The 71,337-nt window shown below is 35.5% G+C and overlaps 9 protein-coding genes, 1 long non-coding RNA gene, 3 other non-coding genes and 1 pseudogene across 14 annotated transcripts; 9 read left to right on the top strand and 5 right to left on the bottom strand.

Moving 5' to 3' along the window:
- Positions 1–9,001: 9,001 nt before the first annotated feature.
- LOC128920043 (U6 spliceosomal RNA) lies at positions 9,002–9,108 on the top strand. The gene has a single exon (XR_008470162.1). It is a non-coding gene; the product is annotated as a U6 spliceosomal RNA (small nuclear RNA).
- Positions 9,109–11,244: 2,136 nt separating this feature from the next.
- On the bottom strand, positions 11,245–15,643 carry Fop (serine/arginine repetitive matrix protein 2). Its single transcript, XM_011195163.3, has 6 exons — positions 15,319–15,643; positions 14,281–14,601; positions 13,024–13,139; positions 12,265–12,780; positions 11,855–12,168; positions 11,245–11,694 (listed from the first exon to the last, which is right to left on the bottom strand). Exons 2-6 carry the CDS (start codon positions 14,482–14,484, stop codon positions 11,588–11,590), a joined length of 1,257 nt encoding a protein of 418 aa, XP_011193465.2. The 5' UTR covers positions 14,485–14,601; positions 15,319–15,643; the 3' UTR covers positions 11,245–11,587.
- Positions 15,644–16,204: 561 nt separating this feature from the next.
- LOC105219185 (adenosine 3'-phospho 5'-phosphosulfate transporter 1) lies at positions 16,205–19,989 on the top strand. The gene is made up of 6 exons (XM_011195162.3): positions 16,205–16,492; positions 16,557–16,992; positions 17,074–17,309; positions 17,385–18,208; positions 18,272–18,397; positions 19,102–19,989. The coding sequence occupies exons 2-6, from the start codon at positions 16,961–16,963 to the stop codon at positions 19,270–19,272; spliced, it is 1,389 nt and encodes a 462-aa protein (XP_011193464.1). The 5' UTR covers positions 16,205–16,492; positions 16,557–16,960; the 3' UTR covers positions 19,273–19,989.
- A 3,040-nt stretch (positions 19,990–23,029) lies between these two features.
- On the top strand, positions 23,030–25,253 carry LOC105219184 (histone-lysine N-methyltransferase SETD1A). Its single transcript, XM_011195160.3, has 2 exons — positions 23,030–24,899; positions 24,999–25,253. Exons 1-2 carry the CDS (start codon positions 23,784–23,786, stop codon positions 25,122–25,124), a joined length of 1,242 nt encoding a protein of 413 aa, XP_011193462.2. The 5' UTR covers positions 23,030–23,783; the 3' UTR covers positions 25,125–25,253.
- Positions 25,254–25,357: 104 nt separating this feature from the next.
- Positions 25,358–28,330, bottom strand: LOC105219183 (pupal cuticle protein Edg-91). The gene is made up of 2 exons (XM_011195159.3): positions 27,996–28,330; positions 25,358–27,917 (listed from the first exon to the last, which is right to left on the bottom strand). The coding sequence occupies exons 1-2, from the start codon at positions 28,005–28,007 to the stop codon at positions 27,528–27,530; spliced, it is 402 nt and encodes a 133-aa protein (XP_011193461.2). The 5' UTR covers positions 28,008–28,330; the 3' UTR covers positions 25,358–27,527.
- A 5,107-nt stretch (positions 28,331–33,437) lies between these two features.
- On the top strand, positions 33,438–34,258 carry LOC105219191 (staphylococcal secretory antigen ssaA2-like). The gene is made up of 2 exons (XM_011195166.2): positions 33,438–33,553; positions 33,622–34,258. The coding sequence occupies exons 1-2, from the start codon at positions 33,536–33,538 to the stop codon at positions 34,159–34,161; spliced, it is 558 nt and encodes a 185-aa protein (XP_011193468.2). The 5' UTR covers positions 33,438–33,535; the 3' UTR covers positions 34,162–34,258.
- An 822-nt stretch (positions 34,259–35,080) lies between these two features.
- Positions 35,081–36,678, bottom strand: LOC105219182 (uncharacterized). The gene is made up of 2 exons (XM_011195158.3): positions 35,841–36,678; positions 35,081–35,743 (listed from the first exon to the last, which is right to left on the bottom strand). Exons 1-2 carry the CDS (start codon positions 35,850–35,852, stop codon positions 35,225–35,227), a joined length of 531 nt encoding a protein of 176 aa, XP_011193460.2. The 5' UTR covers positions 35,853–36,678; the 3' UTR covers positions 35,081–35,224.
- Positions 36,679–36,736: 58 nt separating this feature from the next.
- LOC105219181 (uncharacterized) lies at positions 36,737–38,842 on the top strand. Its single transcript, XM_011195157.3, has 2 exons — positions 36,737–36,833; positions 38,246–38,842. Exons 1-2 carry the CDS (start codon positions 36,819–36,821, stop codon positions 38,762–38,764), a joined length of 534 nt encoding a protein of 177 aa, XP_011193459.2. The 5' UTR covers positions 36,737–36,818; the 3' UTR covers positions 38,765–38,842.
- Positions 38,843–44,126: 5,284 nt separating this feature from the next.
- On the top strand, positions 44,127–44,199 carry Trnaa-agc (transfer RNA alanine (anticodon AGC)). Its single transcript has one exon. It is a non-coding gene; the product is annotated as a tRNA-Ala (tRNA).
- Positions 44,200–53,740: 9,541 nt separating this feature from the next.
- On the bottom strand, positions 53,741–53,814 carry Trnat-agu (transfer RNA threonine (anticodon AGU)). The gene has a single exon. It is a non-coding gene; the product is annotated as a tRNA-Thr (tRNA).
- A 114-nt stretch (positions 53,815–53,928) lies between these two features.
- Positions 53,929–55,173, top strand: LOC105219180 (attacin-A). Its single transcript, XM_011195155.3, has 2 exons — positions 53,929–54,483; positions 54,541–55,173. The coding sequence occupies exons 1-2, from the start codon at positions 54,314–54,316 to the stop codon at positions 54,938–54,940; spliced, it is 570 nt and encodes a 189-aa protein (XP_011193457.1). The 5' UTR covers positions 53,929–54,313; the 3' UTR covers positions 54,941–55,173.
- A 1,897-nt stretch (positions 55,174–57,070) lies between these two features.
- On the bottom strand, positions 57,071–58,661 carry LOC128921333 (uncharacterized). 2 transcript variants are annotated; one of them, XR_008470782.1, is made up of 3 exons: positions 58,525–58,661; positions 58,303–58,456; positions 57,071–58,248 (listed from the first exon to the last, which is right to left on the bottom strand). It is a non-coding gene; the product is annotated as an uncharacterized LOC128921333 (long non-coding RNA). The 2 variants fall into 2 exon arrangements; XR_008470781.1 differs by having other exon boundaries at positions 58,303–58,467; positions 58,525–58,641.
- Positions 58,662–59,336: 675 nt separating this feature from the next.
- On the top strand, positions 59,337–61,503 carry LOC105219190 (dynein regulatory complex subunit 5). Its single transcript, XM_011195165.2, has 6 exons — positions 59,337–59,565; positions 59,673–60,020; positions 60,149–60,326; positions 60,602–60,798; positions 60,881–61,131; positions 61,195–61,503. The coding sequence occupies exons 1-6, from the start codon at positions 59,337–59,339 to the stop codon at positions 61,363–61,365; spliced, it is 1,374 nt and encodes a 457-aa protein (XP_011193467.2). The 3' UTR covers positions 61,366–61,503.
- Positions 61,504–62,958: 1,455 nt separating this feature from the next.
- LOC105219189 (fat body protein 2-like) lies at positions 62,959–64,780 on the top strand (annotated as a pseudogene).
- Positions 64,781–71,337: the final 6,557 nt, after the last annotated feature.

Here is a 71,337-nt window from a genome sequence, read left to right as displayed (position 1 = left end):
TTCGCTTATAGTTCTGCGACAACAATTACAAACTTTTACCGTTATTATCACCACATTGTATAACTGTTTAACTATTGCTACATTTTTACACGCCACTATCTACGTTGTCCTTATACACATTAAACTTTTAGCGCCAGTAGACATAGTAAACGAGTGAACTCGCGTAAAAACAAAAGAACGAAAATTTCAACTATTTAACAATAAGCGCAAATACCAAGAAAATTGTGTGCAATGTTCTTCGTCGCATTTTCTACAGTTTACCGCGTCAAGCTGGCAAGTTGGGTGGGTATATTAAGTTTTGTTTGGCAGTTTAATGAATAATGATTACAAAAGAGCGCTTTCATTTAGCTCATAATGAGTTCATGAATTTATGCTGGAAAATGTAAAATTGCGGACCAAGCTGATGCTGAAGGTCCATAGATGAATTATAGAGCACAGAGCACAGGGTTTAATGTAAGCCTTCGACTAATGTGTCAAAGCATGTAGTTGTAATTAAACTGGCATTGTCTTAGTGTGAGTCTTTATGGTTTTCAATTAATTTTATTATTTCAAGATAAATAACTATTTTGAAAAAATAATTTGAATGATGATAATTGGAATGATATTTCCGAAGAATATTTGAAAGTTAAACTTTGCATTTGTAGATGGGAAGTATATTTTTGACAGAGGCAGCAGTGACTGTGAATCGACCTATAAATTAGTTCCTTATATAAAATGTCTTACAAATTCATCTTTAAGGTCGCATTAGAGATTAAGTTCAAATTACAAAAATATATATCGTATATTTAGACGTTGGTACCTGATTATCCAACTTTCAATAGAGATATTAAATAATAAAAATATCCCAGAATTCACAATAGATGCAGTCACCCACGTATGATAGCTTTAAAGTGCCTTCAATTTGTTGGTTTAGTTGTTGAATATTACATCAACGTTGTCGACGTGCTACTTGGCCTTTATACCCTCCCTGTCAAAGTGATTGACTTCTCATCGATACAATAGTGCTCAATATGAAGGCTTAATTTCCTAACTTTAAAGTATAACAAAAAGGTTTACACAAACTTGTGGGTATTATTTACAAAAACTGAGTGCTGAGCTTTAGAGTGCTAAGGACATGAATGCACTTTAAAAAAGTTAGGCGACGAAGTTTAAATGAGCAAATATTTCTGGGGCACAGGGTACCCACAATATGCGCCAACTACCGTGAGATAAGCCTCCTTAACATCACTTATAAGGTTCTATCGAGCGTACTGTGTGAAAGACTAAGGCCCACCGTCAACAAACTGATTGGACCTTCTCAGTGTGGGTTTGGAGCTGGAAAATTAACAACTGACCAAATATTCACCATGCGCCAAATCTTGGAGAAGACCCGTGAAAAGAGGATCGAGACACACCACCTTTTTGTCGATTTCAAAGCTGCTTTCGACAGCACGAAAAGGAGCTGCTTTTATGCCGCGATGTCTGAATTTGGTATCCCCGCAAAACTAATACGTCTGTGTAAGCTGACGTTGAGCAACACCAAAAGCTCCGTCAGGATCGGGAAGGACCTCTCCGACCCATTCGATACCAAACGTGGTTTCAGACAAGGTGAGTCGCTATCGTGTGACTTATTTAACCTGATGCTGGAAAAAATAGTACGAACCGCAGAGCTAAACAGAGAAGGTACAATTTTCTGTAAGAATGTATAGCTACTGGCGTACGCCGATGATATTGATATCATTGGAAACAGCAAACGCGCCGTTAGTTCTGCTTTTTCCCGCCTGTATAAGGAAGCGAAGCGAATGGGTCTGGTGGTGAACGAGGACAAGACGAAATATCTCTTGTCTTCAAGCAAACAGTCAGCGCATTCATGACTTGGCTCCCACGTCACTGTTGACAGTCATTACTTTGAAGTTGTAGATAATTTCATTTATCTGGAAACCAGCATTAACAGCAATAACAATGTCAGCCTGGAAATTCAACGCAGAATCATTCTTGCTACTTTGGACTAAGTAGGCAATTGAAAAGTAAAGTCCTCTCTCGACGAACAAAAACTAAGCTCTACAAGTCTCTCATCATTCCCGTCCTTGTTTATGGTGCAGAAGCGTGTACGATGCCAACATCCGATGAGACGGCACTAGGAGTTTTCGAGAGAAAGGTTTTGTGAAATATTTATGGTCCCTTAAACATTGGCAACGGCGAATACCGCAGACGATGGAACGATGAGCTGTACGATTTATACGACGACATTGACATAGTTCAGCGAATAAAAAGATAGCGGCTACGCTGACTAGGTCAAGTTGTTCGAATGAACGAAAATGCTCCAGCTCTGAAAGAGTTCGATGCAGTACCCGCTGGTGGAAGCCTAGGAAGAGGGAGACCTTCCCTCCGATGGAAGGACCAGGTGGAGAAGGACCTGTCTTCATTTTGTGTTATCAATTGGAGCCAAACTACCAAAAGGAGAGATGCCTGGTGCGCTGTTGTGGACTCGTCTATAACCGCGTAAGCGGGGTCTACCCCAGTTAAGAAGAAGAAGTAGGGTACTTTGTTTACAAATTAAAAAGTAAAAAACAGTGAGGAGCCGTGTTCCATTTGCCATTATTTATTATTTACGAACGATATAAAGGAGACAATGGACCTCGGTATGTTTTATGTTATGATGTTATAGGATTATAATATGGTCTACTGTGTTTCACATAGTTAAACTATCGATTTGTTATGGAGAAGTCAATAAATATACTCTTAGAGATCATATGCTTCTAATATTATATTTTAGTAGTGCTGGAACTATTCTTTAAAACTTTATAAATTTCATCTTGGAATTTCTCATTATGCGCGTATATGAATAATAGTGCCCTAAGCCAATGAGCCACTGTAAGAAGCTAGAATATAAATTTAACTTTCACTTTTATATTTTAAATAAATTGCGGAATTTTACAAGATTGTACTTTCAATTTGATGCCTGACTATAACGAATTTAATAATCTGTAAACACATTTTCGATGATTTCAAATATTTTTATTTCAAATCAAATTGAATTTCGATTGACTCACAGTGTTATTTAATACTAAAGAAACTACTTCACCTAATTAACTACTTGGAAATCAAGTCAACTTGCTGTCTGACTTGCTCGTTTTGACTTTAAGTCTCAATGAAACTTGATTGGAACTTTTATGCTTTAATACTTCAATATTTTTTACTCAATTTAATTCACATTTCTTTGCGCCATATACTACACCACCGTTCATAACTACCATTATTCATTCTGACAACCACAAAAACAATACGGCTAAGACATGCAAAGCAAAAAAAAAACAATATTTCCCAGTCGCTGTAAAGAATGCGTAGAGATATGTGTTTGTGTGCGAAGAATGGAAGTCAACGCGTTGACTTGGCCAATATTAACAGTGATTTCAATCAATTTTACCTCGCACAGCACCTGACACAGCTGTCATAGGCAACTGACTAAGAAAAAAACGAATGAAGCAACGGCAAAATGGCCAGCTCAGCAAATAATCGCATTCGTTGAAGCGTCGCAGCTAAAACAATGTCCTGACACAGCAGCAAGCGCGATGAGCGCACTATGTAGCAAGGAACAACAGTCAAACGCTTGATTACCAATGCTCAGTCATCCAGCTGGCTGCATAATAATTTCATTTTCATATTTTTTAATGCTTTCTTTCTTCTTCATTGTTTGTATGGAGTGAAGAGAACTGTAAAACATATCTGTAAATTTCTACAGAAGTGTATGGTAAGTGTAGGTTATGTATTTTTTTAATAAACTAAGACTTTATACTCGGTTCTTTATCAATGCTTTTTACATCATTTGCTTTTAAGCTTCTTATCAAAGAATAGTTTTTCTTTATATTTATATTTCAATATTCGTTTCTTCTCCATCTTACCAACTAACATACGAAGAAATCAATCTAACCTATCTGAAAACCGACTATTTTTTCTGAGAGCTCGTACACATTTCTCAAACATATAACTGTAAACATTCGAAAGATCATGAGTAGTAAGTACCACCAACATTCTACAGATGACAAAATTCGAAAATGAACTAGATCCTTATATTATTATGAGTCCAAGACTCTAACTTCGAATGTTATTACAATAAGCCTTAGAAAAAACGACTCAACTTGAAAACATCGGAGTTTAAACTTTCTGAAACTACTGAATTATTGAACCTTCCGATATTTGAGATAATTTCGGATCCCTATACTTAGTATAGGATAATTTCGGATCTTAGTATACATATTTTATGTCTACGGATACACATAACCACTACTTAAGCATTTAAGAATATTAAAGAAAAGAAATCGAATATGAAAGCAGTTTCACATACAGTACAAAGTGAATCTTAAATCTAAAGTATTTTCTTCCCCACACAAGCACATAGTTACCAGATGACCGTTTTGCTACCACTCACTGCCAGCAGGTGAAAGGCATTCAAAAACGTTGTCCATTTGTAAGGGGTCTTGCAGTCGTAACCTTATTTTCATTGCAGTTAATTACAATCCCGGTACGGTATATGTATGCACATACATTTTCATACTCGTACATCACAGCAAGTGTCCATAAAAGTTCCGTAAAACTTTTAAAATCCATTTTACATGCAATGTCAGGCAAGGCACTGCAAGGAATTTCACGGTAAACAACAACAACGATTAAGACAAGGAAGCTACTGCGCTCGTAGCACGCATATTTCATGCAACAACAACAACAACAGCAGCAGCAACTCGAATGAAAGACACCGCTTAAAAATGCATACAGAACGCATGAACGAGTATTTTTGCAACTATTTAAGCGCTGGTAGCTTCATTTGCACGCATGCCATGTAAGCACCGTTCAAAAGTGGAATTGCATTCATAAAAGATATATGAATAGCGATAATTAAAGTTTAAGCTTCACTACACCAATTGAATTGCTGAATGGCCCCAACACCGCTGTAAAACGCTTACGTTCACGGTTATGGTTGTTGGTTCCCTACGTCGGCGTTTCAGTGTACCTCACAAAATTGTATTTAACAAAAAGCTCCATTTGGCGCCGTGTCCATTCTAGGGTGCTGTGCTGCGCCGTGCACAGCCAAGAAAATGTCACAAAGGCCATATCAATTTTACTTTACCTACACTCTTTGTTGTCTGTATTTGTGGGTATAAGGGTACAGTGTGTGCCAAAAGATTGAGTTCTTAGGGTTTAAATAATCAGATTGTAGATTGGGTAGAGAGTTGTCTTCTATAATTTCACCACCTGTTAAGTATAAAAGATATATTGCCAATAAAAATGAACCCAAGACCGCATTTTTGATGGCTTTGATGGGATGATTTAAGTCGATAGAAGAATTTAAAAATATCGCATACTAAGTTAGAAGTTAGAATAAAAAAACGAAACTGCTTATTATCCTAAACAAATAATGTATATTATTTTGCACTCTACATTTGGAAAGATTATGGGCAGGGACCGTAACTCTTATGACTTTTATCAAAAAAATCAAAAAATAAGAGTTGTTTTTGATTTTTATATATTTAGATCAAAAATAAAAATTATTTTTTTTTAGATCAAAAAATAAGAATTATTTTTGATTTTTATATTTTTAAATCAATAATAAAAATTAATTCAAAATTTTTATTTATCTATTTATGCCGTATGTATTACAATATGCTGCATCATTCCAATTTTTATATGTCACAAATTTTGAATTGATTTTTATTATGGATTTAAAAATATATAAATCAAAAATAATTCTTATTTTTTGATCTAAAAAAATAAAAATCAAAAATAACTTTTATTTGTGATCTAAATATATAAAAATCAAAATTTAAAAATCATACAATATTTCGCATATAGTTCACCTAAAAATCATGATGGTGTAATCAACACTTTTCTACGATGTTCCTCTATGTATGATTTTTTTTATTAAAAATTGTAAAATAACTCTTATTTCCGGTCCCTGATTATGGGCTATTTTCAAAACAAAGCAATACTCCAATACGCTAATCGCCTAAATGTATACTACGGAAACAAGTTCTAAAGCAAACAAGCAGAATACTAATTTTTTGAGATTTTCGAATAGCGAAAGAAGTATTTCTACTTAGAATAGACGATGACTATCTAAAAAGAAAAATATCTTTATAACAAAATGACTCAGGGCATTCACTGTTTTTTGAAATCGAAACTAATATAATTATTTTTTAAAGCTCAAAGTACGTAGTATAAATTCATTTGTATACAAATTGTGATTCTATACTGTTCAAGCTGAATTAAAATGTATAGAAGAATATATGTATGTATATGGAATAAAAATATTTACTGTCCATTTTAATATTGAATTTCTCTCTAAACAAGTACAAAATATAAAGAGATACTTTGTCAGCAGCTACTTGAAAAAGTCCAGTGAGGCCGTTTCTTTGCTGTATCCATTCCTTTCAATAAGCTTCGCAGCAGACAGTTCGGAGACGTTGAAAGGAATGTTGTTGTGAGTGCCGTACGTTTTTTGTATAATTTTTCAATGATATTGACTCAATATTGTTTGATTGAATTAAAAGCAACATTTTGTTGTTGCACGCACGTGTGTTGTTGTTGTTTTTTTTTTTAGTTTATGGCTTTTTGACCACGACAACCTATTGACTTATTATGGCTTTGTGGACCTCACTTGACTTATGAAATTAAAGATAAAATGCTTTATTATAAAAAGGAAAAAAATAAGAGATTGATTAAATACTCATTTAATTTTACAAAATTTGTTTAACATTTTTCACATTTTTTCACTCACTTTCTGTAAAGAAGGTCCAATAATCTCATCATCCTCATCATTTCAGCTCTTTTAGCGATTTATTTGATTAAATTCTATTCAACTTAAAGCTAATAAGTTGTTGGTATTTACTTTGTCTTTATGAGCAGAGGTTGTGAGATCATTTTTCGGTAAAACTCAGAATTATATCTTGTGCTTAAAGCATTTCAAATATATACCCTTAAAATACTCCTCATTAAAAAAAATTAATCATTGTAGTATTAAAATTGCACACCTTGACTTTCAAAAGTATTTACTATTTTCCCGCACAAAATTTATTTACTACTTGTGTTGTGTGTACTTGACTTAATTGAGTTTCTAAAACAAATCAATTAACACCATTTTCAAGGTGTCAAATTCAGATTAGTAAAAAGGCAAAAACTTCAACCAAATATTCTATTTATTTATGTAAATATGTAAATATTTTATATTTTATATTTTGTGTTGCTTTCACCGCAAAATTTATTTCAATGTGACCACCGACCCTGTGAAAGATGCTGAATAAATTACAAATTCATACGTACAAAGGAGCCCTTGTGTTGATAATAAATCAAAAGAAATTTAAATGAAATAGTGTAGCAGCTGCTAACCTGTCTCGATAGTACCTTATCACGCACACATCTATATATATATATGTATATGGATATACATTGGTCTATACTATGATGTAAATGTTGTTACTACGCCTAAAAGTATATTTGGTTTAAAATCTGATTGTTCGTTTATAAAGGGAAATTTGCAGCCAAATAACATAATAAAGGGTGTCTTAAGATATGTAGAGATTTAGAATTTTTTTTTATTTTTTATTCGCCTTGACAATCGATCGATCAATCCAGTAATTGTCGGGATGAAAATTGCCACAAAATGCATTCTTGAAATTTCAACATCATCTTATTATCAAGTCAGTGACGGCACTATATCTGGTATCGCAAAAAACCAAAATCGGTCTATGTGTGGCTCTTTGGCCTACCAGATAAACCTAACCTAACCTATTATCATGTCAAATACCAACCATCACTAATAACATATCCACCTAAATGTCTACTGGGTGATTTCAACTAATCAAAGAACACTTTAAAACATCCTGAAGGCTATCAGTTGGTTTCCGTCTTCAAATCAAAAACAGAACTCAAAGATTCAAGCCATGAACTTTTTCATGACCACCTATTATGGTTATTGTTGTGTAGTTATGTATATATACACGTAAGGCAAAGAGTTAGTTTAGGACGCTCAGTAAAAGCCACAGCAATCAACAACACCACCAAAGATTCGTATATGCAGCTTCTTACCAAATTCAAATCCATAATAGAAGTGTAAATCGAAAATGCCAATATTTTACGATTGTAAGCAAACAATTTACATACATACATATGCAAGTATGTTTCATTGTTCAAGCAAATACGAGATTTTAGCTTTTGTATGTCGAGAGTCAAGGGTGGCGTTGAGTGAGGCAAGGATTAACCACTTGTATTTACAAGTGTTTCACTTGTCTTAACATACGTCCATACATACATGATATGTATGTGATTTGTATGGTAGGCTTATAACCACATTTATGTAGATATGTATTTATTTGTTTATATTTGATTGCGTTCGAAGGTCTTAAGCCTTGTTTCCTGCCAACATGCCGCAATTGAAGATTGATGACAGAGATTAAGGCATTGTGCATTGCCTATTTGTTTAAAATATTCAAAATTGTTTATTTAGTATTTGTGTGCATTTGAAGGGTTTTTGTTTTCTGGTTTTACTTCAGTTAAATATTTATTTATGTTTGTGTTTGTTTTCGTTTTTAATTTTTATTTTATATAATAACTTGATAAATGGTAAAGAGATTGCACTGCAGATGTCATTTTGCTTGATTGGATTGCTTACTGTGAAGAAAACAAATTGCTTTATGCTTGTATTCCGGTTGTAATAAGAATATTTTATGAAAAACTTCCTTTTATATTTTTTTTTTTATTTTTTAGTTCATTTTATTTTTTTTTTTTTAAGCAAAAAAAGTGAAGATATAAAAAAAAAGTGCGTACAGGGAGCTCGCAATGTCACGATCAATAAATGCTTTTCCACTCTCTATTTCGTTCTCTCTCTCTCTCTCTCTCATTCTCACTCTATCAACACTCCCTCAAACCTTTGAATACGCATAATTCGTTCGTTGCTGTCTGAGTCGCGTAATTCACAGTTGCATTTTTTTACAACTATTGTTATAAGTACTAACGATTCTTTTACACATTTGTTCTTGCTTCGGCAGAACATATACTAAAATTGGAACGATACAGAGAAGATTAGCATGGCCCCTGCGCAAGGATGACACGCAAAATCGTGAAGCGTTCCACATTTTTTTGTAAAAATTTTCCTTAAAATTATTTTTAAAAAATATTGTATTTCACAGTGACACATATTTTTTTGAATTCATATTATATATAAATATGGTTTTTATACCTAAAGCATGTTCTTTTCATATTCTCCACCCTTTCTTATGTCAAATGGTGAAATTTAGACAATTTTAAGCATAATAAAAGAGTCCATACATGAGTTGATTCAATTTTCGCAGTAAAACTTTTGCTCTATGTAATACAAATATATTTTTGATTGCTACAATTTGAACAAAACTAACAAGCGCCTTTTATAACTCACCTGTATATATAAATCTAATTTTACTTCGTGTGAAATAAACCTGTGTAAATAAAAAAATGGCAGGAAAGATTTTGATTTTTTTATCGCATGATATTTTTATTGGCAAAAATTGTTGTACAAATAATAGCACTTTGACGCACATACTTATACTTACGAGTATGTTTGTGTGTATGTAGGAATATTTTATTTTTGCGCAAATATTTGTTCGTTCAACATCCTGTTGGAGCTAATTTTTCTTGATTACATGTATCATGCTACAAATGCAAAAAATTATTATACAAAATGGTTTATATGCTCATTTAGACAGTAGAAATTGTAAAATTACATGAGAAAGAAGTTAAATGGTACATTAGGGTAGCACTTAGCATTTGATATTATTTTTTTGTTTGGTGCATAGTCAATGATTTTTCTGATGAACCTGAAGGTTTTGTACTTTATTATTACGTACCTGATATTTTTGATACGTATTTTTTAGAGAAATTATTAAGACTATTTTGATTTACCCGAATTTTTTTTTATTATAATTAGTAGAAAATTAGCAGAATTTGTGGTTTTAGATATAATAAAAAAAATTACAATTACTAGTGAATGTTAGTCTACTGTTAGTCCCTCCACAACTACAATAAGTTCTATGTTTGCTCCAATTTTTTCGTAACGCATGCGATTAATAAAAATAAATGTTTTAACATTGAACTAATGAAGGCATAACATAGGCATTAATAGAGTTCAAAGCGTATGTAAATCCTGGATAACCGATAGGCGGATATTGTTTTTATTGCTGTATTGGATATTGTTTATTGTGACACTAACTCATAATAGGTATAATATTCTACAGAGAAACGCCAGTTCTGGCCGTAATGGTTTTTCTTTTTTACTTCGGTATACTGTAACTCCGAAAAGACACCCTGTAAAGACTAGCTATTTTACTTACAGCTACTTTTAACCTCATACTTCTACTTTTTATTGAGTATATGAAAAGACATTTGATTCGACTTTGATAGCACCTTTTTCAACTTTTTACAAATGTTTATTTATTTATTTACAAGAATATTGAAGCTATAACTAAATTATAGAACAATATATTAAGTTAAAGCTATGGCATCTGGGGCCTTAAGCTAATATGTATGTGAGGATATATAGTAGTGCAGTTAATTTAGGTGGGATGGAACATATTAGCGTGAGTGAAAGATGTGTTTCTATTTATTTAACCCTTTCAGTGCCAAAACAAATAATAATGAATGGAAAGAAAAAAGAAGGCCAAATTTAATATACTCTACGCTCATTTAACTGAAATGTGAAACTTTTTCGCCCATAAACTCGGTCATATATTGCCATATACATACATATGTATATGTTCGTACCTTCATTTTTTATGCTCCAAACTGGTGAAATGATTTGGGCATGTGTGCACCGTATTTTCCTGCAAGAACTACATTGTCACACATTTATAACGGCATAGTGGCAAACTGCAAAAGGTCAAGTATAATCAAAGTTACACATACATGCATACAAATGTACACACTTTAACGGCCATTTACCGAAGTTTATATACCATTTAAGGCATTTGAGCTGTTGCTGTGATATAAAAAAAAAAAATTATATTTCAACAGAACTGGTTATGAAGGATACAGTTTATGCACAAATTTAAGTTGTTGATGTTCTGTAGACCAAAGATCCTTTTATGAAAAGCTTTAAACGAGACCACCAATATTTTCTAACAGATTTAAGTTCTTTGTTTTATGGAACATTTAGGTTATGTTTTTGGAGAAATCAGACAAAGGTGTTATGGCACAGTTGATAACGTCTTCTTTTTTGGAGCAATCATTGCAATAAAAACCACATTTTTACATTTTAGCTGCATTTTATTTACTGATTAATGGCAACAATAAAGTATATTAAATTCAAGATTCCTTTGAAATAATAAAGGATTTTACAAATTGTTACGCAGCACTATTTGTTCAGATCTTAATGCATTACTTTGCTATATATACATATATTGATTTGATTAGGCAGTTTTCACTGCTTCAACTTATCTAAGGGTTGAAAGACTTATTTTACATATTATAAAGAAACGTATACTCTTAATAAAGTACGTACAAGTTGTTTTTCATATAAAATAATAAATATTAATAAATTTCAACTAAACTAAGTATTTGACGGTGGTTAAGCTAATATTCGAAGTGACTAATTTCGTAACAGAAAGTCACTATTCTCAGTTCTTGTTGTCGCCATATATTGGTCCAACTCTTTGTCAAGCTTATCCTTGTCAACCTCTGGTTTAGCAGTTTTACCTAAAGAAATATAAAAAGTTAGCAACGTAAAATAACATTATGTTACGATGCAGTTATTTTTTTTTTTAATATATGCTTGCTGTCTAGTAGTATCCCCAACTTGTATACCGCTTTCCAGAGGTAGCGTGTGCATTAACAACACGCCTTGGTTAGTTTTTACCTTGGTTACGGCCACCGCGTCCACCACGGCTGCGACTGCGTCCACGTCGCTGTTGTTGTTGTTGCTGTCCTTTCTTATTACCATTAGTTTTACCATTTCTTTGTGCTATTGCACCACGTCCTCCTCCACGTTGTTGACTACGGCCACGTGCGCGACCACGTTGTACCGATCCTACATTGCGCTGACCAACAACAGATCCCCCACGTGTGCGTGAGCGTGCACGCGATTGTGCCCGCGCTGGGGCGACGTTACGTGTACGAGAGCGTGAACGTCCAGCTGCGTTTGCAATAGCAGTTGCGTTTCTAGTCAATGATCTTGAATTAAAAAACAATTATTATTAATATATAATTAAAAAATAATTAAATATAAATATATTAAATTTCCAACATTTAATTTCTTTTGTATCTTACCTTCCGCGTTGGCGCCCAGCATTTGCTGTACGTCCAGCAACACCAGCAGCAATATTTGAATTTCGTCGACGCTGTATGCGTCCTTGAGCCACGCCACGCACGGCACTTTGGCTACGGCGTCGGCCTGTGATAGCACCGGGACGAATGCCCAAACGTGCTTTTACTGGTATATTAGTTCTGGCGACAGCATTCACACGACTACGTGAACGTACACGTGACCGAGAACGACCACGCACTTGTACGGCTGCTGGAAGAGCGCGTCCTGCACTGCGTGAACGACTGCGAGTCAAATTTATAACTTCCACGGGCGCCCTAGAACGACTGCGTGAACGACCACGCCTCTGCATTTCATTTGGTATGATTGCACCGGGCAATCCACGTTGCAAACGCCGTTGGGCAATACGCTGTGCAGCACCGCCTACTAGTGGGCGGCCCAAGCGATTCGAAACGGAATTCGCTCGTCGTAGGGATCTGTTTAAGTTGCGTTGACTGTTCGTGATCAAATCGGCTTCCATTCTGTATTTTGGATGAGGGTTTGAAGAAAGTAGAAGAGTATTGTCAATGACATGCATACAGTGGCTTATGTTCAAAGTTCTTGCATTAATTCGCTGTTGCAATATTTGTTAAAATTTTCCTTACAACAATGTGTTTAAAGCCTTGCGTTGTACGGCAAGTACACATGCAAATAAATCTTGCAGCGGCAAAACTTGTTTGTTGAAGATTATATATGTAGATGTTTTATATAAATTTAGTTCTTACGTTGCAACGGTGGTCAGGCTGTTGGTACGGATCGGTTTTCCATTAGCTGCTACACGCAAAGCCTTGATTGTGCCGCGTCTCATGGCTACATTTCCTCCAATTGGGCGCATGCTTCTCTGTAAGATCCACACAGTGTGTGAATTAGAAGAAAGTTTCAAAATTAAACGTTGATTCGTTTAGTGTTTTTCCATTTACGTCTACATGGCTTTAATCGAGCAATATTGGTTGGCTGTTTGTTATTGAATTACGCTCGATTATAGGGAGCATCAAATATTATTGTGGAGTAGCTTGTAGGTTCAAACATTTCACCCAATTCTATAACTGGCAAGAGTAATTTGATGTGTGACGATTATGTGTAAGAGTAACTTAAATAATGTTTGTGTTCAAAGAGTAAAAAATCCAAACGATTGATTAGTGTAGTATAAGTATAGCAGTAGAAGAATTGTTTTCACTCAATCTTTGTCCAACTTCATATTTTTAAATGACATTTTGCAGGAATAGAAATTCGTAACAGTTGTTGTAAGTATAGTATGACACATTCCACAAAGGTTTTAGGAACGCTGCAGAGATGATAAATCCAAGTCCGCTTCGGTGACATAGACCGGTAACATGAAGATTACTTTGCCTTATGTGGTTATACAATAACCAGTGACTGAATTGACTGTTATTTTCTGAAGGTCACTTTGAAGAGAAGAGGTTGTTGAATTTAATATGTATTTCCAAATTTTCAATTCCTTCGAATATTGAAATGAACCTGAGCGTAGTAATATTTCCATTGTCAATATACTCGTCGCCCTCAAATATGCTCGAGTAATGGTTCCCACTTACAGACATATACAAATATGTATTTTCTAATGAAATGTTGGATATCATTTTGCGATAAATTTGCAGGAATCAGTTATGACAATAATATGTTAATTATCATGAGTGGATAGTATAAAGTCTCCAAACCCATTAACCAGTTTTATATGTTAACAGATTGTAATTCATTACTTGATAATTCACTTTTTCCTTCGTGAAATATTTATTCCATTCGTAGGAACGGCCGATGTACTACTCGTAATAATATAGAATTGGGTGTTCATTATTGCAGATAATTTGTAACATTTCATTTTCGTACACACGTTTTTCGTTACATATCTGGTTCTTAACCATTCAGTTTTTATTCTCACATGTTAATGTAAAATCGTATTTTTTAGCCAACCACTTTGCTGAATGCTTCCATCAAATTACTATAAATTTTGACCATTTACGTACGCGTTTCAATTTTAATGCTGCTTGCATTTTATGCCTTCTAGCCAGCTGCTGCAATAGTCGGCGATTAGCAACGGATGTGTCACGAGTTGGGCGCAAAATGCGTTCTGGTACTTCTCGACGACGATCTTGAACTGCCGTAAAACGTTCATTTAATGACAATCCTGTCGAATTGGTGACATGAATTTTGCTTATTGATGCCGACATTGTTGTATGAAAACTTTTAAGTTGTTTACTTTATAACTTTTACGTAAATTGAACTAAATTTTACTGGAACTTATGTGTATTGCGTTTAATCCAAACACTGTCAAACTTTGTTTGAAACTGAAATAAATCGAATATTTCGTCAGTATTTATAGGCAGAGAACTCAATGCTAATGCTACTTATGTTTGTAAAATATTTCATACCTGCTTACTAACTACCTTGCAAAAGAATGATTTTTATGAAATTCAGGTAAACAGAAAAAACATGGACTCATTAAAATTTGAATAATGAATTACCTGGAAGGAGCTTAACACCTTCACTAAATCTTTTACACTGGCTTTTATCGTTACTTGCATTATATTGCATAATTATTTTTAAAATAGTCCTATTTTCCGAAAAAAATAAAAGAAAAAAAGAATTTAAATTTATGTATGCATGTAGTTAAAAATAGATATTTCCGTAATTGCTGATGACTACTCTCTGTACATACATTAGGTCGGGTTAGGTTAATAATCAATATTGTTACGTTGAATATAAAAACCAAAAATTCAATTCTTATCGAAACTTCTTTCTTTTTTTTAATATTAAGTATGTAATATAATATCAATATAACTGAAAATGTATCTTTGATTAATAAGTATGTATATAGGAAATTCATCAAAATTGACAGAACTATTACATGATGAAAACCGCCCTGCCTTAATGTACCAACATCTAATTTATTATTGTTTCTAGTCTCCTCAAGGCCGTCATTTACAAAATGGCGTACATACATTATAGATGACTATATACGATTGTTAAAATAAAATTTCATATTTTTTTTTACTAAAGCTTACCTTGAAATGTACGTTATTATATTAATATAATAATATCAGTTATTATTAATTTATAGCTGCACGGCAACTTCTATTGGTTGATGAACTGCGGTGAGCACCGCAAAAAATTTAGCTGGCTCAGCAAGCCAAACTCTTTAGAAGATATTTTTTATGTAGTTTCAATTCATAAATATCTTTTATTTGATTTGTAATATTTAGTTTTAAATTTGTTTCTATGTTCTCAAATGTTATAATTTCTATAAAATTACTGATTTTTAGAAGAAATTTCACAAGTTCTAGCGATTGACGGTATCCACAAGAAAAAATGGCGACCTTAAACAGATATTCAGCAAGTAAGTACAAGTTATTCAGCAAACAGAGTTGCCTGAGTTTGCTGAAAAAAAACTTTTATATAAGAAATATTCAGCAAATATTCTGAACCTTTGGATTAATTTTAAGAACAATTAATTTTTATGTTACTTTTAATTAATTTAATAATTATATTTGTTGTAACATTGTAAGAGTTATTGTAAAGGATAACAGATATTGGGTTAATGGGATAAGAATATTAAAATTATGATTATCAATTATAATATTTTCAAAGACGATATTCTTGTAAAGAAAAATTACTAGTGTGTTTTAGCTAAAATATATAATTTATATATATTATGTTTGCATAGTATTTATCAATATTTTATCAGATATATATATATAGTATATATCAAAAAACGCAAGGTAAAGTAAATGTTTTTGATAATAACAATTATTATTATTTATTTCTTCTAAATATTGTGATATATTTAATAAAGTATTAATCGTAAAGTTGCTCCTACTTTGTGTTCCATTTCCATTTAAACAGAAATGTGAAATGCAACCTTGTATGTTGGCACACAGTACATGTTGTTATGTTTACAAACAGCTGTTTTCACCTAATATGCAAACATAAAAAAATAAATTTTACATCTCCCCTTTCTTGTGGAGCTCTAAGCCCCCTTAAAAACGTTCTACATAGCAATTCAACGTATACTACAAATTTGGCGTTTGCAGCAACAACAGCAGTAGCATCAGGTAGACATATGGATTAATTTAGCAAAACCAATACCACTACATTGACGACGTGAGATATCTTAAATATAGCTGTTGGAGATTTTCAGTCATAAATATTTATAATTCTAATGTGGCCAGCTAAATGTAGGTATAGTATTGGCATATTTCAATGATTATTAGTCGTAGCGTATTTAACATTTTCGCAAAACCAGTTGTGATAAGGGTAATGAACTCTTGCCCATTGAGATATCAAAGAAAGCTGTTGATCTTTTCGACCGGTCGAGTATAGGCGATCTTAGTGGTATTGGGTTAGCCCTTGCGGCATTTTTCATTATAATTTACCAATACGACGAAACGTATATAATTGGCATGTTAATCATAACCGCGACACAAGAACCACTGATCATTTTGAAACGCAAACCGCAAAGTCAGCGATTATGTTACGAAATAGCAACGGTATAGTTAGGACATGCAAATCGGTTGTAAGTGTGAATACTAACGAAAACTATAGGTACCGCATTAACTTTTGAGCAAAGACTGCGCGCACGACATTGACGTGTCAAAAATTTACAAGCGTTTTTAACAAATAAAACTAGACTTAGCATAAAATACTATCATGGCGAAAATGGTTCCAGATGTTGTCATTTGGTGAGTGTTGATTAATAAAATAAACTTCTATATATATTATGAATAACTGTGGCTTTATTTCCTGTTAATGGTTCCATGCAGTGGTTTCGTGATTACGGCGCTGCTGGTGATACACTTCTTTTCAGACATTTTGCGCCTCTCCCTAGACGGTTACTACACACATGCGACTCTCTCGCAGCTAGTGGAGTCGCACGCCAACAAAGAATATTCTTGGTTGTTGAAACTTATGGCCAATTGTTTTGGCTATAGTTGTGTTTTTGTACCTGGGTATCTTATTTACAAATATGTTGGACGCACAAAATACTTGGAGAGGAGTGGTGAGTTAATTTGACTATGAGTGAATGTATTAACAGAAGGATATATTACTATTTTATCGCTTAATATTCGTGCAGAAAAAACATGCATTTATACTGCGGTCAGCATGTGCATCACCGGTAATCCTGGCACTGAACTCGACTACTCCGAACCTATGGTACGTAAACCAATGGACCCATTGCCACCGTCAACTGGTGCACAAAAACGTACAAAATCGCAAGAGACCTTACTGCTGTGCTGGTGCTTCAGTGGACTCATGATCTCTTACCTAACTTGGGGTGTGTTACAGGAGAAAATCATGACGCAACAATATTTCAATTCCGCTGGCCAACCATCACATTTTAAAGACTCACAATTTCTTGTCTTTTGCAATCGTTTATCGGCTTTCACATGTGCTATGGTCACATTACGCATTAAACGTCCAGCTGGTCGTCATTGTACGCCACTCTACAAGTACTCCTTTGCATCCTTCTCGAATATAATGAGTGCATGGTTTCAATATGAAGCACTCAAATTTGTCAGCTTTCCTACACAAGTGCTGGCGAAAGCATGTAAAATCATACCTGTGATGTTGATGGGTAAAATCATATCGAAGAACAAATACGACTGGTATGAATATGTATCAGCTATATTGATATCATTGGGAATGATATTTTTTATGACCGGTTCGGCAAATAGCACAAAAGCTAGCAGTGTGACCACATTCACAGGAATTTTCCTGCTCACAATGTACTTAACATGCGACAGTTTTACAGCGAATTGGCAAGATGATCTATTTAAACACTATGAAATGTCATCGCTGCAAATGATGGCTGGTGTCAATCTCTTCTCTACCATATTTACAGCGACCTCATTGTGGGTGCAAGGCGGCTTTATGGATTCACTGGCTTTTGCCAGTGAGGTTAGCATGAACATTTTTATTAATAATTTATTTTTTACTACATAATTTTACAATCCATTACAGCATCCCAAATTCATACTTGACGCACTCACAATATCCATGTGCTCGGCTGTGGGTCAACTATTTATTTTTTATACAATATCGGTATTTGGTGCTGTTGTATTTACCATCATCATGACATTACGACAGGTGAGTTAGTGACGAAAAGTTTAACAGCGTACGTGTAACATTAACAAGTGCCAGTGAATAGACAAATATATAAACTTTCTTCGTTTTAAATGTTTTCTTGCCGTTTAATTGTGCCTAAGCAAATTTAAACAGCTTTGAAACGCAAAGTCGAAAATTACGTTGTTATTATGTTGTTTTTTGTTTTTGTTGTTATGTTAGAAATATGTTGTTTTTTGTTTTTGTTGTTATATTAGAAATATTGTTTTTTGTGTCATGTTTATCAGTAAATATTAAACACAAATGTATATATGCGGAACGGAACTAATTTTGTGGACAGATTAAAAAATTTATCAGAAGGAAATGTTAGTTTACAACAACATTAAAAGTAATTTTATATTTGGGAAAAGTGTGCTGCGACAACACTTTCCGGTTTTATTTTTTTATTGTTGTTAACAATAACATTTATTTTTTATATTGACAAATATTTTTATAAATAACAATAACGACAAATTATATTCAAATTTAGAAATAAAATTATATTTCACCATCCCGAAAATCTACACAAATATTAAGCATAAAATATATAAGACATATATTTATTATCTAATGCATGACCTATTTACTTTTTACTCCCGCTATTTATTATTTGCGTTGCCTATATATACACGTATAAACAACTGTATCAACACATAAATAAATTCATTTCTTTTATTTGTTTATTTCAGGCCTTTGCCATATTGCTTTCCTGCTTAATCTACAAACACAAAATATCGGTGCTGGGTATTTTCGGTATATTGGTTGTGTTCTTTGCCGTCTTCATGCGTTCTTATGGCAAACAACGCATGAAAGCCATACGAAAACGTGCCGAGGCGCATAAGCCCAAAATGGCAGCGTAGTTAGTACAATTGCATGATGAACGTAATTAAACATTACAATAGTTGTACTGACGCTAGTAGGTATGCCGATGGCATTACTTAACAACAATGAGAGGTGCAAGTCGGCAGAAAAATCAAATAGTTAACACCCCTCACAGCGAAAAGTGTTGAAAAAAACGTTCACACTGACTGCTGCGTGCGATTTGCAAAAGCGAATAAAATAATTAAATATTTATATAAAATTGTCACTTTCTCAAATGTATAAATGTCTATCAGCTAGCAGCTTATATTTATGAAAAATGATTTATGCAGCATACACACATACATATAATGTACAAAATATTAGTGGTAAATGTGAAACATTTTTAGAAATTTTTTATTAATGTACATTAAACATACTTACATACATACATTGCTTAAATTTAAAGTTTCACGATACTTATGTAGAGGCAGTTAGCAAAATACAATTAATTTAGTTATTTTTTTTTAACCAAAAAATATTTTATTTGCTATTTTGACTGCAATAATTGTTTATAAGCTTTTATATTCGCTCGAAAAGTTTGAAAATCTGCGCAAACATATATTAAGAAATTTACGGTTGTTTGACACTGTAGCTAAATTTTATTTTATTTTAGAAAGTAAAACTGTTAACAAATTTCACATATGTCATGTATTTCTAAATATCTAAATGTAATAAAAAACAACGATTTTATTGTTCCTTGTTGCGATTTCAAAACATTTAATGATATTTCACCTTTGTCCGAGTGAAATAGTTCGAAAATAAAAATGCACGAAATAAATACAACAAAAAAAGTTAGTGATTTGGAAATAAATGAAGCATGCATAATTTTCTTGATTAGTGTAAAATTTAACATTTACCAGTTGAAGCGTCTAATACTATCGTACAAATAGTTGTGATGATATTCACAATGTCTCAAATAATATCGAAAATCTTTACGACTATTAAATAGTAACTGGAGTATGTGTGTATATGTGAATATATGTGGGTATATCTTTAAACCACCTATTTATGTATATACCTATGTTATTTATTTTTTAACAACATATTTACATATATATTATACGAAAATTCCAAACGATGACATACATACATCATATTTACAACTTCCACTCAAACAACTATAACTCGAAGTTCTCCATAACTCCAGCTCTTGGATTGGCAATAGAAGTAGAATTTCATACAAATTTCATTCCGTAACTCGGAAGTCTCTCTAACTCGAAGTCTTTTTGTGGATTATGGTGATTCGAGTTAGGGAAATTCAACTGTAGTTTGCAAAATTGCCGTACTCGTTTACCAAATATATACAGCTCTCAAATTTATGCTGATAACTGCTTAATATTTATGTATATTAAAAACCCATATTTTAGGCATATCTAATTTGTCAAATTCATTGTTATCAGAATGCGACTGAAATTTATACTGAATACGAGTCTATTCATAAAAATAGCAGTGGGTGGATAAATACAATTAAATTACGCTCGAACTGGTTCCTCAATTCTATTTTTCATCATAACAGTAAGCACCATAGTGTAGCGTTTAAGATTGAGCATTAAAGTGTTGTGGCGCCAATTTCCGAACACCAAAAAGGAAATTTTCTTTTATAATTGCATTTGGAAAAATCCATCAGCTATTTAGCTTAAAATATAGAAACTTCTTTATTCATTGAATTCAAGTGGAAACCTAAAATAGAAACTCGTAACATCTTAATATATATACATGTAATAGGAATAATAAATAATTATTAAGCTGTGGACTTTTTCCTCGAACAATTTTTATTGTAGAATTACAGTATGTGCAGCTATCTAAATCGTGACTAGGGTTGTTCACATATCTTGACAAAAGCCGTTTACATAAGCTTCTCTTTCCCACCCAGTCAAAATATACACTTAAAGTATCTATTATCAACTATTATTCGAAATAGGACCAGACTTCTAAGCAATATAAGCTCGATCCATCCAGATGTTTCAGATAACGAGAAGTTTGACTACTTCTTTTTTCTATAATTCTGACCAGGTTTCGTTCATATTATACTTGAATTTATAAACCATCTCTTTTGAAAAGTTAACTTTTTACCTCATAAATGAAAATTCAAACAAACCAAGTAGGTCTCGCTTTTTTGTTGACATTTTTGGGCAAATATTCATTTGAGTCTACTCTTGAATCATTTGGGAGGCATGAAGAAACTTCTTATTTTATCTAGATACATACATTTTACTATGGATTCAATCAATGAATATACGGATTCAATAGAATCAAGAATAGAAAACTATATATGCCTCAAAATACAGTAGATAATCATCCATAATATCCCTTTAAAAAACCAAATACCAATTATAGACCTTTTATTATAAAGGGGTTTTCAGCGACTTGACGTAGCCACACAGAAAATAGTCTAACGGCCAATTGACTGGGTTATTTCATGAGATAACACGTTCACCAAACTTAGTTTTCTATAAATCGATTGTGACATTCACTGTGTGGCTTGTGGCGCCATCTTGTTGGAACCACATATGGTCCAAATCTATATCATCCAATTCGGACCAAAAATATTCGATTATCATTTCCGCCATTGGTAGCCAACCTAGCGTCACCAGGAGCGCGACAATTCTAGTTTCTCTGCAATTCTTCCAGGAATTAAAGTTAAGTCCACAGACTCAGTATTTGGATTGTAAATTTTAATCATTTCGATTCGTGTATCTTTCCATGATGAAATAACAAACCTTACTGAAGAGAAATGTCAAAAAAAGCGGGAAAAAATATTGCGTCGTTTGCTGTCCCTATCGGTGTACTTTTGTAGCTAGCCAATTGAAAACCCCTTTACATGTATATGACACGGAAGCGTGGACCCAACGGTCTTAAAACTACACCGCCCCAATATAGTTCTCTCAAGACTGTACCCATCTCCTTCGCTGTTTTCCTTTAACTAATTTAATGAAAGTAAAGATATATGATTGCTATCCGTTACTCCAAGTGAAACTACTTTTAATTTCAAACGTTCGAAGCGATTTTACCCACTTAAGATATTTCATAAAGCAATAAAAATGTTTGGGAATTCATAATCCAGACATATCGGTTTAAAAGCAATATGTTTTCGTGCTATCGAATAAACCTTTGTAACAATAAGTTAGGTTATGTGGTTGTCAAAACGACGCACCTAGGCCTTTTGGAGGCCCATTGTGACACCATGGGGACTGTGATCCCTCACACTATAGAGTCATCTTTGAACCACCCTGTGGTCTTAATAAAGTGAAAAAGTTCACACATCCATGATGTATATATTTCGAATTATTATTCATCTGAAGCTCAACTGATCTACTTACAATAATATCCATGTTGTTTTCAATGGATTTAGAGCGGTTTTCGGAAATTACGACATTTTTTGGGACGATCTACGTATTCGGCAGCCATTAAAAATCATTGTAAAACTGGTAGATGACTGGTTCACACTATTAAATTTATAAAATATGAGTTATTGTAAGGCATTAGGTTGTAATGACATTAGAGCTCATGATCACAGTTCTGTTTTATTATTTTAAAACTTTAAACGAGCGTTCTTGACCTCATTTCAGTATAGCGAAAATATCGCCAAATTTACACAGCTTGTTTTTACGATTGCTAGCGTGAATGGCTGCCCAAAAAAGTGCGACAGAGTTTGAAGAAACAAACAAAAACACAAACTAAAACTACAATAATGTAAACAAAAGGGAAAATTGGAAAAAAAATATTCCGTTGCAGGTCAATGCACAGGCGGGAAATGGACAAAAAAAACAAAAACATGTTGCCAAAATGTGTTTACAACAAACAAAAGCGCGATAAAGCGCTAGCAACTTCCACAAAAGCTGCAGGAAACTATACGCTTACAGAGTGAGGCAGGTTGTGGCCGTTGCGCATGTGCAGATGAGCCATCGTCAAAGTGCGGCGTCACAGTCGATGCGTGGGTGCGCGCTGCTACTCACTTCAGCAAGCAAATGGGCTGAAATTAACATATTACAATGACACCAGCAAACATAAATTCGGCGTTTAAAAAATTGTAAACTAAGCGGGTGTTGTTGTTGTTGATGATGGTGTCTGCAAAAAAGGGCATTTTGCAATAACTGTGCGCCACCAACTATGGCCAGAACGGCTAGTTGGTTTAATTCAGGGTTTGCAGCTTTATTAGATGGTTAGCTTAGTTAATGTGTGTGGGTTTGTTTGGGACAACCTACGCGTATGCTTAGTGCGAAATTTTTAGATAAGTTAGAGTGTTGCAGCGGGTGGGCGCTTAGTGCAAATTGCAAACGAGACGCGAACAGTTCAAGTGTTGATACAAACTAAATTAAAACAATAACAAACGAACGAAGTGATAATAAAAAATATTACAAACGAAGTGAAAAGGATAATAAGTGTACAAAAGGACTAACGATTATCAAGTTCGAAATTTTGAAAAATAGAACAGAACGATCTCTAAAGCCGCGAAGGACTCTTGAAAAATGTCAGTGCGAAGTTTGTGTGTTTTTTAAATAAAAACAAAATGTGTACATTACAACAGCTAATAATCACACATGCGCTAACACTACTCACATTGGTGGTGATATGCGCCTGCGCGCCCCAGAGTTACTATTCCTCAAATTCCTACTCAACTGGCACAGCAACGGCAAATCGCGCTGATCCTTATCGGCGCGCCGGCTATTCTCCATATCGCGATAATAATCGCGAGTATTACGACGCGTTACGGCAACGGCGTCTACGCGCGCTCGCCGATAGCTACAAAGGCATCTACAACAGCATCAGCGCTACCGCCAGTAGCAGTCGTGGTGACGGCAGTAGTGTCAGCAAAACACAGCGCTACTATTCATCCTCACGTTTGCCCGTCGCCGCAGCGGCTATAAGCGCTAGCAGCAGCGACAACAGTGGTGGCACAACCACCAACAGCATTTACGCAAGCAACAACAGTGAACGATATAACAAGTATAATAACAGATATAATGCTTACGCAACGGATAGCGCTTCCAGCACACCGCCAAATAAGCAGCAGGATGCAAGCAATAAACAGCGCATTAGCAAAGCTGATGAGGAGAATGCCAAATTTGCTGGTATTAGTAATCAAGAAGCAGACGAGGAGAATACAAAGACCCTGTCGCATTTGAAACGTAAGAAACTGCGTCGTTGCTTTCCATTTGGACGCGACGCGCAGGGCGGTGAAGTAACACCGCCACCAGAGGAGCAAGGACGCTTACTTTGGGATGTGAATGTTTATAATATTTACGGTGGCGGTGGTTATCCTCCGCCAATATATGGCGGCGGTTGTGGCGGACTTGGTGGCGGACTGGGTGGTGGTCTTGCTAGCGCTTTTGCTGGCGCTGGTGGTCTTGGCGGCGGTGGTCTGCTCTCCGATCCGATTGCTGCTGCTTATGCGCCACCCAATAGATTTAATAATTTCTTACAGCTATTCGCTCCCGGTATATTGCAGAATGCTTTAGCGGTGACAGCGCGCCCATCGCTACTGAGACCTCAGTCTGATACTATTGCGAGTGAGGCTAACGATTTGGCTAATGATCCAGAGGTGGACCCTGGGTATAGGCCTGTCGCCGCCAGGCCACCTCCAGTGAGAAGACCTAATCGGGTGTACTATGATTCAGTGGGAGCGGTAAGTGCATTAATATAAAATACCTGCTAGGATCAAAGTTTTCTCGCTATAGGTATAATAAAAAAATGTATCCCTAACTTTTTATAATCCTTTTTTCAGGCTCCCATAACTCCTGCGCAATTAGTAGGCGGTGTAGCCACCACTGTTAACGGTATCATACAACAACTAACTGGCAATGTTCAACCGGTTTACCCTGGCTATAGATCAGCGAGTTATGGAAAGTAAAAAAGCCTTCAGTCAGCCCTAACAAGATCGCTGATGAAGTTATATTCCTTTAGGTTTTATATTTATTTTTAATCTTAGTTATATGAAATTGACTATGTTCCTTTATTGAAATGATTATGTGTATATAAATAAAAAGTATTCTATGTTTTTGGTTTCTATTGACCCGTTTGAATTCTTTACTGAAAGAGTGAAGCAAACTGTCGAAATATGGACCTCCGAAGAAACATTCTTGCTATCGGCAGTATACGAAAAATGTTATGAAGAATCTTTTATTGGATCGCAAGGCTCGATGCGGTACAGAATACGGTTCCAATGAGGGAATAATTTTACAATTAATATGTAAGATCAGCAAAACATTAGATCATACTTCTGGTGTATTATTTATAGTAGACATAGGACCTGAATTCAGGAATTCGTGTCTTCTCTGGCCTAAAAAGTGTTCTGTTCAACTACTAAAACGATACTTGTAGTCTCTACGACATTTTATTAATTTATATCAATACCCATCCTACCCAAAAAGAACAAAACTTTTTTTTGAGTAGACGTCTAATTTTTCATTCGGACCTATGAGGCTATACTCGAGACAAATTTATTTATAAATTTGATGAACTTTGTTACGGCGTCTAGGGACTAAGATAGCACCAAAAAACTCTAAAAGCAAAAAAAAATACTTTATGGAGATTTAGATGACATTTATTTTATTTTTAGTAAAGGTTAATAAATTAACAGTTGCATTTCAAAATTTACAAACTTTCTTCTAACAATTTAGTTTATATGCATCACCCTTTCTGTTAATTTCAAAAGCTCTGTCAAGCTTTTTCATCTACTGAAATAAAGCTTTCGAATATTTAGCACTATGTTGAAAGTTTTTGAATACAGATACCACAACAAAGCTTTAGCGCATTACAACTTCTCGTAGATTTCATGATGATTTTCCACAAATGAAAGATGAAATTGAAAGATGAAAACAATCTTTTCATTAGCAATTTTAATAATTTGAAAGAAAAATACTATAACATTCTCTTGTGCGCGTACAATATAAATCTCCACTATCTGCAATTCCGGCAATGAAACATACATACATAAGTGTATGTACATATATGATATTGGATGAGTTATCTAGATCGCCAAAACCGGAACATTGGTCCGCTGTAGAAATTATAAAGGGTTTTCAATAAAAACATTACGGTTATCAATTAAATTCTTTATTCCTGTGTAAATACATTCGATGCTATTATGTATGGAATTCGATTTCTTTTGGAAGAGCAACACGGGTACGCCTGCAGAATTCCAGACGCTGTACCCAATTTTCGACCGTTTTGAAGCATAAATCGGCCGATACTGCTGCATTTACACGTTTGATATTCGTTCGAAGTTCATCAATCGTCGCAGGCTTGTTGGCACAGACCATAGACTTGACGTAGCCCTACAGGAAATAGTCCAACGGCGTCAAATCGCATCACCGAGGCGACCAATTGACGGGCCATTTCGTGAGATAACTCGGTTTTCCATAAATCGACATGCATACTGCTGTGTTGTCCAAGTTCATATCAACATTGAGCGGTAGCGATTGCAATTCACAGTAACGTGCCGGTCTTGATCATCACGGAAGAAGTACGGCGCAATGACGCCGCCGGCCCATAAACTGGACCATCCGGTAATTTTTTCTGGGTGCAACGGTGACTCATGGAGTATATGTGAAGTACTGTCTGACCAATAAAACATTTTTTCCTTATTGAAGAAGCCATTCAACCAGAAATGAACCGACCATAAATTGGAAGTAGCGCTCTTAAAGTTGAGGCCACTGACTCGGTAGTAAATTTTAATAATTTCGACTCGTTGTTGGATCGCATATCTTTCCATGATGAAATGGCAAACCTTACTGAAGAAAAATGTCAAAAGAGCGAGAAAAAAGACGGTGTCTTTTGCTGTCCCTATCCCTTTACAATGTCCGATATAAATAGTCTGCAACTTGACAAACTAGTTCAAAACAAAGGAGGTCTATATACAAATATAGGACAAGTGAACAAATTTCCCAGATATTGCAAAATAATATAATCGACCAATGAAACAGGTCTCAATTGAGACTTATAGCTACAATAATAGACCATTAGTTTTTTGTAGAGAGTGTCCTACAACCAAAGTATAAGGAAACAAAGAATGGGTCGGTTCTTTTGCATATCAGACGTAGATAAGAAACCTAGAATGGCGTGTCAAACAAATAAGAGAGTTAAACTACTCAACGAGCGAAGACTCTGGACTCTGCCTACACAACCAACAAGATGAAAATATGATATTTATGCACACGAAACACGCTTACATACGTTATTTATTTTTTTTTTTTATAAAAAATATAATTTAAAACAACTTATCACTAGACTTAGACCTTAGAACTTTAGCATATTAGCCAAAGAATCCATTTCCGTATCCACCATAGCCACCATTGTAGTAGCCACTTTGACTATGCGACTGACTCTGTGATTGGCTGTAGGAACCACCATAATTGCCATAGCCGCCATAACCGCCACCATAACCGGGATAATAGCCGCCACCGAAGCTTGGTCGGCCATGATAACCACCATAACCTGGATAACCGCCATAGTAACCGGGGTAACCACCATATCCACCGTGACCACCATAACCGCCATAACCACCGTAACCACCAAGACCTAGACCAAACCCAGCGCCCAGACCCAAATCGCCGAAAGTCCGCGCTTGAGCACCAGCAGGTTTTGGCGCAGGTGCGGCATACAGTACGGCGACAAGAGTGCAGATGAGTGCGATTTTCAGGAGCTATTGGTTGAAAAATGAAAAGTGGTAGTTTTATAGTTAGATTTTAGATTATCCTTAACTAAAGACTTTAACACCTACATAACCAGCCATTTTGTTATTTAAATTCCTAAATGTTACGTGCAAAGTTCTAGTAATGATTTGCTCAGTTCAGTTAGTTGAGTACTAAGTTGCAATTGAAGTGCGCGCAAAGCTTTTTATACTTAAACAACATGGATGCGCGCACGCATGCGTACTGCTATCGATTTCAGACAGCGAAATTGCAGAACGGCAAAACATGTTGGTGACGACAAGCACAAACGCATAAATGTACCCACATGTATATGAGTATGTGGTTGTGTATTTTGTCATTGACGGAAGCGTCCAGCTTCAAGATCAAGAGCACAATAACATCAGTCGCCAGTACAGCATTAACAAAAGCAAATAACTAAATACATAGTACGGACATGAGCACTACTATTGCGCACTGTTGCTGGTGGTGGTAACCAGAAAAACCCAATTTTGGAATTTTGGATTCTCGACGCGACGCGACTTTGTGAGAATGATGCGCTGCGCACGCAACGCTTTGCTGCGCAGTCAAGCGAAAGAAAAAACTTCAAAACTATGTGCTTTGTAGCATGTCATAAAAACCCAACCGAAATTAACATCACTCACTCTTGCAATGGCGTTACCGCTGTGGTGAGTAGACGATAGCTGCCCCTCACCCGCGCCATCGCAGTCATATTTACGTTTAATCTCCACTAAATTAAAATTTATTTATCAACACCAAACGTTTGTTATGCAAAGTGTAACAACCTTTTGCCTAGCTTTCTGCCATCTAAGCCGTGATTAGCCACCTTCAATTGATGACGTCTATTGCTCTTGAACCTCTTCTCTTTGTGCGGTTTTCACTTTCAACAATGCTCGACAAGCGGCAAATACGCTAATTGATGTGCTGATTTGTGACGATTCTCACCTGTGCACATATCTATACAAAGAGATATTTTTTAAACCCGGGCGCAATGTATATAGCAAGGGTATTACCCCTAGATTTGTTAATTTTTTGATCATTTATAGTATTGTAAGGACAGTTTTGATGCCTCTAAAGCGGGGATTATAATTTGGCAGTAAAGTTCAGTGAATTACAGTCAGGACCAAACTTTTCTTATTATCAGCTTAGGCAAGTCGCTCAGGTCAGGTGTCATTAGGTTATGGATGTATTTTGCCAGGTTTACAGTTTTCGGCAGCTTTACCAATTGAAAGTAGGCAAACGTTCCAAAAAAATCGGTGGATTGTACATAAGTATTGGTCTTGACTCGAGACCCTTCGTATACTTTCCATCACAATAAAGAGCGAAAAAAAGACACGATGACTGAACTACTTATTTTTTTGTGAAATATTTTACACATTGAAGCTTGAAAATTATCGCTCAGTGGTTAATGAATATTCATGAAGTTTGGTTTATGTCAAAATAGAGTTCAAAATATATGTATGTTTCTACCAATTTACACATGATATTGAAGTTCAATTACTAGTGTGAATACCGTAGTAACGAAAACAACTTTGGAAAATGAGCATTTCATATCGCTTCTATGAAAAACATTAAATATCAACAAATACTTTTAAACCAATACTTAAATTTAATACATTTACATTCTAGTTCGTGTTCGGTTCTGCGCGAATTTCACGCATCCTTAGTGGCTTGAAATATACATGGTTAGCTTAATTATTCACACATAACCACATATTCATATTCGGAAGCATAAAGTGTTTTCTCATGTAATAATAATAAATGTTTAGCGGAAGAATTTAAAAATAAGCTCGCTTGTCAATATTTACCACAAGGTCGCTGTGAATTTTTAATCGGGGAAATTCCAAACAAATATTTGAATACCTTTGAGTTGCCGTTCAAAATATTAGTTTATAATTTAGTTTATATAGCTTATGTATTTTTTTAGACATATGCTGGTAGATAAGAAAATGCTTGGGTTTTCCATACATTTAAATTTAAATGATTTTAAACATACGAAGTGTGACTTCAAAAAAGAATGAATAACTTTAATATTGGCATGAAAATATTAACACTAATTGAATATATTGTTCAATTAGTTTTCAGTTTGAATATTTATCTAAACTCCGTGATCACCCAAACCCATTGGGTAATGCTTTAGTACATTCCTGCGATCAAACACGCCTAAAAAGAAGGGATATGCCTGCGTACTAAAGAGCAACGTTTCACCAATACGGCTCAATCACTTTGTTGAGCTTGTCTAGCTTTTAAATAGATTTAAGATTTTATAACTTGTTGTTAGGCTTAAAAACAAGCAGATTCAATAAATAAGGAAATATTGAAAAAAAAGGACGCTACAAAAGTAGACCGATAGGGACAGCAAACAACGCCATATTTTCTCCTGCTCTTTTGACATTTCTCTTCAGTAAGGTTTGTTATTTTATCATGGAAATATAAACGATCCAACAACGAGTTGAAATTACATATTAAAAACAAGTAAGGAAGGGCTAAGTTTGGGTGTAACCGAACATTTTATACTGTCGCAATTTATATATTTAACTTTATTTATATTATATAATACACAATTTGACCCACATATTCGTCATATATATTGTATAAAGTCCATTGAAAGTTGGAAACCATAATATTAGGTTAGAAGCACCGAGGTCCTCGTGTTCGATATATGGGGCCTTAAAAACCTACGGTCCGATTTCGGCGATTTTTAGAATGGGTGAGAAGTGTGGCACTATAAACATAGTGTTTGTGCAAATTTCTGCACCGATATCTTCACTAGTTCTTATTTTATATATTGTAAAGTAAACGATTCAGATTGTCTTCAAAGTTCTGGTATATAGGTCCTATTTTCACAACATATCATTGGGATGTAAAGAAACTATTAGAAAGTTTCATTAAAATCGGTCGAGTAATTCCTGAGATATGGTTTTTGACCCATATGTGGACGATGCCACGCCCATTTTCCATTTTGTAAAAAAATCTGAGTGCAGCTTCCATCTGCCATTTCTTATGTGAAATTTAGAGTTTCTGGCGTTTTTCGTTAGTGAGTTAACCCACTTTTAGTAATTTTCAACCTATCCTTTGTATGGGAGGTGGGCGTGGTTATTATCCGATTTCTTTCATTTTCGGAAAGTATTAAGAAGTGGCTAAAAAAAACGACTGCAGAAAATTTGGTTTATATAGCTCTATTGGTTTCCGAGATATGTACAAAAAACCTATTTGGGGGCGGGGTCAAGCCCACTTCCTCAAAAAAATTACATCCACATATGCCCCTTCATAGTGCGATCCTTCATAGCAAATTTTTTTGCCATAGCTTTATTTATGGCTTAGTTATGGCACTTTATGTGTTTTCGGTTTTCACCATTTTGTGGGCGTGGCAGTGGTCCGATTTTGCTCATTTTCGAAAGCAACCTTCCTATGGTGCCAAGAATTAAGTGTGCCAAGTTTCATCAAGATATCTTAATTTTTACTCAAGTTACAGCTTGCACAGACGGCCGGACGGACGGACGGACGGACGGACAGACAGACATTCGGATTTGAACTCCACTCTTCACCCTGATCACTTTCGTATATATAACCCTATATCTAACTCGTTTAGTTTTGGGTGTTACAAACAACCGTTATGTGAACAAAACTATAATACTCTCTTTAGCAACTTTGTTGCTAGCAACTTTGTTGCAACTTGACTTTGGAGTCAGTGGCCTCAACTTTAAGAGCTACGTCCAATTTATGGTCGTCATAATCATCCTGTCAGATCAACAATGTAGCATCTAGTTGAAAAATTTGAATCCACAGGCAGAGTACAAAATGTTCCCGTGCCAGTGAGACAAAGAAGTGCCCGTAGTGTCGAGAATATTGCTGTCGCTAGTGCATCTATTGAGGCAGACCCTAATCATTCTCTCACACCTCGTTCTCAAGCGTTGGGCATCTCTGTGACGTTGTTTTGGCGAATTTTGCGAAAAGATCTTGGCCTACGTGCTTACAAGATCAAATTGACGAAAAAATCTTGATGATCAAGACCGGCACGTGATGAACTTCGTACGAATATCGAACGTGAAATTGTGGTAGTATCGGCATATTTATGCTCTGGACTTTTGCCAGCGTTTAGTGGGTCCTAGTGTTTAACATAATATTTCAGTAAATGTCTTCGATTCGTGGAAACTTCGAGTGTGTTGAATCGAACAAAAACCTGTTATAAATCAAATAAACCAGCACTAATCATACTGAAATGAAATAATAAAAGACCACAATACTTATAAGAGGATTGCAAGCATATCATTCGACACTATAAATTTGTTATTGCCTTCACATTTATTATACAATAATCGTAAGCAGTCATTTAAACGGATTATTATAATTAAATATTAAGATATTATATAAATGTATTTGTTTTTATGTCTGTAATACTCTCTATAAAATTCGACTGCCACCTTCTCATTCTTTACTTTTTTATTAATTAATTGCCCGACCTTACCTTAATTAAAGTTCAACGCCTTTTCGGTGTAAATTTGCAAACAACTGAGGAAAGAGGAAACATGAAACATTCCAATTGGCGAATTTAACAACTATAAAATACAAAACAATGGTGGAAATATTATAATGTGCGACCATATACATAAATGGATTCATTTACTATGCGAAATATATTTGTTCATTATTAGTTTTTTTGTGCAGTTAATTTGTTAGAATTTTTTGTTAAATTAATAAACTGCGTAACAAAAATTTTAACCACATAGCTACGTTCGAGTATGTTAAAACAATAACCAACGATGTGTTACAAAATAAAGAAAACTGAGAAAAGAAAGATTGTATGAAAAAGAAAGATAATGTATGTCTCCAATGTTAAATGATATTAATAAATTATGTAAAATGGTAATATGGTAAAATTGTGAATTTTGGGGAAAATAGGTACATACATATGTACATGTCGAATGTTTTATAATCTTACGGTTAGCAGTCATATACATAATTATGTATTTAATAACTGTAGACGTAATATAAAATTTTATATACTCAATATAGAGCAGAAGTCAGTCAAATGGAAATTTGGTTTGAAACAGTTTAATCTGCGCTATAAAAGTATGAATTTTTCTTGGAGATAGAGTAATTTGTATTTAATTGTTGACATTGGAAGTTTAAAATATATTTGGGCGGCGTAAAAGTGATTTTAATAAATTGTACGACGTAAAACAAAATTTGCGTATTTAAAATAAAATAAATAATAAAAAAAAAATTTGAACATTTTTCACTTTTCAAATTAAACAATAAAATTATAACGTTTATATATAAAAAGTTTTAGTGAACGTTATTGTATTATAAATAACATCAGATATTATATAATACTGAAATAAAATTTTGCTGAAGTGCGACCAATTTCATACTTTAATATATATATATCTTTCTACAATTATTATATATCTATAACTTTTTAATACAACTTTTCATAATAAGTTTAATATAGTGCGACCAATTTCATACTTTAATATATATATATCTTTCTACAATTATTATATATCTATAACTTTTTAATACAAATACATACTTTTCATAATAAGTTTAATATACATAAATAAAAAAAAAAAATTTGAAATAAAAAATCTAATATTAACCGCAAAAAATGCTGCATGTTATGCTCGTAAGTTTACTTAAAAACAAATAATAATTGTATCGTATGTAATAAATAATTTTTAATATATATCTTAGCTTTTGCTCATAACAACACTAAACTCCATTTATGGACTAAATGCAGAACGCGACATGGCAGCAGAAAATCGCATTTATGTAGGTGATTTCGCACCGTCACCCTATAGTATGGGTAGCACAGACAATAATAACGGATATCCTTATCACAACAACTACATCAGTTTTCCACCCACCAACAACAATAACGGTTATCAGTCATATAATCACCATAGCGCGCCTACAACAATGCCCAACTATCAAACTCAAACACTTGGTGGCTATAACGGTTACACTGGCTACGCTAACTATGCACCCTTTAATGCAGTGCAAGGTTACAACAATTTCGGCATGACAAGAACATATGGAGGCAGCATGTCTAGCAATGGAAACTACGCTCCCATAACCTACAGCACGCATCGTCCGATGATCGGCGCGTTGCATACGAGTATAGGCGCAGCTTTTGGCGGTGGCATGAATGGCATACCAGCCTATCTGGCTAACGGTCACTACAGCAGCTACTATCCGTACAATTCGCTGGGCATTATACATCCATACAAGTGATATGCACATACTACACACACATTTTTGTGAATCTCAAGTTGTATTTATTTATTTATAATATTTGTAAAATATCATATTTAATACTTAGCAACAACAAGCGAATTTTTGAAGTAAATAACTTATTGAAAAAATAAATAAAAAATATGTAAGCTTAATAAAAAATCGTATAAACACAAAATCATGTGCAAGGTCAGTAATCTGTAGAGTCAGTTGTGATTCATCGTGCGAAGGAAGGTGTAAAAAACTGGTTTAAATGGGTGATGACGAAACGCACTTTTCGATGACATTGGGTACACAAGGCGTCATAATAATAGTTACACTTTTTGAAAAATAATATAGCTTTGTTGCAGAAAATTTTAACAGAAAGCTATTAATTGAAAAATGCCTTGGATTAAGTTCAATATCTAATCTAGATTTTACTACATATTTTAAATACATTTTGCTCGTTCGATTCACAAAGAATTTACTATTTTTAGTTGCTTGCGTTAAATGTGTAAATTTCAGTGGTACTCAACATATTCAATTCAACGCTACCTAGGTTTTCAAACTGCACATGTTATTTGGCTTTGGTATTAGTTCAATTGAAATGCAACATTGGTCTTTGAAAAATTATATGGGGATGTAGCTCAGATGGTAGAGCGCTCGCTTAGCATGTGAGAGGTACGGGGATCGATGCCCCGCGTCTCCAGATATTGAATTTTTTTCATTTTTTTTGAATTCGTTCTTGGAAATTCTTTGAAATAATTTTTAGCGGAGATTATTTATTATAAAATACGAATTTTCTATATAAAGATAAGCTGTTTGTGGGATATCTTTTCCTGCAATATAATCTTGGCTAAAACAGGTAAGTTTCAAATCGAAGACGATCATTATTTTCGAATTACTCCCCAACGAGTAACACATTAAAACATCGAGTGTATTTCAGTGTAGTTACAAAAACAATTTATTTTCATTAGATAACAGTTATAAAATTATTAAAAACTAACAAATAACAAATATTAATACTTTTAGTTTATATAACGAATACTCTAATCAAGTTGTAGTTGTTACTTCCTACAATAGTTTAACCATAATAACCACCACCGAAGCCAGGATAACCAAAACCACCACCATAAGGCGATGGTGGTGGACCATAAGGTGAATATCCGGGATATGGCGCAGGCACTGGATATGGATAGGCGCCACCACCAAAACCACCAGCACCTGGATTACGATTTCTGCCGGTTAAAGCGCCGATAAGATTGCTAAAGAGACCGCCGCCGCCGCCACCACCGCCGAGTAGACCCAATATACGGTTGTTAGGATTGCCATTAGTTGCGGTCGCTGGCGAGGCACCAATGCCTGCTTGGCCGGGATAGCTGCCACGTCCTGCGCCATAAACGCCATTACCTAGACCAGCTTGTGCTGGATAGCGGCTGCCAAAGCTATCAATACTATTGGGATTGGATGCACCGTATGTTTGTTGTTGTGCTGGATTTCTGGGATAACGGTTATTGGCACCAAGCGAAGATTGTGTTGCCGGGAAGCTGAATTGTGCGCGAGTGGACACGCAGGCGAGCGCCAAAAGTAGCGTTGTGAGGGTCTTGAGAGATGGAAAAATGTAGAGTTGCTTGTTTAGTACTTTTTGGAGTGATTTGTGAGTTATAGAGATTATTAAAAATTATGTGTTAACTACTTACAAAGGATCTCATCTTTGTGTTGTTTATTTTAACTTTTTTTTGTAATTTATATCTGGTAATCAAACTTTGTATCAATACTACTCCGTTAGATAACTGTTTATGCTTATTGCATGCCAAATTCTAAGTTTATATACTAAAATCTTAGTTGATTTTACTACGTTGTAACGCCCACGCCATCTAAAACAACTTCCAACTAATCTTGACAAGACGGGAAGTATTATTTGTTATATAAGTAAGTATATACATATCTATATATGTATGTCGTTTGTTTTGCAAATTTTCGCAAAGTATGAAATTTGCATAAATATAAATATATCATTCTAATTCTAACTACATTAGTGACCTTAAACTCGTGATATGAACTCTTTATTCGACATTTTCGCGCATTTCTCTTTAAGCAACATTTAATGCTACCAGACAACTCGCTGAGCAATCGAATTGTGACTTCTTTAATAGAAAAAATATAAACAAAACTAAAAATTAAATCAATAAAGTCGAAATAATATGCAAATAAGCGCTGCAGCAGATCGAAAGAAGCGGGTACCTCGTTCGCAATAAATTTCATTGATCGACACGTGAGTTGGCTCGCGAATGACTATAGCTTATAAAATTATGTATAATATGCGAACTTACATACATACATTAATATACTTGTAATATATACGCGTTTTCATATTTCTTCTTATGCACCTTTATCGATCTTCTTTTTAATCAAATATTGTAACTGCCTTGAACATGTTTACTCGATGCTCACCACTTTGGTGCGAGACCTATTCAAGCTCCATTCAATAAACACCGACATCTTGATAGTTGGTTTTTGTTCAAAAAAACAGGAAATTTTTTTAAGCTTTAACTTATTTCGGAATTTCCCTCTGCTTATGCTCGCAGCATCAGCTTATAAAAGTCCATACATATTTTATATGCTGTTTAGTTATAATTTTGGTGGATCGTGAAGTAGTTTTGTGTGTGACTCAATTAATGATGGGAAATTTCGTAAGTTGACCTTTAATGTGGTAAACGTTATACTTGTTGTTTTTGCGGTGCATTAAATTGTACGCTTTTGAGACTGACTGATGATCTTAATGAAAAAAAAACACAGTTTGTTGGATTTTAATTATGAAGTCTTCGAGAAGTGTAATTTCTTTTAATTGTGTATACTACGATTTTATGTATCCGAAATATGTGTTGCAGAAAATATATCTTCTTATGTGTAAATCTAGTTTTGCTAGATTAAATAATAGTGCAAATCATATGATTCGAAGTTTTTTGGAGTGAAATCATTATTTATTTTCTATGAAAAACGTTTACTGTCGGTTATTACTAGAAGAAGAACACGGCAGAATATACTATAAATCGTAATAATTCAGTGGTCATATGAATAATTAGAAATGTTGATATTAATATCAAACTTGAAACCTACAACCTCGGAAAATTTTTTAATGAAATTCTAAGAAACTGATAAACTGGTTTGTCGGTTGGTATACTCCATCGTACAGCAAGTCTCGCCCATACATATATCCTGTGCAGACAGTTTTTTCAAATAAGTTGTTGAGAACTTCTCACTCATCAAGGCATCAATCTACAGATGTTTGTATTTGGTTGTGGTCTGGTTACCTTGATTTCAATATGCACTATCTTCCAATTAGGTCGGGCTACCTCAATAGAAGCCATATCTATTTTAGGAAGGGACATACTCCAGATTTCCGATGTTTGAAATGTCCCTGTAACTCAGTACCGCGGTCGATAATTATGTTCCTAGTCCCATTCAGATTGAAATTTCGACTCTTAATCCAATGAAAGAACAGTAACAAGCAATTTACATATTTTGCGTGGCGAATATATTGATTAGAATGTCCTGGAAATGATTTTTAAGTTTTTGCATATCGTATATAACAAATAACACACATAACTGAAACCTGTTAGGGGTATCGCGCTCTATATAAAGACCACTGGTCTGCGTTGAACAAAATATTGTAGTTGTTCTAGGGTTTTAAAGTGAACAAATTTGTTTAAAATTTTTTTGAAATAAAAAAGAAGAGGCATTGAAAATAATTGTACAGAAGCTCTTATAAAGGTATGAGGAGGAATAAAAGCTTGAATAAGAACTTCGAGACCCACTACAAAAATTAAAGAGAATTCTAGTATATATATAGTTGAATTTCCCTAATCACCACAATCCACAAAAAAACTTCGAGTTAGAGACACTTTGAGTTATGGAAGGTAATTTGTATGGAATTTGACTTCTATTGCCAATTCAAGAGTTCGAGTTATAGAAGTTCAACTCTACAATATTTTCGAATCGCCAAACTAAGAAAAAATTGTATCGACATAAAGCAAACATATTGACTAATTTTTTGTCATTAGGATGCTAATATTATATTATGTATATTCTCTCTCTTCCGCAGAAAATTTCAAGTTTTACGGCATTGTTGCTCATCGGTCTGTTTGCTACACCCACAAGTGCGCATTTCAAGAAGAAGTTCGGTGGCTTTGGCGGGGGATTCGGCGGTGGTTTCGGCGGTGGTTATAGTGGTGCTTATGCCTCCAGTAGCGTTGTAAACAACTATCAAGTGGCACCAGTGCCAGTCGCTGTACCAGTTTCGGTACCACAGCCCATTCCCGTGCCTATTACGAAGGTAGTGCCTGTGCCGGTGCCAGTACCGCAGCCCGTTTGGCCCAGCGGTGGTTGGGACGGCGGCTATGGTGGCTATGGTGGTGGTGGCAGCTTCGCCAGCGCATCTGCTTCTGCATCGGCATCTAGTTTCGGTGGCGGCTATGGTGGTGGTTTAGGTGGCCTTGGTGGTTACGGTGGACACGGCGGTTTCGGTGGACACGGTTTCGATGGACACGGTTTCGGTGGTCACGGTTTCGGTGGCTTCGGAAAACATGGCTTCGGAGGCTTTGGCGGATTTAAACGTCGTTAAATTTTATTAAGTTTATTGTATTATTTGTATTTATTTTTTAATTACTTGTTAAATAAAATTATTTAAAGATTTAAAGATGTTTGTTAACGCTCATTTCTTGTTCACATGCTTGTGGTCTGGTTGCTTCGTGGCATCAGATATGTTATTAAATGATCCATAAAAGATATCTTATGTTGTAATGTGTAACTTTGCGCGTCATTTAAGCTCATTGCGCGGTTGTAAGTGACATTGGTGCATGTAAATGAGACTCAGCTGCTAAAGTAGCAGCGCTGAAATTCAGTACGAAGTATAACCTGGAGACTTAAAGATGTCAGTAATTCATAATAAGCGGATTACATTACTGGTAAAAAATCTTAATAATTTATCTCTATAACATAAAATATATATATTTATCCTCTCAGTTGATTTTGCTATTCATTTGGACTTGCGGATCCTCTACCATTAAAGCAACAGAGGGAGCAACATCAACGTCCGAAGAACCTGCAGAGCCGCCACCAAAGGGTAAATCGTTTTTTCTATTCGGTGGCTTTTTTCAAAAATTCCGTGATCGCTGGTCAGGCCAACCACAACCAAGTGCCCCCATATATGCCGGTCCCGTTTATCCTTTGGTTGGCTATCAAAACTGTCTCGGTTATGGTGGCTGCAATCCCTCATGGAATTATCGCCCAGTTCCTTATGAAGTGCATAATTTCTACTACTCCAACGCTCCAGCTCCACCATTAGTATCACAGTATCCATCGTCTCCGGTTCAACCGCAGCAGCAACAGCAACAAAGTAACGTTCTAATTTTACAGGGTGGAACAAACGGACAAATCAACTCCTATCCACAACCGATTCCATATCCGACGCATCCACAGTTTATGCCTTCGCAGCCGCATCTTATCAACAATTTCCCAGCTGGTGGACAGCAACCTCATCCTGTATATATTCAGCCTAATTTACCAACCGATGGGCAGCAGCATCACACAGCTTATGTTCCAAATAATTATGGCAATTATCCACCTGTGGTTTATGACACCTCGCCTAATTATTTGCCTATACATGGCGGTGTTGCATATCATAGGCCTGATACAGCAATCTCGGTGGCAACTACGAGTGGTTCTGCGGCATGTAACCCACGTGTATATGCCTGTAATGTGGGCTAGTTGATTCGGATTATTCATTTTAGTTAGTTTTATCTTTGCATTTCAGTATTATTCGATTTGAAAGTATATCTACATATAATATGAATATAAATTCAATCTAGTTTTGAACTGTTGTTTTTTGGCAGAAAGATCGGAAAGTAAGGAGAAGTGTTTGAGGTTAACAGTGTTCTATCTTTGGCTTGACTTTATTATCTTGACATTCCTGTTGGATTGGTTTCCATTTTTTTAGCTTGTAGCCACCTAGGCTTATGAAGCTTATCTCAGTTCATAATAAAAATTATTAAGTTTCTAACAAGTAATATGAAGCTTCTCTCTTTGGGAATGGGGATGATGCAAATTCAAATCAATACACCCGGCAATAAATTGTTTGTGAAATTCTTCTACATACCACATATATCATACATCATATTTGATCAGTATGTAACACCTGTACACATAATTTGGTCGTAAAGTCAAATATTTTCTTAACATATGTACATAGCACATCATCCATATCATCCATTAACATCTGTCAACAATAGCAGTAAGAATACTTCAAACTTCTTCACGAGTTTTATCTTAAAGTAGAAAGACTTGCCACTCAATTTCGAATTGAAACAAAGCACTACACCTTTGGTCACACCACTGGTCAGTGACCAACGCTCCATTACAGGCAACACAGAGTCATGTGTGGGCCAGCAGCAGCAGCAGGAGTTGGATGACCACACTTACAGATGAGTAAATTCACAGCTGGCCGAAATAACCTTTTACAGCCACCAACCTCACAGCGTCCAGTTGCCAGAGCGTTAGCTAGCATAGTCCTAAATAAACATTTCCGAACAGACAAGACATAAGAAAACAATTCATTTTTAATTGGAAAAAAGCACCAGCAAAGTGCAAAACTTTTCAGCAGCTAACATGGTCTGTGGAGAGTTGGAGAGTTTTCACATTGCGATGATACATCAACGTTATCGGAACACTACCGCATGAATAGCTCAATCATTTGGCCAGCTTTTTTTTCAAGCGCAACACACTAAACTATCATAACGGTAATGGTACATATATCTCGACTCGTCTTCACCTTTATCGGCGCCTGCAATCTATAGAAGACAACTTGCAACGTGAAGTGGAAGTAAGAACTCATACGGCAAAGATGCGGGCATGTAGTATGTGGAAATGTGGCAGTGAAGTGTGGGCAATTGTTGCTTGAGGATGCATGTTTTGATTTCATCATAACCGAAAATGGTAAACATAAGTGTTGGCTTGCAAAGGGGATGATACGAAATTAGACACAAAATGTAATATATGATGAAGACTACAACAACTACACATACAATAAATAACACCAAAAAAAAAACAAATGCATAAATAACAGCTGTAGCAATAGAAATAACAAATATGCTCGAAATCTAACAGCAACATTAACAAATAAAGCAAAGATGGTCAAACAAGCCCCGAAGGATAATGGCAGGACATACTACTGACAGTGACCACACATACACATACCTATATATGTACAATATAACCATATAATTTGAATCGTTGGGTAATATCCTTCAATTGTGGGTGTGTGTGTCGTTGTCCATTGACTAATATTGCGCCCAGAGAGTTATAATTTTTTCAGCGTTCTTGCAAATAAATATAATGATAACAATAATAGACTTGTGGGCAAGCAAAATAAGCATAGTGTTTGTGGGATAAACTGATATGTAAGAATGGACAGTTATTAAACAACATGAAAATATGGAAAATTTAATGGGTTCTATTTTGATTAATGAGAAGAATGGGTCGTCTACAACATTTTGAATATTGTTGTTATATGTATCTATATTAATAATAAAGTACTATGAGTCCGTATATTGACTCAGTATTGAATCAAAATCGGTTTGGGATATGAAATTCTTTAAAGTACATTCGATGCCATTATGTATGGAACTCGATTTCTTTTGCATGGTCACCACGGGCATGCTTGCATAAGTCCAGACGCTGAACCCAATTTTCGACGGTTTTCATGCGTAAATCGGCCGATACTACTGTAATACCACGTTCGATATTCGTACGAAGTTCATCAATCGTCACTGATTTGTTGGCATAGACCATTGATTGATGTATCCCCACAAGTAATAATCTAACGGCGTCAAATCGCAGGCCTGAGGCGGCCAATTTACTGGGCCAGATAACACGTTCACCAATCTTGGTTTTCAATAAATCAATCGTGACATTCGCTGAGTGGCTTGTGGCTTGATTCGCCGGCCTGTTGGAACCACATATTGTCCAAGTACATATCATTCAATTCGAGCCAAAAATATTCGGTTCTCATTTAGCGGTAGCGATTCCTATTCACAGTAACGTGTCGGCCTTGATCATCACGGAAGAAGTACGGCCCAATGACACCACCGGCCCATAAACCGCAGCACACCTTATTTTTTTCGGTATGCAATGGTGACTTATGGGGTATGTGTGGATTGCTGCCTGACCAATAATAAATATTTTGCTTATTGACGAAGCCATTCAATAAGAACTCAGCCCTTCATCGTTGAAGATGATTTTTCGATAAAAATCCAGGTTATTGCCCAGCTCAATTCACGTACATACGACGATTCTGATGGTCAAACGGCTTAAGTTCATGCGTCAATTTGATCTTGTAAGGATGTAGTCCAAGATCTTTTCGCAAAATTCGCCACACCGACGTCACAGAGATATCCAACGCTTGAGAACAACATGTGAGAGACATGTCAGTAAAATTCTCGGCACTTCTTTGTCTCAATGGCACGGGAACATTTTGTACTGTGTCTATGGATTAAAATTTTTTCACTAGACGCTCAGTTGTTGATCTAACAGGACGATTATGACGGCCTAAATTGGACGTAGCGTCAAAGAATGTATAATAATAAGAAGGAGCAAATGTTAACTCGCAACTTTTTGTGTGGTAAAATATAAGGGAACATCGAAAACTCGCCACTTTGAAAGAAAAATAATACACCACAGCATGAGCAAAGAATGTACATATATACATTCTTTGGTAGCGTTCTTAAAGTTGAGGCTACTGAAACCAAATTTCGGTAACAAATTTTAATAATTTCGACTTGTTGTTGGATCGTATATCTTTCTATGATGAAATGACAAATCTTACTGAAGAAAAATGTCAAAAGAACGGGGAAAATTATGGCGTCGTTTGCTATTGGTCCCATTTGAAAAACCCTTTACATATATCCATTAACAGGCTTTGCTACATACTTTTTTTCTCATATTTCTGTAAACCTATTTTCAGAATTCTTGTTTTAAACTGACCACAGCATCGATTGAGAGCACTACCAAGCGTTTATGTAATATACAGGGTGTGTCATGTTGTATAAATTGTATAGTATGAGTCATTCCATTTTTGTCAGAAACTGTAATCCTGTAACCGTCGAAACACTTTTCATGTATGTGAATCCCCCAATTTCCTTTTAAAACCTTCGAAGAATCTCCTTCGAATCAATGAAAATGAGATTGAATTGCTTCAACATATATCCACAATCAGAACTTAAAAAAATACTCCCTGAAACTGACCGAGGCCCAAGAAATATGTATATTGTTAATTTAATAAATGGGTGATCACAAATTAGCAATGTGCCATGAATCGAGGACGTAAATATGAACATATGTATATAAGTGTAAACAAAGGTAATAAAATTTTATATACGTAACTGCAAGTACTTCACCTTTAACTGATTTCTTTCATGTGCTACCTTGAACATTTCATTCATCATCGAACTCTACTTGAATGGCACACAACTCACAATCAATTGCAATGCACAACTTCCATACAAAAGTAAATATGTATGTATTCGAATACATTTGCACACCTCAGCCGTTTTATTTACTTTTAAGTGGCAGATAAAGATAATGAAATGGCGATATTGCAAATATCAAAGCTTACGCCTAATATTCAATAAAATTACCGCTATACGCTCAAATTTATTTATTTATACCACAATTTATTGATTACTTTACTTGTTGTTGTGCGTATACGTGTGTTGAATAGTTGATAACCTATCTAACAAGCAGCTGATTTGTGTGCGATACGCATATTTTGTTGAAGTTGCTAAGCAAGAAGGAGACCAATGTGGGTGTCAAGTTTTATTTATAATATCATTAAATTTATTTATTTTTTGTTCGTTTAAATGGTTAATTAGTAGTCACCACCAATACTAGCTTAAACAACAAAAGTGTACTTCCTCAAAGTACCGTTATATGGGGATGTAGCTCAGATGGTAGAGCGCTCGCTTAGCATGTGAGAGGTACGGGGATCGATGCCCCGCATCTCCAAAATCTAATTTTTAGTTTTTCTTATTTAATTTTTTTTTTGTTTTAATGCCGAAAAAATAGTATTTTACTTCCGACCAAAATTTTAAAGAGATATATACTACAATTTGAGATTTAATCAGATTCACTTTCATTATCGAATCCAATAATTTTGCTCTCTTCATAAATAAAGATTAACAGTACAGGTCCAGCTAAAATTGGAATGTCTGATGTCAATTTTTTTCCTGTATCTCAATCCTTTAGTCATTATAGACTTCTCTTCTCAAATTAGAATCGATTGGCTTATATTTTTATGTTAAGTAAAACAGTTATCTCTATCTCAAGCTTCATTAAGAAGATCCCATACTGATTGTTGCAAATAGTGGCTCCGTCCCATTCCTTCCGTTCGAAGTACAAGTTTAAACTAAACCACTTAAGCGCAGTCCTTGCACACCAACGCTTGTAATTTATTTAAACTTAACACTTAGAGCAGCAACAACAATTCGCACGTAACAGCAATATTTCATGATTAAAATTCCAACTTTTCAACTTTTTTCCAGCAAAATTTCGCTTTATTTATGCACATAACGCTTACGTTTCACACACACAGACATATCGTCCAACTTCACACTATTTTTTACACCCACTTCCGTGCCCTCTCTCTCTCTTCCTTGTAAACACGAGGACACGTTGACTTTTTCGTCGCCTGCGTAGCCTCTTAATTTTATTTGGCACATTACACTCCGCAACTGACACGAATTATCGCACTTAAAACGCGAGAGTGGTGTCAAGAAGTCAAGGAGAATGAATGAGCAACGTTTATGGCATTGAGTTGGTAGGGGCGAGCGGCAGTCAGCCACCACGCTGCGGCATGTTATTGGTGTGGATTTTCACACCTCCGAGTAGCGCGCACTTTTTGCATGAATTATGGGTACACTGCCATGGCAAAAACAAAGGTGACAAAAATCACGTGAGTCGTCGGGAGAAAAAATAAAATAAAAACAAAAACAAGCAAGACGTCGTGTCGTCTGCTTTCCACTTCTCTACGATAGAGTGCGAGCGGGTCCTGCGTTTTTAAACCCTCGTTTACCATGTGGCATGTTGTGTAGCATTATGTGGGGGTATGCTCGCCCGCATCCGATGGCTAAGTGGCCCGACGTCTACGTGCCAATAAATTTTCGCACGTTTTTATATATTGTAATTTCAGAAACGTACGAAAAATGTCATGATGATAATAATGAGGTAGGTGCGTTCTACTTTGTAGTAGGGCCACATCCTTCATCAGCCATTCGAGCAAACAACAACACCAATAACTGTGAGTGTCGGCAACGCACCTCAGTCAATACAACAATCAAGCGTTGGTGAGGAATGTGAAAGCTTGAAAAATTGTTTCAAGATTAGGTATATTCAACATAAATTTCGAGATTGTTTTCTTTGTGCACGTGTTTTGCATACATTTGCCAACTGGAAGAATTTCTAAACTCTTATGTATTTTCATACATAGAAATTTATATATATTTCTTTGGATACAAAAATACTAAAGAGGTGGTTGGAATAAACTTTTTCCACACCAAAACCCCCAAAGTCGAGTACGAAATGGTGTTGCAAGAATCTGGCTGTAATTTATTGTATCCGCAGCGCGTTTACTTTTCGTACTTAATTAAAAAAATATGCAAAATCAACAGAAAATAAAACTGAAATCAAATCAAATATCAAACAAAAGCCGTAACCAAAACACATTTACCACAAGCTGTAGTTCTACAGCAGTCGCCATCGCTCCAAGTTCGAGCAGTGCAGCTACGACGGTCGCCGCTACTAATCCTCTGCGCCGTTACCATAAAAACAATAAAAACCACAAAGCATTAAAAAGCACCAACTTGACCGAAAACTTTTATCGAAATAAGCAAAAATTCAAATATACTTATTTACTTACACATAAACAAATGGAAAATTGGACAAACTGCGCTTACAATGAATGACGACACACACACACACAATTGCACATTTATGTAGCGGAAATGAATGGAGAAAGTGGGTGGTAACGGTTTGTTGTTTTGCCGAGGTCTTACAACTATCTCCGTCGACATTGGTTGCCTGTGAGATAACTAAACTGACTATTTACAGAAGTGACCCTGTAGGACACAGGGGAAGGTTAGGTCATATCCATTGTTATGTTGTTATTGTTGAATGGACCATAGAAAATGGCTTAGCTCAGGTCTGGACATGAATAACTTTATTTGGAATTATCTTAGCACTTCTTTTATGACTGCATTAGGGTTAAAATTAAAGTCGCTATGTGTGAATTTAGTATCCCCGCAATACTAATACGGCTGTGTAAGCTGACGTTGAGCAACACCAAAAGCTATAGCAGGATCGAGGAGCTCTCCGAGCTTTGGACTGAGTAGGCAATTAAAAATAAAGTCCTCTCTCGACGAATCAAAATCAAACTCTACAAGTTCCTCATTATTGCCGTCCTGCTTTATGGTGCAGAAGACGTTGCCAACATTCGATAAGACGACACTAGGAGTTTTCGAGAGAAAAGTTTTGCAAGCGATTTATGGTCCTCTAAACATTGGCAACAGCGAATACCACAGACGATGAACGATACGCTGTACGAATTATTCGACCACATTGACATACTGCCTTCCCTAAATAAAAGCGTTGGCGGAACGTTTTTTACAGCTCAGCGTTAACGTCGATGCGCCATCCCTAAATAAAAGCGGGGACTTTACGTCGAACATCAAAATGTTTACTTGAATTGTTGTTGTCAAATTTTATTGAACAGAGAACCTTCGTTTTTCGCAGCCAACTTCACTTCTGAACGCTCTGTCAAAATAGAATTTTTCAACTACTGAGCATGAGAATTTTTTCACAGTCATTTGCCGTTGACGCTTTTATTTAGGGAATCCAGATAGTTCCACTCCGTTGGAAAGATCAAGAGCCGAGCGACATGGTTTCTCTTGGGATTTCCAACTCCGAGTGAAAGAGAAGAATGGCGCGCAATTATTGATTCGGCTATAATCGAAAAAACGGTTCCGACGCCAAATACATACATACATACAAGTTTAAAGAACCTTGGTTTTCACTTCTTTAGCCATGCGTGTTTCATGGAGATATAAGAGGTCTAAAATGGTCAAATTAAATATTAGTCCCTACAAACATAAGTTAACAGAAAAATCTTTAGTTTTTACGAAACGGATTTTTCGTATCTAAGTTGTGTGAAGTGCCTTTTCAGACAACACGACAACACCTCTGAAATGTGTTATGTAGAAAGTTAGATTTTTTATATTTAAGAACTTCTACATTATATTATAGTAATGAGACTCAATTCACTTCATGGTGCATTGGATCATTCTGTTTAGAACTATGTTTCTTTATGTTTATATTCCAAACCGATATTTCATTTTATTATTTCGTTTCACGATTCAGAGTACTGCAATGAATATTTTTGTGTTAGAACCGCGACCTGTAGATAATTACTATCTTATCAAGGACCCATTAGATTTCTCATAAATCCTTAGAGCACAGTTCATCTTTATGTTTTCCTACAAGGGACACAGTCCAGCATACGCACATAGTTATGTTTTTGTCCAGTTTTTGGTGCTGCAACCACATAAATTATGTTAATACTCTTGGTATTCAACACGCCCACAAACTGTACGTGGCGATTTGATGACTGGACAAAAGGACATGTGTGATAGTGTACAAGTGTCTAGCACTTCCCACTTCCTATAAGTAAATAAATACGTACAGATATTATGTCTGTGAAAAAAGGATTTCAGAGTAAATGGTTTCAGGAAAATGAAGAACAGGGATTATTATATGGGGACAATCTTGCGGAAAATATGCATGTGACAGTTTTAAGATTTAGATTCAAGACTCAAACTTGGAATACAAAAATAAACAGAGCGTATTAAAAACGCTTCGAAGGAATACAGTCTGATTCTAAATAAAAGTCGTATACTTAAAATTTATGAATTTCAAGCCATTTCAATAACAATGAAACAATATGCAAAATAGTAATTTCCCTTATCAAACACAATGAAATTCTTTCAACACTTTTCTTTCCAACTCCGTTCCAGATAAGCTAACTATCAACGTCTCTAGCCACTATTCAATAATAGTGATTTCGCATAAATACAATATCAAGGATTAACTACGCATGTCCCCATATTTTGTGTGAGTTGACGACGCGACAGGACATTGGAAATTAAATCCATAAAATTGTTTTGCCTATAAAGTTGTTAACTGTTAAGCCACACATTGAGATAGAAGCCCACAATTCATTGCAGCCACTATACCGTTATTTTTGTGGGTGTCTATTGGTCAGCATGAACATGCCGCATGAGTTGCCACCGTCAGCGGCTCTTTTATTGTCCGGCTGATTATTGTCTGTCCGTAAATGTCGTTTTGCCATTCTGCTGACCGCCATTGTTGTTGTATTTTTATTATTATTGAAGTAATTTGTGTATGTTGTATAATTTAATGAAGCTATTGTGCTGATTATGCTTATCCTGTTACAGTTGAACACTCCTTGCGATATGCTTCCCGATTTATCCAAGGATACACATGCATCTACATGTATGTTGGAATTAATATTTATATGTATGTATATGAATTTAGGTGTTTACTCACTTCATGTTAACCAAGATACACTATATTATTAATTTTTGCATGTTCTTAAAAAAAGTAAGACTCATGAGTACCCCAATTGTCTTTTCAAGCATTTGAAATCGAATTTATATTATTACCACATAAATCGAAAAATTGTTAAAAATATCGATAAGCATATGAAGATTGTTTATGGGAAAATTAAAAAAAAATTATCTTACTTGTTTGTTTCTACGCATATTTCTTCTAATTCAAAGATATATAGCTTTTCATTTTAGTGTATTATTTCTGAAAGATTTTTATTGAGATTATATAAATACGCATACCACAAAGAAGGTGGCATAACAAAATTCACAATTAAACAAAATTTTCAAAAATTATACGAGTATTTTTCAAAATACAGTTGAACTTCCCTAACCCGAACTACCAAAATCCACAAAAAAAAACTTCGAGTTAGAGAATTTTCATTAAAAAATAATTTTTTTAAAAAACTTAAAATATCGATTTGTACACAGTTTTATTTATTTACTGGCAATTTTGTTTTTTTGCAGTTTGCTATCGTTTGGCTCTAGAGCGGCTCTCGTTTTGTTCACATAACGGTTGTTTGTAACACCCAAAACTAAACGAGTTAGATATAGGGTTATATATACCAAAGTGATCAGGGTGAAAAGTGGAGTTCAAATCCGAATGTCTGTCTGTCTGTCTGTCCGTCCGTCCGTCTGTGAAAGCTGTAACTTGAGTAAAAATTAAGATATCTTAATGAAACTTGGCACACTTATTTCTTGGCACCATAGGAAGGTTGCTTTCGAAAATGAGCAAAATCGGACCACTGCCACGCCCACAAAATGGCGAAAACCGAAAACACATAAAGTGCCATAACTAAGCCATAAATAAAGCTATGGAAATAAAATTTGGTATGAAGGATCGCACTATGAAGGGGCATATTTGGATGTAATTTTTTTGGGGAAGTGGGCGTGGCCCCGCGAATAGTTGACAACGAACGGTTAACCGAATAGTCGAATATGAGCGGTTAATGGAATAGTCGATCGGATAATCATCCGAATATTATTATTCGATTAATTCGGTTAGTAGATTAGTCGAATGCCAAGAGCTCAAGTTTATACCAAAAAATTTACGAAATTTCAGCTTATATTTCCGATGCGATGTAGCGATATATTATATATAAATATATGAATATGAATGATGCTATTTGGTGATGCTAATTTGCTCAACTTTCTACTATAATTACTGGTATTTTTTTCGCAATTAAAAACTAATTTATTTTGTTTTCTTGGAGTGAAAAATAATTTTCCATGTCTGAAAAATTAATTCCTCTTAAATGAATACAGGAAAAGAGTTCACGTTTTTTTTTTTTTTTTTTTTGATATTATTATAATTTTTAGTACATTATACATATAATATAATTATATATACATTAATATATAAATTCCTGGGTATATTAAATTGCGGGATTCGAGATTTATATTTACTCTATCTCCTATGAGATAAATTTAAAGTAAGACGACGACCCATCTGATCATTTGGGCATCAAATCCGATGGTTTTAAAAGGTAATTAAATGCTTCCAATTATGATGATTCGCGCTAAAGCAAATTTTTCTAAAAAAAAATTCAGGTCTACTTTTACGAGTTCCAAATAAGTTCTATATGTAGGACCTCACATAAGTCGTATTAGCTGTACCATTTTTGAAATAATCATTCATATATACCATTATTATAAATAATTGCACGTTCCATTTCAATAATCCATTTCATTTCGATGCAGTTAGTTATTTTTACAGACTATTAACAGTTAACATGCAACTAGTTTAGAATGTGCGACAAACGGAAGATGATCGTTTTAATGGCAACAATACTTTTGCTCCTTGCCATGATGCAAGAGAGCGACGGTGCCAAAAGAGTAAGAATCGACTCTTTTTCACAAATTCTCATCGATTGTGGTGAATAATTCTGTTCCTTTCAGCATCAAGTGATTGGACGATTTACGCGTCTTGTTTGCCGAGTTTATAATGAAGTCATTATACAATCCCTTAATTGCTCTTTGGTCCAGAATGGTATAACCAAAGAACTGATGTTAAATTTCGATATCAGAGGGACACAATCAGTAAGCAACATGAAATTAAAAAACAAATTTTTGGTTGATCGCTCGGGCACCATAACGAATTTTTATGACGTGGAAATGGACTTTTGTGAGGCATTGACAAAACGCTTTGAATTTTATATTTTCCGTATGTTAATAGAGGAGATAAATCGCACATCGAATTTGCCATTAAAATGTTCGTTCCGTGAAGTGAGTATTTTAAAATCATATCCCTACAATTTTGACATAAGTCCAACGGGTATTACTTAAATATTTTTTTTCAGAATGTTTTATATTACGTGCATAACTTTACGATCAGTTCGAAATATTTGCCACAATTTTTACCCAATATGGAATGGTCGTCATATCTTAATTTTACTGTTAATGACAGTAACCTGTTTGGAATGGATGTTTTTGGTTCGGTGATGCGTAAAAAGATATAGGCATTAATATAATAGATCTATATTAATTTATAATATATATCAATTAATTTTTTTGAATTCTAAAATTGTAATCAACTGAAAATAAATATATTATACGTGTATGTAAATAATACGTATTCTTGATTGTTAGAGGTTGGATAATCCTCACTAAATAGCTGAAAAGTGGAGGACGGAATACGAAAAATCTTGGTTTCGGTACGAAATTATTGTAGATAGTAGATATGGTAATTTGTTTAAGAGTCTCTATCGCAAACTTCAACTTCAGAATAGTTAATATCTTCAGACCTGTAATATTGAAAATAATAACTGATGATAATAGAAAAGGAAGGGGAAAAACATAAAAAACAAATTTTTTCCAAAATCGTCATAATGACATTCGAGAGATATCAGAGGCATATCTTGCAACCCACTATTGTCTACATTTTCTTTGATGTTTTATGTGTGAAATGGGTGCGGAAAGTGTCCGATGTACAAGGTTACTCTCTAAAATCGAAATATTTGCATTCGAAATTCGAAAAAATAGTCAGCGTTAGTCCCAATTGTAATATGAATAGATTTCGACTAGCAATACTCACGTGTCAATCGACATTTGCGACATTTACTTCCATTAAAAAAAATACTATTATTCATAAAAAATCAATATTTGTTATTTCCTCCCGCCTTTAAAATCTGTATGTGAATCATATATAAATTTGCATCACAAATCCGTTAGTCAAACATGTATCGTATTAATTCACCCTAAATGACTCCAACTACTTACATTTGAGTAAATGCAAAATGCATGCAACATATTGTCGAACATTGCCACAGATATATGTAGAAATGTATGTATAAGTGATAAAAAAATCAATTTTTTGGCTATACTCGTATGCCTACAGAGTCAGCGAAAAATGTAACCATTCTTTCAATATTTCATATCGTCAAACATGCCACACAAATTGCAGTCAGGACAACAGGTGGCCAACAGAACTTCTGTCAACAATGGCACTCATATTCTCCACTGTCACGGATTCCGTTGACAGCCTATCAATGCCGTAAAATGTACACAATGAAATGAAATGCATACCGCATACAATTGTTGAGAGAAAGGCAGTGAAAAAATGTGGCAAGTGAAAATGAAATGAAATAAAAAACAATTTGTCGTATTGTTTGTTGTCAATGGTTTTATTGTTGCAAGTGAACTTTTTGTTGCATTGTTGTCTTTTTGGTTATTTATTTATTTTTTTTTAATATTTTGTCTAACTAACTAAGTAAATGATAGCAGGTGTATTCATCAACGAGTTTGTTGCAATTTCGATTCATATCCCCACTACATGTTTGAGATCATATCTGATGTGTATAGACGTCAACCGGCCTGCATATCCGGAGGAAAAATTTCAAAATTTTCTATTTTTCCTGATTTGATTTGCGTTGGCATGGCTTTTGTATTTATCGATAACATCGGCTATAACTCCCATGCCGTACGTCTGCCATCGACGAACGACGATATGGAAGCAAGAATCATTTGGGAGCGTTTGCAATTCCTTCTGTTCAGATGTGGTTCAGATATGAAGAGTAAGCGACAAAGAACGTCAAGAAGAAACATATACAAATATAGTGTTAATACGAGAATATAACACTATATATAACAGAATATTGGACCTTTTGCGAAATTTTTATAATTGACAGTTCTTCTAATGAAAGTAACCTCGACAAAATGTGATAAAAATGTGACAAATTAAAAAATATATTGTGAAGAAAATAACCTCAAATGCTGTGAAAAGCATTCGCCAGCCTCATACCATAGGATAAATTTCGACATTAATCTTATTCTTCTTAGCCGTTTATCTACTCCCGATAATATTTATTTGGAAAATTGTATTTAGTGTCGCTAATTAGATATTTTTTCAATGACTAATATAATACGTTATACTAGCGGACCTGACAGACGTTGTCCTGCATGATATTTCAAGCTATTAGGATATTACAAAAAGTATGATATGAAATATACTTAATAAATTTATTGGAATTAATATATACAATACATACATATGTAGTTGGATTGAAGATTTGATATACCGACAGTAGCGACATTCAATTATAAAAAATTTCTCAATCAAAAACAATTTTATATACTTTTAGGCGATTTCTATACGATAGCGATGGCGCCTATTTTTTGGACAATATAAAACATAAAAAAAATTTATAAATTTAAAATTAATTAAGTAGTACACTTAAAAATTAAATTGAACCGAATGATCGAATCCACCTGAAGACACACAAAAAAATGAATTTAAATCGGTCCAGTCGCTTAGGAGGTGTTCTATGAGATACACACGAACAAAAGCATTTTATATATAAAGATAATATATTATAAAAAATGTCGGTGGTTTTGAATTATATTGCTATAATTATTTATACCAATTTCCACGAAGGCCCCGGCGAGATTCGAACTCACGATCTCCTGTTTACTAGACAGGCGCTTTAACCAACTAAGCCACGGCGCCATATTGCCTCCGACCCCGAAACGAGCGAAGCAACAACGCTAGGAATTGTAAGAGCATGAGATATAAGCAGATCAATAAAGAGAAAAATATAACAAAAATGTGATAATAAATAAGTGTCACTGCAGTTAACATACTTTAAAAAATTGATTTTTTAATGGTCCGATCGTAGCATTAATAACTTCAAAACAGTTAAATTTGTCGATTTAGGTTATAATTTGCAAAAGAGCAAAGAGAAGAGCAAGTCAACACTGATATTAAAAAAAAGTTGTTGCTTGTATTGTTTATGTATGTAAACATCTGCGTGTAAGCAGTCAAAAGAGAAAAGGAAAAAAAGGAAAAGAAAATTGCATATAAAAGAATGTAAAAGGATGTAACAACAGGCATTAGAACAGTTCCAAAGAAGACACCAAAACAAGCAAGTCCAACAATATTTTGCAATAAAATTTAAGTAAATTATCGCTCATTTCAACGAAATTCCATAAATATTTGTGTAAACTAAATGGACATTAGCGGTAGTAGATCAATGAATCTCCCACTCGATCAAGAGCTCATCGTACAAGCGTCGAAAACTTTTGGTGACAAAAAATGTAATGCTACGACTGGCGCTTTTGTAGCTGGCAATATGCACGGTGACCCTGGGACGGTAGGTGTATACGTCGAATTAATGGGGTAAGAACACAATATTATATCAAATATTTTGTTTACAATACCGAAATGAAATTTTAGTGAAGGTAACAGCTTGTCAGTGCAACTATCGAATACTGTTAAATTTTTTCGACAAATATCTGGTGGCTTTGGTACAGAGGTATTTAATAATGGCACACACATTATGACTTGCGACGGAAAGTACTCGTTCATAAAGTTGTTAAATGGCAGGAAATTAAGTCGTGAAAGTTTTGGTTTAGGTTATAAACATGTGAAAGGTCACAATGGCCATTTAGCCATCTCTCAAGTAGGCGATCACAATCTTTTCACCTTTGATGTGTCAGCCAAAGCCAAAGTCTGGAGCTCAGCGGATAATGCCACCACTGTGGAATTAACTGGCAATATAACGTACTATTTAAGTGGCCCATTTGCGGGTTCAAAAAAGTTCGGTGGTGGCTTAGGATTCACACATCGTTTTTAGATTGGAAACTTGGAGAATTTTACGAGATCACTGGTGTTTAGGAATATTATGTTATTTTTTTATGTTACTTCGTTGTGTTTAGAAATTTGTTGTATATTTTTGTTATTTATTATAAAATATACATACATATTTACTAGTATTGTTAATAATTTTTTATCTACATATTTTTATATTCATTTAAATGCAATTTAAATAAATATTAAAAATATTTTTTAACAATTTTACAAAATTTATTAATTTCCATTTATTCAATATTTTTATTTAAATATGCTCCAAAATTAAAATGCAGAAACTCCGACATTAACGAAGGTGGTTCGAAACAACAGAAGTGGCTTTCTGTGGAATCAATAGGTTAACATTATAAATATGCTCTGCAAAGATAGTAGGTTCCCAGTGCCCGTCTATCTTTAAAACTAGACTAACCTCGTCGGAAAATTCGCCGTGAATTATTGCGAGATAAATACAAATTTCTCAAAAACTTTAGACCGTCCTGAATAAGGCATATAACAGGTGCATGAAATGAGCAATTATTTTAGATTTTACTCAAAAGGATTTTAATACATGTTATTATAGTTAAGTGAAAATGAAGATAATTTCACATTTAATTTACGTATTCAAACGAAAAAATTTAGATGAAAACTTTTATCCAGCCTGAGTACACTCAAAGTCATAAGAAAAAGCTAAGAAGAAAGCTCTTACCCACGTATCCGCATGAGTACTATCAATTGAGAAAAAATTAACATAACAAAGCGATTTACACACTAATAAACGTTTAGACTTGTCATGGATAAGAGCAAAGCGCATAAAAATAAGCGACCAAAGTTCCATGTTTCCGCCCAAGATAATCGACAAAGAAAATTGTCCGACACGACAAGTTGATTATGACCATAATTACATGACATAAAGCTGCGATTATCTGCCACCAAAGAAAAGTATAAAGGCAAGAAATTTGCATAAGTACAACGAGCGGCAATAAGCAGTTCACAACAAGCAAAGAAAGCAATGCTTAAAGCCACCAAAAGAGTACTAAAGCCACAAATTGGTTATTTAGATTTTGGAAGAAGCTACGCATTATACTTTTAAGAATGCAGATTAGGTAGAGAGGTATTCGCCACCCATTGGTTTTGCTACTTTTATGTACATAGTGCATAAGTGATTTGCAGACTCTAAATATATAGGACTTTCGTATTTATTTTTGAGCTTTAAATACCGCTGTTGGCTTTCATCGAAATTCCGTGAGCAACGGCAAATAAAAGCACAATGAAATCTGTAAAGGTGTGTTGGCTTATTGCTGAGATTACGCCAGCTGACATGACAAACACGAAATCGAAATTAAGTTTCCATGTACAAGCAATTCAGCTTGTGGAAAAGTCAATAGCAACCACTACTTTTGCAGCTTAACGTGTTTATTTTGCACACCTTCAAGTGATGAGCCATTTTTCATGGCTTAACAGCGACAATATAATCAAACTCAACTGCCAAACCGCCAAGTAATAAATTATGTGCTGTTTTTGTTATATTCGGCAGCAGAATAATATTATTATTATTACGCCGTCTTGTCGGGCAGCCAACTCGAGCAGCAACAGCATTGGCGTTGAAATCCTTCGCATAAAATTAATAACGCCGATGAATTTTCATGATGTGCATTATTATTGCCAAATTATACACCTTATGAGGCACATAGTGCACAAAAAAAAGCATAACCGAAAATAGCTGAGGTGTCCTATAAGACACATATTTCAAAACATTATATGCCAGCGCAGGCGGAACTTGCAAGGACAATGGCAAATTCCACGTTTTCTTCAATGGTTTTTTATTATAACTTACATATTTTCTAAGTTGTTGTTGTTGTTTTTGGTGTTTTTTTTTAATGTGGTTACAATTTTTATGCAAAGCAATTTATTTTGAATTATTTTTATGGCACTTAACATATCCGTTGCGTAAGCATATTATGATGCAGAGGCCAATTTGAGCACATTGCTCTGGGAAGGACAACCTATACACATAAATTTTACTTGTAAATATGTATATTAAAAAGTGTAAGGAATTTAAACTCACCACTTAGAGCACGTTCAGCCGTTGGAATTTTTAAATAACGCTTACCTAGAAAAAAATGTAGAAAAAGCTGAGTGTTAGTGAAAGTTATTCTTGTAGGCTAAAAATTGAAATATCTTAATGAAATTTGATACACTTATCGGACTATACATTTTCAAGGCCCCATGTGAACATGAACATAAGGACCTCAGTGCTTCGAATAATTTTCTTACCGAAAATATAAGTAAGTAAATTGTGAGGGAATATTTTCCTTCTAATAATATGTCTCCGTGCCAAAATGAGTTAAATCGTAACTCTTCCTAGCTTCCATATACCTAATATTTGGGGTTTCAAACTTTCATTTGACTTTTTGCCATATATGTATATCGGTTAATATGTGAGATATATCAGCAACATTTAGTGAACATACAATCTTGGATAAAATGTAGGTCAAAACTAGTTGGAATCGGTTCATGTATTACCCAGTCCCCCCTATACTATTATATATACACAGATTTTTTTCCTAATGGACTTTATGCCGAATGTGTGGGTCAAATTGTGTGTTATATTAATAAAATTAAATAAATAAATTGCGAGAGCATATGATGTTCCGAACTTAGCCCTTTTTTATTAATTTTAAGTTTACAGTAATCCCTGCTTAAGTGCCACTGGTAAAAATTTGTAAGCACTTAAGCGGGATTTTTTTTTTACCTTCCCGCTTAAGTGCCTCGAGATATTTACCAAAAATTTGCTCAAATATCTCGCCCTACTATTTCTCCAAATTTCACATTTATTTAATACATCAATATGACATTAATAATACTAACACTCAATTCATTAAATGATTGTTTAATTGTGGTTAAACAAGTTAGTAATTCTTTTCGGATGAAAATTTTGAAATCTTATTTTAAAAAGCTTTTCTTCTAAATTTTCAACTTCATCTCCTTCAAAACTGTTGCACTCCAAACATTTTTTGACAATGCTCAGCGCATTCATTGTTTCTGCAAATGAAGGTGGTGGTGAAGAGGTGATATTAGTCAAAGAAGATTCCTCTGAAGACTGACAGACTTGGTTATCTTCATTTAATACACATTCTACGATTTCATCAGTAAGTACCAAAACAGTTGACATTATTATCGCAAGCGACATATTCCAGAACATCTTCTATTTCCAGGGGAATATCTATTGTACCGATTACTTCCTCAATACAATCAAGTCGATTTCTATCAGATTGAAATCCTGACTTCAAAATTATGGGAAAAAGTAAATTGAAACTGTAGAAAATTGTACGTATGAATGCCGTGTACATACAATGTTCAAAGTATTACCTTTCTGAAACAATTTTTAATAGTTTCGGTTGTAACAAGCCACCATGCTCGTTTTATATAGGTGAGAACATTGGGAATTGAAAGTGAGTTTAAAAACTGTCTTGTTGACTCGCCTTTCTCGATCGATAGTATCTGTTTTCGTATCAAAATTTGCCTAAAATGATTCTTGAAGCAGTGAATTACTCCTTGAGCAAGAGGTTGTAACACTGAAGTTGTACTTACTTGGTGGCAAGAATTCTATTTTGACATTTTCCAAACTCAACCCATTAACTTTGTGACAGGCAGCGTTATCAACAACTAACAATACCTTCCTGTTTTGCTTCCCCATTTCACGATCGAATTCTTTCATTATCATTGACCACAATGAGCCTGTCATCCATGATTTATTTATCTAATAGTATGGCACAGGAGATACTTTCCCCTTAAAACACCATGGAAAACCAAGAGTTCCATCAGCGTTACAAATAAAAATAAAAGTTAGGCGTGCCTTTTGTGATTTTGACATCCTCTATACAGAAGGTTCCATTTGGCAAGGCGTTGTAGAATAGTTCGCTTTCGTCAGCGTTGAAAATATTACATGGTTCATAATATTTTAGTCTATCTTTTAAGACTGAATCTCGAAAAATTCCTATCGGCGCGTGATCTGCATCAGCTACCACGCCTTGTAATCTTTTATATCGGAATTTCTCTCTGCGTTGCCAATGCCACAACCAACCACTAGATGGTTCAAAGTCGCTTTCCATTTTATTTGCAAAGTCCATAGCTTTCTGTAAAATTTGAGCACTAGAAATTACCGCGTTCGCCACTCTTTAGTAGTTGTAGGGTTGTACCATTGCACTTTTTAGTTCTTTTTTCACATTTATCATGGCAACCATCACATTTATCACGTTGCCTTAGTAATGCGACCGCTTACTGCCACCCATTCAAACTGAAACTGTTTATTTGCGACGCATAAACAAATAGAATACTTTCCTCTGGATTTTAATCCAACACGTTGAGTAAAAACAATTTTTCAATTAACATAAAATCAAATAATGAATTTTTCATATGTCGAATTTCCCTGCACACTCCCACTGAATACCTTTAAAGCTAACTTCAGTGCGAACGACGTGATACTACCACGATTGCATGACAAATCCCTGGATGTCGGCAATGGCCAGCAGACAAGAGATAACGACGGCGGTGGCAGGCAACAGCAGCGACCAAATCAACCGGAATCGTTGCGTCATTTGGCACTCGATGCCATCATTGCCAATTGGAATGGTAATAATTTCATTATGAATACAAGTAGCATATTTAAATCCAAATAATATATCGCTTATATGCGTGTGTTCTTATATATGCATGTATTTGACTACACTTCCTGCCAGACAATCCCATCTTCGAGGTGTTGACGCGACAAGAGGATCGCAACTACATACTTGCCCACCTGGATACACAGTTGCCGCTTAAGTTGCTCAGCGCACGCATACGTGACGATTTCTTTTGGCGCCGCTGTTGTCAGCAACGCTGGAAGCCACACCATCACTCGAACGGGCTGTCACAGACGCAGCCATGGATTAGCATCTACATGCAGCGACATCTGCAGGAGTTCATCGAATGCGTGGAGACGTGCGATTACGAACGGGAGCAAATGCAGGCGATATTGAACATTTGTGCACCATATGTAAATCAACTGGAGTTGAAATATTTGAAACCGGCCGCAGATGGACGTAATGGTGAGTGGCGCTGTTGGAGAGCAGTAGGCGGTGTCGAGTGAAGTTCTCGCCACGTTGAAAGGCAACAAATGGCAAGTGTATTAATACTATTTATTGTGTAACGTCTTGCTTTTGTCTTAACAACACAGATCACATTCCACTCGATTTCATATTGAGCAACTTGCCCGAATTGCAAACGCTACGCTTGACTTACGCCACCAAGACGGTGGGCAGTCAGTTTTGTCTGGGCAGCAATACACTTTCACAGAAAGACATAATCACCCTGTCACGTGGCTTGAGTCAGTGCCATGAGTTATGGGCATTGTGGTAAGCATTATCTTGCTTTTGGATGCAGATATTGGAATAGATACAGAGTGTGCCAGCCTTTAGGTTGGAATGGGAATTTTGAGTAAATCCGCAGAGGAAATCCTGATTATCAGGTAGTATAAACTCTTTTACCACGCTTCAACTGAGTGCTTCACACAAATTCACTAAATATTTACATACCGCAATAAATGTTGACGCACCCTGTACATTCCAAGCCTGTATATATGTGCGTTTATTTGAGGTTTCTTAATAACTCTCCTTATTTCTTGTGTCAGCTTTCATAGCACTAAGCTCGAATCTTATCAACTTTCATTTTTGGCGCGTGCTTTGGACAAGGGTTGCCACAAACTCACTACTTTGTCCATAATACATTGTGCAGTACGCGATGCAGGTATTAAAGGATTCTTGAGCGCATGCAATAAGGAGTCATTTAACACACTGGAAGTGCTGGATTTAACGGATAATCGAATATGTACGTTGCGTAATGATTTCGAATTAATCTTTTAATTTTTTAATAACCCTAATTTATGAAAAATCTTTTTTATTTCAAACAGCGTCAGAAGGTGCCTATGTACTCAGCTGCACCATGAAAGGACTTTCGCTGCGTAAGCTAATTCTTCGCATGAATCCCATAGAGAGTGACGGTGCCGCTGCTATATTTTCACTTTTGTGCGATTTGTCTGTGGAGATACTAGACATTAGTGGTTGTTCTATTTGTAAATCCATAACGAAACTCTTCATGCAGTTAATCATAAAACATAAGTCTTTAGTGAGCATCGATATATCAAATAACGATCTAGGCGAGGTATTCTTAGATAACAACAAAACAAAAACATGCAATTTGAATAAAAATATTTTGTTCTTCTAGGAATTCGGTAAGCAACTTTACAAGATCATCGGTTTCAATAAGATTCTGCAGTATTTGGATTTGCGCAACACGGGAATCAGCTTAGAGTTAAGAAATAATATAAAAGGTGTTCTAGAAGTCAATAAACTGAAAACTAAACCATATCTGAAAACAATCGTAAAAAATATGTAATAAAAGAAAAAATTTGGGAACACGATACTTTGCATATTTTAAGGATTTTGCTTTTTAGGAACTTAATGCTGGAGGTTGGAGTCACGTGTAGAAGTTTACGTAAGTTAGGTAAGTTTCTGACTGCCATTCTCTTGAAAGTGGCCAGGAACGATTCTTCTGCATATGACTCAAGCAGCTCACGTCTCAGATCAAGTAGCAAACAGTCATCCGTTTGGAGGTGAGCTAAAGTGAGAAAGCGAAGCTCGCTTCTGCGGTTATGCGTAGGGTTTGGGACCTACCACATAAAAAAACTTCCCCAATGAAAGACCAAACAGAACCTCGGGTGAGTCAGCGAATAAAACGCCAGCGGGTGCGCAGGCTGGATCATGTTGTTCGATTACCAAATTTACTAACAGTATAACCGAACTCATCATTCACAGTGGCTTAATTTAACATTGGTTTATACGAGGTCATTTACTAATACGTTCTTCATTTGTGTCAGTGTGGGCTTGGCGTCATGGTTTAAGGGGTTACATGGTTATTTTTATTTATTTGCTTATTAGTTTCTACAACATCCCAAGAATATTATCCTAAATTTTCAAGTTGAACCGAATAATAGTTTCGGAGATACAGCCTTTGGAAAGTGTGCGGTCCAAGTCAGGTAATTATTGTTACTCAAAACATTCAACGCATTTTTCTCGGAACCGTTTTTTCAAAAATCGGTTGTCAAATGTTTTCGAAAACTACTCAACCGATCTTGATGAAATTTTGCACAGGTGTTCGAGATACAATTTACTAGTGCTTGAACGAAGGATTTTTATTCTTTAATGTGTGTGGTAAGTAATGAGTAAACATACAAATTGCGCTTTTTTAAGAGCGCAAAGTAAAAATACACACAAGTATATTTCGTTAGAATATCCATTGTAGGGCAATTCTAAAAAAATACAAACTGTATCCATAATGTGTATATGTATATGTACTTGGTCCCCGATAGATGAAGTCAATTAATATTATTTAGGGGAAGGAAGAAGGGAGTTTAATTTGCTCTAAAGAAAAATAGCATGATTGTGTAGGCTTTTGGTAGGAACATTGAAATAAATACATCACTAGTTGGAAAATATATTCTATCACCCTTCGATAAACCTAAGATAAACATAAGTGATGGAATAATCTTTCTAGTCTTTCTAGATTTTAATGATTTTAGATTTAATAATTGATATCTATACTATAAGATTTACAACAGATCCACTAGAAAAATACCCATAATAAATGAGACAAATATCATGGATAACTAAAATAACTTAATTTGTCTTCCCCAATTAAATCATCCATCTTTTAATTATTTGTAATATGTATACATATTTTTATCTAATTTCTATCATATGTTGAATAGAAGAACAGTTTAAACCCCGCTTGTAAAATCAGTTTAGCAGCTATGTCTAGTGGTAAATTATTATTTTTTTTTAATAACGCATACACGTGTCGCTTCAAATATCAGTTATCTGTAGCTCTAGTGGCAGTTATTAACAGAGAAAAAGTAAATACAACAGTTGTGCACAACTGTGCAAACTGAGACCAAGCAACGTCTTATTTGTGATTCACTGATATTTGACAAACAGTTTGTAAAACCAACAGTTAGCGGACGCAAGCAGTACTTCTGATTTAAATAGAATTTAATTAAATAATTTAATTAATTTAAATTTAAATTCAAATTGCTTTTTTGAAAATGAATCTTAAAGGCAAACATGTGATTTATTCAGGAGGTTTTGAAGGCATCGGCCAAGCTAGTGTCAAAGAATTCCTTTAAGTGGTGCAAAGGTAAAATTTTGCAATGTAGGAACCGTTTATTCGATTATAGTCTATTAAACTAATGTTATCGAGAAAATACACAAAGAAAGATTTTATTATTTTTATCTAGATAATATTTTTTATTTGACTTGACTAGTACTCGAATTAAGTAATTCGGTTATTTTTTACACTTTTCACACACCGTACTGTTCTTATTTTAACAATTATTGAACTTAACTTTTATTATAGTTATATACTCTTATATTGTATATATTACTCTCGGTGAGGTGAGAATAAAAAAGCAATGATGGAGTTTAAAAGCCCTGGCGCCTGGCGCCCAAATTGATTTTATACCGGTGGATATGACGAAAAATCAGAGCATTACAACGGCCTTTAAATCGGCCGTAGACAAAATGGGACATTTTGACGTTCTGGTCAATGTTGTGGTTCAATTATAGATAAAGAAATTAAACTAACAATCGAAATTAACTTGGTAAGTTATATTGTTTTAAAAACGAGTTGAAGTATTTCTTAGAAACAATTAATTCTCCATTTTACCTCTCTAGTTGGGTCTAATCCATAGCACCCTTGCTGCGCTTCCTTATATGGATAAATCCAGTGGTGGTCGTGGTGGTATAATTGTAAACATTTCATCAGTTGCTGGTTTGGATTCATCTGCAATATTTCCAATTTATTCGACAGCTAAGCATGGTGTTACAACTTTTACCCGCTGCATGGCGGTTGGTATCGAAATGTTGCTTATTTTTATTCTCTCGCAACAAAAGTTGCTAAAGAGAGTATTATAGTTTTGTCCACATAACGGTTGTTTGTAAGTCCTAAAACCAAACGAGTTAGATATATGGTTATATATACCAAAGTGATCAGGGTGACGAGTAAAGTTCAAATCCGGATGTCTCTCTGTCCGTCCGTGAAAGCTGTAACTTGAGTAAAAATTGAGATATCTTAATGAAACTTGGAACACGTGTTCCTTGGCACAAGTTTTCAAGGCCCCATACATGTATCGAGGACCACAATGCTTCAAATAATTTTTTTTACCGAAAATATAGGTAGGTCTCTCAAATATTTTGAAGAAATTCAGATGGAATATTTTTCTTCTAATATTTCGCCGTGCCAATAATGAGTGAAGTCGGCTCATAATTACCCCTAGGTCCCATATACCTAATATTAGGGTTTTCAAACTTTCTATGGACTTTATAACATATATATGTAGTCTTCTTACTGATGCTGGTCCCCTTTATTCCTGGAAATTAGACTGCATTCTCCTCTTTGTTGCGTTTTTAAAACAAAACAATACTTTTAACAATAAAATAGGAATTTAACTTTATTCAGCAAATGATAAAAAGTGAAAAGTTGAAAAATACAAATAAAACAACTTATTTAAAATGAAACTGTCCACGCGCACGAAGTGGTAGATATCACGTCACCGTCCAGAATGATTCGTAGAACATACTCGAACGCAAGCGCAGCGTTCTGACGCTTCGTTCAGTTTCGTCTTTTTTTCGTTCGGTCAGTGTTGTAGGTCGCATTTTCGTTAAAATATCTGTTCTCATATTTCTATATTTCGTTCGGCTTAGTGTTGAAGGTCGTATTTTCGTTAAAGTAAAGTTATTAGTTATTATTAATGTATCTGTTCTCAAAGTCTTATTTCTACATATATGTCGTGGGTCAAATTGTGTGTTATATTCATGAACTTAGCCCTTCCTTACTTGTTTATCCAAATACTCGTTTGTTTTTATGTAGATTTACACGATACGAATAGCTAGCTACCACTATTACAAGGGAAGGTGCCTCTGCCCAGCTGGTTGATGTCCTCATACGACTTAAGGCTGACATCACCGCCATCCAAGAAGTGCGATGGACGGGACAAGGACGGAAGAAGGTGGGTCCTTGTGACATCTACTACAGCGGCCATATAAAGGAGCGCAAATTTGGTGTTGGATTTGTGGTGGGAGAGAGACTCCGTCGCAGAGTCCTGGCATTCACCCCGGTGGATGAACGTCTAGCCACAATCCGCATCAAAGCGAGGTTCTTCAACATATCGCTGATTTGCGCCCACGCCCCAACGGAAGAGAAGGACGATGTGACCAAAGATGCTTTCTATGAGCGCCTAGAACGCACCTATGAGCGCTGCCCCCGCCACGATGTAAAAGTCGTGCTTGGTGATTTTAACGCCAGGGTGGGTAAAGAAGGTGTCTTTGGCACAACAGTCGGAAAATTCAGCCTCCATGACGAAACATCGCCAAACGGCCTGAGGCTGATCGACTTCGCTGGGGCCCGAAATATGGTCGTCTGTAGTACCAGATTCCAGCATAAGAAAATACATCAAGCTACTTGGCTGTCTCCTGATCGAAACACGCGGAACCAAATCGATCACGTTGTGATAGACGGAAGACATGTCTCCTGTGTTTTAGACGTGCGTACGCTCCGAGGACCAAATATAGACTCGGACCATTATCTGGTCGCAGCGAAGATACGCACCCGCCTCTGTGCAGCAAAGAATGCCCGTCAACAAACACAAGGAAGGTTCGACGTCGAAAAGCTGCAATCGCAACAGACAGCCACGAAATACTCTACTCGACTTGCACTCCTGCTCTCTGAGAGCACTCATCAGGATCTCGGTATAAGGGAACTGTGGAACGGCATCTCAAACTCACTGCGTACCGCTGCAGCCGAAACAATTGGCTTTCGGCAACGACAAAAAACAAGCTGGTACGATGAGGAGTGCCGTCTCGCAGCGGAGAGAAAACAGACTGCCTACCTCGCAACATTGCAAACGACCACAACACGTGCGGGATGGGATAGATACCGAGAGCTGAAGAGGGAAGCGAGACGCATTTGCAGACAAAAAAAGAAAGAGGCCGAAATGCGTGAGTACGAAGAGCTTGAGAAGCTGGCAGACAGAGGGAATGCTCGAAAATTTTATGAAAAAATGAAGCGACTTAACGAAGGTTTCAAGACCGGAGCATCCTCATGTAGAGACCAAGGTGGTAATCTGGTAACCGATGTCCAGGGCATACTGGGATTATGGAGGGAACACTTCTCCGACCTGCTGAATGGCAGTGAGAGTACAACACCAGGAGATGGCGAACCCGATCCCCCAATCGATGACGATGGAACAGATGTTCCATTACCCGACCATGAAGAAATTCGAATAGCAATTACCCGCTTGAAGAACAACAAAGCAGCGGGGGCCGATAGATTACCGGCAGAACTATTCAAATACGGCGGCGAAGAACCGATAAGGTGCATGCATCAGCTTCTTTGCAGAATATGGTCGGAAGAAAGCATGCCTGACGATTGGAATCTCAGTGTGCTCTGCCCAATCCATAAAAAGGGAGATCCCACAATCTGCGCCAATTACCGTGGGATCAGCCTCCTAAATATCGCATACAAGGTTCTATCGAGCGTATTGTGTGAAAGACTAAAGCCCACCGTCAACAAACTGATTGGACCTTATCAGTGTGGCTTTAGACCTGGAAAATCGACAACTGACCAGATATTCACCATGCGCCAAATCTTGGAAAAGACCCGAGAAAAGAGGATCGACACACACCACCTTTTTGTCGATTTTAAAGCTGCTTTCGACAGCACGAAAAGGAGTTGCCTTTACGCCGCGATGTCTGAATTTGGTATCCCCGCAAAACTAATACGGCTGTGTAAATTGACGTTGAGCAACACCAAAAGCTCCGTCATGATTGGGAAGGACCTCTCCGAGCCGTTCGATACCAAACGAGGTTTCAGACAAGGTGACTCACTATCGTGCGACTTCTTTAACCTGATGCTGGAAAAAATTATAAGAGCTGCAGAGCTAAACCGAGAAGGTACAATCTTCTACAAGAGTGTACAGCTCCTGGCGTACGCCGATGATATTGATATCATCGGAAGGAACAACCGCGCCGTTTGTTCTGCTTTTTCCCGCATGGATAAGGAGGCGAAGCGAATGGGTCTGGAGGTGAATGAGGACAAGACGAAATATCTCCTGTCATCAAACAAACAGTCGGCGCATTCGCGTCTTGGCTCCCACGTCACTGTTGACAGTCATAACTTCGAGGTCGTAGATAATTTCGTATACCTGGGAACCAGCATCAACAACACGAACAATGTCAGCCTCGAAATCCAGCGCAGAATAACTCTTGCCAACAGGTGCTACTTTGGACTGAGTAGGCAATTGAACAGTAAAGTCCTCTCTCGACGAACCAAAATCAAACTCTACAAGTCTCTTATCATTCCCGTCCTGCTTTACGGTGCAGAAGCTTGGACGATGTCAACATCAGATGAGACGACACTAGGAGTTTTCGAGAGGAAAATTTTGCGCAAGATTTATGGTCCTCAGAACATTGGCAACGGCGAATACCGCAGACGATGGAACGATGAGCTGTACGAGTTATACGACGACATTGACATAGTTCAGCGAATAAAAAGACAGCGGCTACGCTGGCTAGGTCATGTTGTCCGAATGGACGAAAACACTCCAGCCCTGAAAGTGTTCGATGCAGTACCCGCCGGAGGAAGCCGAGGAAGGGGAAGGCCTCCACTCCGTTGGAGGGACCACGTGGAGAGCGACCTGGTAACACTTGGGATCTCCAACTGGCGCCGAACTGCGAAGGAGAGAGACAGGTGGCGCACTATCGTCGATTCGGCTATAACCGGCTAAACGGTTGCAACGCCAATCACATACATACATTACAAGGGTCTGAGATTCAAGATTTGACATTAAAAGTAAAGTTTTTGGAACAAAATCTTCCACGTACGCCTAAACTGCACAGTATTTTATATATTATTAGTAAAATAGGTCAATATAATTGTTCGCGTGTACTAATTGCGAAACGAGTTAATTAAAAAAGAGGTTTTTTTCCTTTTTGTTTATCCGTATATAAGACAACTTGAGTAAAAATTGAAATACCCCAATAAAACTATTCAACTTCTTTCATTTTTCAACTATTTTTTGACGATTTTTTTTAATCTAAATGTCATAATGTCGTTTTTAATTGAGTGGTAAACCATATATTGTATTTACCGAAAAAGAAAAATATTTTAAGTTGTATCCACATATTTAAATTTTGACCTTAAGACGCGTAATTTTTAATTTCGAAATTATGATACCTTTTTTACTGCCACCTTTTTAATGCTGTTGACGCCAGCTTTTACTTCTAATTAGATTCCGTCACACTTTTAACCCTCTTAAAGCCATTAACAAAGAAAAACACCATTTTTACTCTCAAAGGTCGCTTCTTGGAAAGGTTTGCTAAAACGACGAATGATAAAAAAGTGTAAAAAATAACACACGCACACATGTAAAAACAACTTTCCCGAAACAATATAAACAAAAAGTGCTAAGAATAACAAAATAACAGAAACTTTTGGCTGAAGTGGACAACCGCTTTTACTTAACACAGCTACTTAATGGGCGGGTGTATGTGCCCTTATTGAGGTTGGTGTTGGCACTTAAGAATTGACATTAAAAGGGATACCACGAGTACGTGTGTGTGTGTATTTGATAAATCGGTAGAAAGTGGTAAAGGAGGAAGTTATAGGGTACAGCAAAAAACGAGCAACGTTGGAAAAAAGTTAAGTGCGCCCAAGTAAAGTCAGCGGTGAAAACAAAGTATCAATATATCTACGAGTATGCTTGTAGGTATGTGCTGAGGTAAGTTTGTATCAGCTTTTGCGCTCTTCCCTTTTTGTTTAATGGTTGTTATACAAATTGCTGTAGGGATTTGAACTTTTGCCATCAGTTTTAATTGTTGTTGCAGTATTCAACTTTCGGAGGGGGCGAAAATGAACAAAATTACGGATTAGATTTGGATTTTTAAATTATGGATTTCATTTTAGTACATAATAAATATTTTTTAAATGATGTTTAATTGGCAATTACACTATATTTTTGAGAAGCGAAAAAAAAGATTTGATTTAAATTTTGTAAGTGGTAAAAAACTGCGCGAAACCTGATTTTTAATTTTGATCAAGATAGTACTTATAGAAATTTGGTTCAGTAAATATTAATTGTCTGAAGGTGAATAACATAACATTTACGTTCCAGGCTAGATCAGCCGCTATTAAGAAAATCATTACAATTGTAAACGTATTATTAAATCAAAGAATTGGTTATAAATGGGTTTTCAATAAGAGTTTGTAGCGCTCTTGAATATCAATAGAATTCTTTATTCCTGTAAAAGTACATTCGATGCCATTATGTATGGAATTTGATTGCTTTTCATGGCCACCATTGGCACGTTTGCTGAATGACACTGAACCCAATTTTCGACGGTTTTTAACCATAAATACTGCTACAATTTCACGTTCACTGTTCGTACGAAGCTCATCAATCGTCGCTGGCTCGTTGGCATAAACCATAGACTTGACAAAGCCCCACAAAAAATAGTCGAACGGCGTCAAATCGCACGACTGAGGTGGCCAGCCAATTGAAAGCACATATTGTCCAAGTCCATATCATCCAATTCGGGTCAAAAATATTCGGTTTCCATTGATCGGTAGTGTTTGCCATTCACAGTAACGTGACGGTCATCACGGAAAAAGTATGGCCCAATGATGCCGCTTGCCCATAAACAGCATCAAACCGTAATTTTTTCGGGAAGCAATGGTGACTCATGGAGCACGTGTGGGTGACCAATAACTCATAGTAGGCTTATTGACTTAGCCATTCAGACAGAATTGAACATTATCGCTAAAGATGATTTTTCGAAGAATATCCGGAACATTTTCAAGTTATTGCTCAGCCCAATTCACGAACATACGTTGATTCTGGTGATCAAGCGGCTTCGGTTCTTGCGTCAATTTGTTCTTGTAAGGATGTAGGCCCAGATTTTTTCGCAAAATTCGTCACAGCGGCGTCACAGAGCTCAACGCTTGAGAAAGACGTGTGAGAGACAGATTTGGATCTTCCTCAATTTATGCGGTATCGGCAGCAATATTCTCGACAATACGGCACTTCTTTGTCTCACTGGAACGGGAACATTTCGTACTGTGCCTGTGGATTCAAAATTTTTCACTAGATTATCAATTGTTGATCAGCCAGGATGATTATGACGACCATAAATTGGACATAGCGCTCTTAAAGTTGAGGCCACTGAATCCGAATTTCGGTTGAAATTGCAAACATTATCGAAGATGAATGTCAAAAGAACGGGAAAACTCATTTATATACCTTTAGCATTACAGATAATAATATGGAATAAAGGCCAGATTGTGACTAGACCTGAATTTCTACCAAATATCAAGTTATGCTTACTATACGAGTATTAAACCTAATTTTTAGCTTATTTAAAATAGTTTTTAGTTCATCCGATTCGATGGCTTTCAAGACTAATATTGACTGTTATAAATCACAGAAACTAACCTTTGAGAAATAATAGCAGTATTATCGCCTCCCTGAATAAGTAAAGAACATTCTATATTGCCGTTTGAGAGTCTGAGGGCCGCCTAGTAAGAAGATTCCTAATGATGAAGATTGTTTCTGTTATTTTTAATTATTTATTCTAAAAAAATATTGTATTTGCTTTACAGCATATCTTTTCACCTTTCATAATCCATTACATTTTCCATACCGCCGACATCATATATTTTTTGGAGTAAAAAAATTTTCCGCGTATGCTATTTTTCAATTAAAATCAAATTGTTTTCTTGTCTGGCTTGGATGAGCGTTGTTTTTCTTTCACTGCGACTTTTGTTTATTTAGGATGCTCGCAGCAATACTTTTGCAATGTTTATATGTATGTGAATGTGTCGAAAAGTGCTAAATATGTATGACATGTTTATATTCAGTGTAATAAATTTGCACATATATAGATATGTATGTCAGTATTTACACACATATCACAGCAAGAACACATTAGTTGCGAGTCTAAATATTTCAATTTCCATTTTCATTTCATTTGGTTTTTTTTTTGCAAATAAATGTTAAATTGAATTTAAAATAAAGCACACAAAAATAATAGACAAAATCAACAAGCAATGCCGAAGAGCTGCGCAATATAAATAATATGTAAGTATATGTATGTTTGTATGTATGTGGTTGCTGCTGTGGAATGTGGTGTACAACAACCCACACATACTAGTGTCAGTCCTTATAACAAAATAGTTTTTTTTCTGCAGTGAGGGGTATGTGTTTGCATCAACTTCCTTCTCGCCTGTCACCACTCTTGGCTGTTAGTGGTTGTAGTGTTG

Source organism: Zeugodacus cucurbitae, chromosome 2 (assembly GCF_028554725.1).
Source record: "Zeugodacus cucurbitae isolate PBARC_wt_2022May chromosome 2, idZeuCucr1.2, whole genome shotgun sequence".
In the NCBI taxonomy this organism is placed as follows: domain Eukaryota; kingdom Metazoa; phylum Arthropoda; class Insecta; order Diptera; family Tephritidae; genus Zeugodacus; species Zeugodacus cucurbitae.
Note: the sequence above shows the minus strand (reverse complement) of the source record. Positions and strands in the feature narration are given on the sequence as shown.

Bases quoted from the DNA above. Each gene is read 5' to 3' on its own strand.
- Fop (XM_011195163.3), bottom strand. From the start codon at position 14,484: ATGTCGGCATCAATAAGCAAAATTCATGTCACCAATTCGACAGGATTG. The intron at 12,781-13,023 runs GTAAGAACTAAA...TCCAAAATACAG, and splicing joins AGCCTGACCACCGTTGCAAC to AATGGAAGCCGATTTGATCA. The intron at 12,169-12,264 runs GTAAGATACAAA...TTTTAATTCAAG, and splicing joins GCTGGGCGCCAACGCGGAAG to ATCATTGACTAGAAACGCAA.
- LOC105219185 (XM_011195162.3), top strand. From the start codon at position 16,961: ATGGCGAAAATGGTTCCAGATGTTGTCATTTG. The intron at 16,993-17,073 runs GTGAGTGTTGAT...GGTTCCATGCAG, and splicing joins GTTCCAGATGTTGTCATTTG to TGGTTTCGTGATTACGGCGC. The intron at 18,398-19,101 runs GTGAGTTAGTGA...TGTTTATTTCAG, and splicing joins TCATCATGACATTACGACAG to GCCTTTGCCATATTGCTTTC.
- LOC105219184 (XM_011195160.3), top strand. From the start codon at position 23,784: ATGTGTACATTACAACAGCTAATAATCACACATGCGCTAACACTACTC. The intron at 24,900-24,998 runs GTAAGTGCATTA...TCCTTTTTTCAG, and splicing joins ACTATGATTCAGTGGGAGCG to GCTCCCATAACTCCTGCGCA.
- LOC105219180 (XM_011195155.3), top strand. From the start codon at position 54,314: ATGGACATTAGCGGTAGTAGATCAATGAATCTCCCACTCGATCAAGAG. The intron at 54,484-54,540 runs GTAAGAACACAA...ATGAAATTTTAG, and splicing joins GTATACGTCGAATTAATGGG to TGAAGGTAACAGCTTGTCAG.
- LOC105219190 (XM_011195165.2), top strand. From the start codon at position 59,337: ATGAATTTTTCATATGTCGAATTTCCCTGCACACTCCCACTGAATACC. The intron at 59,566-59,672 runs GTAATAATTTCA...ACTTCCTGCCAG, and splicing joins CATCATTGCCAATTGGAATG to ACAATCCCATCTTCGAGGTG. The intron at 60,021-60,148 runs GTGAGTGGCGCT...TTAACAACACAG, and splicing joins GGCCGCAGATGGACGTAATG to ATCACATTCCACTCGATTTC.